Source organism: Coloeus monedula, assembly GCF_965178545.1.
Source record: "Coloeus monedula genome assembly, chromosome: 5".
Classification (NCBI taxonomy): Eukaryota; Metazoa; Chordata; class Aves; order Passeriformes; family Corvidae; genus Coloeus; species Coloeus monedula.
In genome coordinates, this window is record NC_138785.1 from 33,127,853 (window position 1) to 33,188,800 (window position 60,948).

The 60,948-nt window shown below is 37.9% G+C and overlaps 1 protein-coding gene across 1 annotated transcript; it reads left to right on the forward strand.

Moving 5' to 3' along the window:
- Positions 1-14,096: 14,096 nt before the first annotated feature.
- Positions 14,097-49,885, forward strand: TACR3 (tachykinin receptor 3; the record flags this gene model as incomplete). Its single annotated transcript, XM_082281521.1, has 5 exons — positions 14,097-14,572; positions 27,575-27,763; positions 29,510-29,660; positions 46,497-46,693; positions 49,570-49,885. 5 exons carry the CDS (start codon positions 14,097-14,099, stop codon positions 49,883-49,885), a joined length of 1,329 nt encoding a protein of 442 aa, XP_082137647.1.
- Between the last annotated feature and the right edge of the window lie 11,063 nt (positions 49,886-60,948).

Sequence of the window (60,948 nt, forward strand, 5' to 3'; positions counted from 1 at the left end):
CTTTCAGGCAGTTGTAGCATAATAAGGTTTCCTCTGCCTGAGCCTCTTTTTCTCCAGGCTAAATACCCCCAGCTCTCTCAGCCACTCCTCACAGGACTTGTGCTCCAGACCCTTCTGCAGCTCCATTGCCCTTCTCTGGACATGCTTCAGCACTGCAATGTACTTCTTGTAATGAGGGGCTCAGAACCAGACATAGAATTTGAAATGTGGCCTCCTGGTCCTTCTGGCCACAGACACAGGCCAGGAAGCCATTGGCCTTCTTGGCCACCTGGGCACACACTGGCTCATGTTCAGCCACTGCTGACCAGCACCTCAGGTCCTTTTCCACTGGGCAGCTTCCCAGCCACTCTGTCCCCAGCCTGTGGCACTGCCTGGGGTTGCTGTGACGCAAGGATACGACCTGGCCCTCAGCCTTGTTGAATCTCATACAACTGGTCTTGGCACATTGATCCAGCCTGTCCAGACTCCTCTGCAGACCCTTTCTACTTGCCAGCAGATCAACATTCCTACCCAACTTAGTGTTGTCTGCAAATTGCACTCAATCCCCTCATCCAGTTTGTCAATAAAGATATTAAACAAGACTGGCCCCAATACTGAGCCCTGGTGGGAAACACCACTTGTGACCTCAAAAGTAATAATCAATGAGGGACTAACTGTATATTTTGCCTCTTTTTTTTCTATGTTATTTTGCTAAATAAAGGGTATATTTATCCACTTCTAATCCACAGTCCTACCAGTTTGGAGACTTACTACTTAAAGCTGTTGCTTGCTTTTCATCTAACGCATATTCCTTATAGAGGAATTATGCATTTTACTCATGATGATCATTTTCCAGAAACTTTAAACTGCCAACAAAAGGCTGGGAGAGTTTGGGTTGTTCAGCCCAAAGAAGGCTCCAGGAGTACCTGACAGCAGCCATCAAGTACTTAAAAGGGACTTACAGGAAAGATCGAGAGAGACTTTTAACAAGAGCATGCAGTAATAGGTTAAGAGGGAATGGTTTCAAACTAAGAGGGAAGGTTTTGATTAGATATTAGGCAGAAACCTTCTAATATGAGGGTGATGAAGAACTGGAATAGGTTGCCCAGAAAAACTGCAGATACCCCATCCCTGGTAGTGTTCAAGGCTTGGCTGGATGGGGCTTTGAGCAACCTGGTCAAGCAGTAGGTGTCGCTGCCCATGATGGAAGGTTGAAACTAGATGACCTTTAAGTTCCCTTCCAACCCAAACCATTCTATGATTATTCAGTAGTTTCCTTCTACATTTTCTGCTTTCTATACTTCTGAAAGGCACTGCTAAAATCTCTAGCTAAAGCCTACTATGAATCTAATTTTAAAATTCATCCCAACTAGAAAAATCTTACAAGATTTAGAAGAAATCATGTTATTTTTATACATTGTAAAAAAACAGTAGCATGTAATAGGGAGTGATATTTTTATACAGGTTTTTGACAATCTATTGATGTTCCCTTTTTTTTAAGTCCTACAGGAATGCCTATATTTTCTCTTAATAATCCAAGAAAATACAAGAAGGTAAAATCATGTTACTGCCTCAGTTATAAATTATCAACTCATCATACAACAAAAACCTGCCCTTTCCTACCTCATTAGCTGATACATAGATAATTCTAAAAGAAATTAATTGACAGGTGCCCCAGCTTTCTTCTACCAGGGCAATTCTCATGTCTCACTTATCCTTATCTATGACTTCTCCTAAGGGATAGCTGCTTCAAAGATTTCTACAGCCAGACTCCTATCCTCTCTCTCTTTCTCTGGGCATGCATCCATTGCAATTCCCTAACACAAGGACAATCATATCAAGAATCCAGAAGTTAGGATTCTGATCTTGGAAGGCAAAAGCGGTCCAGTGAAAATCCTTCTCATTTGCCTTCTGGTTTCTCAGGGTATGTTTTCAGTTCTTCAAATTGCCTTCTGCAAGACTTTTTAAAATATTATTTTAATGAAAGAAATTTAAAATCCTTTAAATAACAACATGGCATGTATAGAAAGAGCCTTTACTACCAAGAGTCAGCAACAAATTTCACAGAATAAAGAGCTTTTCCCAGTGGCTATGGGCCCACCATGTTAGGCTTTAAATGGCTGCTTGACTCTTAGAAAGCATTGGCTTATAGCAACTAAAATTCACATATTAACTATTCATGCTAATTCACATATTAACTCTTCATATTAACTGCCAGAAAGGGTATAAAGAACAAAACACAATTACACTGCTCTATTAATATATAATGCAACTATAACCATTCAGGAAAAAAGATACAGGTAACTACAAGATTTGCAGAGGAAGGCAACAACATTTAACAGAAATGAGACATGATGTATTTTACACTTGGGAACATTTAAAAATACTATAAATCCTCTCCTTGCAAGAGAAAGACATCTAGTACATCTTAACAGATTTGGAGAAAATAGAGAATGGCTATTTTTTGAGTTTTATAAACCACAATATTAGGGAGAGTCCAAAGAAATTATCAGGCCACAAATTTAAGAGACAAGATGGAATACCTTTTTGGGGAAGGATATTATTTACTTTTGGATCTACCAAAAGTGTAAATAAAACCACTTTTTCTAGGTGTCATCATGACTATTAAGAATGGTACCCTAAATCTGATCTCCTCAGTAAGTTCACAGGACACCATAGAACAAAAAGTTGAATTGCACACTGGGGAAAAGACCGTAATACACTTCTTCATTTCTTTATATGTCTGACATAGAAAGTTACAGCTGATCATAGTCACGTAGAGGGTTCAGCTTTACCCATCTTTGTACTGGAAAAGACCTAGTGGCCAGCTCTTCACCCAGAAGCCCACCTTTCAAGAGCCATCCCGTACTTACCTGGAACTATTGAGGCATCTTTTATTGGATTAAAACAAACAGCGGCAGCATCACTTTATTCGAAACCCTCAGTGGCTGTTGAATAAAATTTTCATTGCAGCAGAAATTCAGGAGAGTAATTTACTTCACTTTATTTTAAAATAAAGCTTCCTTTACTTTAAAAATTGAAGGTTTTTATCTCTAAATCTAGCCTCATGCATTCTGTGCCAAACAGGAAATACTATATATAGATCTTAGAACTAGAACTTTTGGATACATGTGCTTTTCAAGACTTAACATCATAGGATTGAAGAAGAGATTTCCACTGAACCAACTGCTCAGTGAAATCAATGGTAAAGATAGAAAAGCTTATAAATACATACATACATACCTATATATATATATATATATATATATATATGCATACATATACAGTAGCCCCTTTGCATGGGATTCCCAGCTAGGGCTGGTAACAATTTACAATGATAAAATGCATCGTAGATGTATCCAAGAGTCTATGATTGCACCATGGACAAAAGATGCAGAGTATATACAGCAGAGAAGATGATGTCAGTTCTCTGTGCTGGGAGATGATTTCCTGGATTAGATGATTAATTGCATTAGCAAAGCATCTTGCAGAAGATAAAGCCTGTGGGACAAAGAGCCATTCTGACAGGAAAGAGCTTGGCACAAAGGTGACAACATACATTGATTAAAATATCAGTGTGAATTTGTCAGTCATATAAACCTGGAATGCCAGGTTGCACTTTGCTTTACAAAAAGAACAGTTTGCTCTTTTCAAACAAGAGGTGACAGCAGTGAAAAACACATTTGATTGCTGCAGACTGATGGCAGTTGTGGTGAGGAAGTTGCAACTGGGTAAAGAAAATCCTTAAGTGAAACATACCATTTTATGTCCATATTATCAAAATGCAATTTCTTGACATTATGACTTAGGGATGCCGGTAAGAGATGTCATAATCTGGATAGTATGCAAAAACTCAGCCTCCAGTGTATAGCCATGAGAAATTCCAATATGTACTTTGGTCCTGAATCAAGACAAAAATATCAACATAGAGCTGGAGATTTTTCTCCCAAGTGGAAATTCTCAAAAGTTTAGATTTAAAAAAAAATAAAACCCAAACATTAAAAATCCCACCCCCAAGCAAAATGCTTTGCTGTATTTCACAACAGAAACAATTTCCACAGTCTGCAAGTCAAATGCTTTCAATTGAAGTCTGGAGACATGAGAAGCATCTGGACTCTGTGGTAATGGAGGATGAATAAAATTCTGCTGCTGAAAGACGGGTCTAAAAAAGGCTGCTCTGTGATGACAGATAAAACTGCATCCATCACTATGGATGCCTGTCAAAATTCATCATTATACAAGCCTTAATACAGCCACAGACAAAAGCAGTGTTTCAGTCCTTCCTCCTCTCCCTCATCCCCCAAACAATTTGGTTCAGTTTCCAATTATCTTCAGTGCTTTCTTTCCAATCACCCATTTCTCTGCTATTCAGTGATTTTTCTTTTACCCTTTAGCTCTTTCTTTGGATTCCTTCTCTTCCGTTTTCTCTCTTTTTGTAGTGAATGTAAATTGGTTTTAGTAGCTGTCATTGTCTACTTCCACAGATTCAGACTCCAGTTGCCCCTTGCTTTTCCTTCTTGGGCATCCCCCACACTAACTCAGTAAGGAACAAGAACACGAAGGAAAAACACTGCTTTGCAGCAGGGAACATTAGTTCATCTTTCTAAGATAGCAGTGTTTCATTAGGGCAATGCTGGAATTTGTACGCCAACCCAAGACTTCCCTATCTTTATCATCCATAAAAGAAAATGTGTGTTCTACAGCAGGAGAGATGGAGGGCCCTTTCTCCACCAGATAAATCTGGAAATAAATACATTAGATAACACTCTGAATACATGAAGTCAGACACAAGAAATTCGTTTCTTCGGCCTACAAATGCTACCTCTACACATAATTCCTACCACTACAAATTCTACTTGATAAAATGAGATTATCTGAACAATTTAGAGAGACAACAAACATTTATCAACACCCACCATCTGGTTTTAAAAGAGCTAAAGATTTATAAAATAGCTTCAATACCCAGTGCTTGCTATATGAGAACAAATTATTTTCAGACAACAGCTTGAAGGGAATGTAAGAGATTTAATAGAAAGATTTTCTTTTTCCTGTTTGCCTCAGGAAGGGTAAGGAAGACTCACATTTTAATTTTTACAATTCTGGTTCCCTTACCTCCTTTGATAGACTGTTTATCAGCTACTCTCTTATAAGAACCATTGCATCAGGCAAGGGTAGTTGCATCTGTTTTTCTACAGCGAGGTTTAGTTTTTAAGTTCATAATTCCATAGAACTCATTTTCATTTGTCACTTGTTGGAGTCAAACATCTTATTCAACCATAAGGCAAAAAAATTATCTTCAAAACAACCTTGTCTGTATTTGTTTAAGTCTTTGAACAGGGGTGTGCACATGTGTGAAAAATTCAAGCTGTGAGCCTCTTCCTTTGCTGTTTACCTAGATATGATGAAAGGCTGTTCATCTTTATTTTAAAAGAAATCCAGCAAAGCTCGAAGGCATTTTTAGCAAGATATAGCTACCTGGTGCCAATCCTAAATAAATGGTACTCTTTAAAGAGAACAATGTCTTTGCCAGATTAATGTGGTTAGAGAAATCACCAGAGGATCAATTGCCATCACTGTTAACACAATGACACGTTACAGGTGTAGACACACTGTCAATCCACCTGCCTTGACTCTGGGATCAGGAAAGCCGTAGCAAGCCTATCTACTGATTTTTTTATCATTTCCACATGAAAGTTGCTTTCTTGTTCCAAAACCAGCAATGAGGATCAGAAGTGGCTTGTTACTTGAAAATTAATTAAAAAAATTGTAAAAGAACCTTATGATAAAAATCTAAGTACCTTCTACATTGTTCAAAAGTTATTAGTCACCAAATCTAAATGCTAATGCTTAGAGCCAAATTAATAAGATGCATTCTTTGCAAATTATATTTAGTTACTACGTTTTGCTTTCATGCCTCTCCCTCCCTCTTTGCTACTGCTTGTTCAAAACTCATCTAGTGATATATGTCATATCCACAAAAAATAAATTAGCCTAAGTCATTTCACCTCAGAAAATTAATTGCCTTCCTTGCTGTTGCCTTACAATACCTCCGGAACTTGCTGAATTATTGAGAAAGGTTAGGTCACGCGAACTCTTGTTCTCACTTAAATAATCTCTTTCAACATGAATATAGAAAATCAAATTAATAGGAACTCCTTTGTAAATATATGTCATAGCAGAAATAAGATAGTGCAATGGTTTGCAGAAAAGGTGCAAGAGATTGACTGACTTCTTGAAGCCACAAATTGAATTTCACTGATATGGCAGTAGGTTTTTTTCTTTTCATTCCAATTCCAAAGGCAGAAGAAAGATCACACAACAGAGAAACAGACCCTTAATATTAGGGAGAAGAAAAGAAATACATTTTGCAACAGATAAACTTTCAGTAAAAAATACTAGTTCTTAAGACATGATAATTTCAGTAATAGGCTCTATAAAAGTCTACAGAGGTGATTCATATGGGATTTTGGACAAATAAATGAATTATTTTGCTGAACACCAACTAACCAGCAGAAGTTTTGGCTTAAGAAACTCTATAGTTTAGAAATAGAAGGTGTGTGATAACATGTCATAAGAATACCATAATCTGTGTGCATCAGTTCTGACAGTAATTTTTTTTTGCACTGACAGTCACCCAGGCAAGCGCACAAGATATGACAAGACATTGTCACCGTTTAGCCCACAACAGTAGTTTAGGATGTGGAAAAGACAAGTTCAGATATCCTTTCCATTTGTATCTCAGATGGAAAAATTGGATTCTGAAAAAGGCAGGGCACAAATCAGATTAGAAAATGTAGACCAGGAAACACAAGTGTTGTTGCACATTTGAGAGAATAGCTGAGAATATTTTCATTTTATCCTTTACTTCCCATGCAAAATAGATATATTTCAAGACAAAAGTTTGCTGTGTTGCCAAAGGCTCCCTCCTATATTTATTACACATTGGCAGATACAACTTTTTTAAATTATCACATGCCTACCACACAAGCAATTACAAAATTCACTTACTCTGATCCTGCTCTAGCACTCAGAATGTAAAATAATTTTTGGTCAAAAGTCATATAGACATAGCAACATCGTATGTAAATTTATACCTTTTTTCCTTTTTTTTCCCTTGTATAACAAAGGGCAACCAACTATTTCTATGCTGACAGAATACAGTTTCATACAAATATTCCAATTAGTCTTCTAAAGTGGATGAGATTATATTCTTTTTTTTTTAAATACTCTCTAGACAGTATTTTAAATCTGTGAATTGTGTAGTGCTTTATATGAAGACCAAGCCATAAACATTTTATTTTAGTTAAGGGAAAAAAAAAATAGAATATTCTTTTGATACCACAATGATAAAATAATATCTCCTGTTATTAAAAAACCAAGTCAAAAAGCCTGTCTGTTTTACTTTTCTGGTAACAGTGAAACACAGACGTGTCACTAATGCTATATAAATAACATGGTAAAGCTATCGGAAAATCTTATTTTCTGATTTTACTCAGCACTGAACTCCTGTGACTCCATTCATGCCTTTTCAACTTGCTTGAGACCTTAAAATATGCATTTTATTATGTAAGAATATGGATGTAAATTTATTATATGCGATATATATAACTGAATAAGTAGCTTCAAGACTCAGAAAAGTGACCAATAAAATCCCCCTTAATTTGGATGTTTGCAAGGAAATACTGCTGGAAAGAGCCCCATAGGTGACAGAGGAAATGGCTTTGCCAGTAGGTGTATTTTCAATTGACATCAGTGGACTTGCAAACAGGCCCACAGGAATTTCAGGTGGCTACAGCAGCTACCCATTAATTTCAAGACTGTAGGTTCTGAACCTACAAGATCCAACTGAACACATTCTGACTTACGTATAATTCTGTTGTTAAATGTAACTTTTTAAAAAGTTATATAAGCAATTTAAAAGAAGATAAGAATATGGGGAAACACGTCTTCAGTGCACACATAGAAGTTAGTTGCTAATTCATCTCACCTATGCCATTAGATGGGCACTTAAGAAGTTGGAGAAAGATAAAAAGGAAAAGGTTCCTGGATTTACAATTGCAAACAAATTGTCTCCCACTAGACAAAATAAAACATGTACAGCAGTTAGGGGGAAAAAAAAGATCATGAAGGTTCCCCACTAATTTGTGTCAAGGACTGTCCCACAGAATGTAAAGAGGAAAACAATAATAGCAGGAAAGAACACTAATCACAATAACCCAAGAAAATGTTTATTTTATACCATGGTCCATTTCACTTTGCCTTTACCTCCTCTCCAGATATACTGCTGTCAGGTAGAAGAACCACTTGAATAAATCCACTTAATTTCTTCCAAAAAATTGGTAGTATCACACTTTGTATAATGTATTTTCCTCTCAAAGCCCTAGCTGACCAGGAAAGCAAATGAATAAGAATTACTTTTCACAGAATGACTGTGCCCTCCAAATTACATTTTGGCACGGGCACCTCACTGTACCAGCTATTTAGCACCTTCAGTCATGTCCTGTGTGTAGCAGCTAAAGAACAGAGAGTTAAGCTATGCTGATGAAAATGTAAAACGCATATATTTATCCTTTCAGGAGGATAAGAAGACTCTAAATGGCTGAAGAAATCTTTCATCAAAGAAGAAAAAAGTTTTCTCATAGAAAATAATTTGTGAATATTATCTGAAATTCAAAATAGTCTTCATTTCTATTTACTGTTTGTTTCTCATACCTGATCTCTAGACACATTGAGTTTTACTTTATTCTAAAAATAGTTCCAGCAAAGTTGAATCTCAGCATCATCTTCCAGAAGAAAACTTCTTTCTGATCAGTTCTTTGGCTCTGATTTTCCCCATCCTTTGGCCCACTCTAGCCATGATGAAGAGCCACATACCATATTTCTGGTTTTGGTCTACCTCTTTGCTGCAACATCTGAGACACTGGGGAAATGAGGAGATTTTCCCATGGAAAATGGCCACCGTTCACATCCAGGCGCATATGGCTGACACTGGGGTGCTGCCTCCTAAAATGGTGAATGGCGCAGGATTTCTCCCAGACCAAAGCTGCCCACAACTAGGACTCGTTATGCTTGGAGCCCCAGACACCACCTCTGACCTGACCCCAAGACACCTGGGGACTGAGGTTTTTGCTCCATTGAAAATGGCCATCTTTCTCCTCCAGTCACATGTGGCTGACAATGGGGCGGGGTCAGGTGAGAGGCGGCGTTTGGGGCTCCAAGGGTGGCCACCATCCTAGTTACTGGCAGCTTTAGTCTGGGAGAAATCCTGCAATGTTCACCATTTTAGGAGGCAGCACCCCACTGTCGGCCACATGCGCCTGGATGTGAACGGTGGCCATTTTCCATGGGAAAAAAAACCTCATTTCCCCAGTGTCTCAGGGTCAGGTCAGAGGTGTCGTTTGGGGCTAAATATCCTACTGAGTCATTTGCAGTTGGTGACAGGAATAAAGCTTTTGCATTCATAAACAATTATCAGAAACCAAGTTCAAACAGAGTTTTCCAACTGTGTTTTAAGCTACACAAATAAAAGCAACCCGTTCAAAATCTAGGTAGTTTGGCACTGTCATGACAGCAGCACAATGCAAACACGCAGGCATGATAAATAGGACAGTGCTGAACATCCTTAAATTGCATAAATTCTGCTGCCCTAGCTAAACCTTTTCATGACCGACTGATGAACGGGAGCTATCAAAGCTGAAGAATAAAAAAAGTTCCTGCTGAAGGATCATTTCTCGCAGCTGGGCACTGGAGAAAGTAGGCAGGGAATGAGGTTAATAGGCTAAGCCTAATCAAGCAAGCAAATCCAAAAGCAAACTTCACAATGCCCTCTGTTCTATGTACAGAAGAAACGACAGAGGACAGGCCTTGTAAAATATTTTAATGATGCAGTTATCACTTATGCTAATTAGATATACTATGCAGGCTGCTATTTTACCACAAATCCCTACTTGTGCAATAATGATGATATTCTCTATCATTCCCATAGCACACAGAAAAATTTACTGGAAGAACGATTTCCAACAAAAACTTCAAGTACACCAGAAGACCTGTAGAAAATTAAATCATAATCTCATTATGATTTAACTATTAAATCTGCCTTCTAGTCAAGATGCTAAGTCAAGAGCTTAGCTTCCACTCTGGCTATGTAGGAGCCAGCTAAGCTGGAACTGTGAAGAAATAGCTTCAAACTATGTAACACAAAGAAAGAAGTAGAGACAATCACAGCTACTTTTCTGTTCACACTTCAGATATTTCTTTTACATTTCCTAGTGTTTCTGTGAAGCTGGGAATGGGGAGCTGCTAATAGTGGCAAGCTTAACCACAGTTTAAAAATACAACATGCTTTTACACAAGCACAAAGTAGCAATCAGTGGAAAAGCAAAGGAGCAAATGACCATCAGCAAATAGCAGATAGCAGACGACCAGTACAAAGTCACTCTAAAATTGAGTAGTCTTACAGAGCGGAAAATCAAACATTCCCACTGCAAATATGCATAAGCTAGAATGGCCAAAAGTTAGCGTAAGAAATCACATACCTGTAAGAGTTGTGGAAGAAAATGCCAGCACAGTTACCCTCTATTGTCTAGGAGATACTGAGAAAAAACACAGATCCTTCTCTTTTGTACTACTCCTTTGCATAAAGTGCATCCCAGTCAGGCAGATTATGCTACTCAGAAGTTATTAATACAAACATTTTCACCAAAGTTGCTGTGGAACTTTTCTGAGAAACTCAATACAGTTAGCTTTCAGCTGACTAAACTCCAATCAGTACATGTGTAACCAATACAAATTTTGATGGAGAAGCACAGCTGACATCTCTCTATATATGTGAATTTCCCCTATAGATAAGATCTAATTAATGACTGGCTGCCTAGCATCTTTTCTTATTTAGTTAAGTAAAATTTTAGCAAGGCAGGTCACCCTATATTTTTGCTGTAGCTCTTTGGGTGTAGGACAATCTAGTTTTTCTCCAATTGATTGTACCAAACTGCTTCTCTATGGTTTCAGTAAGAATGAATGACAGAACACAGAGAATTTATTCTAACAAATTTTTACATCTCCAAAAGGAGCCATAAATATTCCCCACAGGAGAGTGATCTAGCTGCCCAACATTCGTCTTGTGCTGTTCAGTTTCTCACTTTTCAAAACAAAGCAACTCCGGGTATTAGCCACCTCTTCTGCCAGTTTCAGATGCATACTGCAGGCCAATAACATCCACCTTACTGAGCAAATGACTAATAAAAAAATCTAGGTTGTCCTTTTATGCTAATGGTACCCCACAGTTTGTCTTCTCATCTATGGGGGAGAGGGGATGGGGAACAGCATAGCATATAAAAATTTCCCTACAGGAAATTTCCTCAGGGTACCTCTGAAGAGGAAAACAGAATGAATGATACTTTGATTTCTACACTGCAAAGCTGACACTCCTGTGTTGGTGGCCTAGCTGACATTTCATAAACACAGACTATAAAGCGCTCCCTGATTTGTGTTTAAAGGAAGCCTCAAGGACTCAGTTTACCTATAGCTCTGCTAGAATAAGGAGACGTTACCTTGCACTGACTTCTCACGTTGTGACTAAGAATGGATTAAAAACAAATTCCTTTGGGGGCACTGTAGATGATTAGGAAAACACGCATGGGAATGGTCTCTCCTGAAACCCTGACATGCAATGGCAAGCAATTTTTCAAGACAAAGCTAGAATAAGCCTCATTCCAGAACAGGAAATTAGACTTCTGCTTTCAAACTCAAAATCCAGCCCGTAGTTTGCAGCACTACTGCTTATTGCACATTTTTCAGAAAAACATGAGACAAAATTTACACGTGTGACCAGAATGTGACTCCATGAACTATAGCAAGTAGTTCAAACAGATCCTTTATGTTCCTATACAGGGAAAGTTACCACAATGCTCTACAGGACTCTGCTCCTGTATGTTTGCACTCTGCTGCACACTTGTCAGTACAGCATGCACGAAATAAGGTACCTGTGTCTCTGGTGAAATCAAGGGAAAGGAATAATAGAGCTGAGGTTGGGAGAGCTGGATGGAAGCAACAGAAGCATGTGGGACACTTGTGCTGCTGGTGTGGGAATGTGAAAAACACATCAGCTTAGTAAAAGGATAAAGTCCTAGTCCTAGTTTGTTCCTAGTTTGGGCATAAAGGTAGAAAGGTATAGGCTACAGGGCTGGGTTTGTACTCTCTGGCTTATAGCCATATGAAAATCTTGAATGAAACTGCTGGAGTCAAGAGCTGAGTGTCCAAGTCTCTGCTATAACTAGTCAGTCCATTGTTCCTCACTCTTTGGAACCACCATTTGAATTTTTTCATCTCTCAAACTCAGAGATTTTCTACCATGCCTTTCTTCAGGCTCACCTCCAGGGAGAGGAAGAAAGAAGAGGTAGGTGGACGATTTAGAATTCAAAATGGAACTGTGGGATTAACTCCAGTGACTTTCCTGTTACAAGCATCTGCAGTGTATGGGTGGGTTCTAGACATGCTATAGCACCAGGTGATTTACAGCAGAGCCTCTGTGGTTTTCAGCAAAGCTTCTAAGCCTGATGTGGGCTGCTGCTTGGGCTGGGGTCAGCTGGTAAAAGCTCACATAGAAACAGCCACAATTACAGTCATTCAAATTAAAACTGCAGTGAAGACCTGACAATTAAAGTGCAGGCACTGCTTCCACTGGGTAAATACGTCAGGGAGGACATGGTACACGGGAGTATTTGATATTTGTTTGAAGCTTTTGTTTAAAAAGTACTGAATGTGTCATTGCTGATAGGGACATTGAATAGCTCCCACTGCTGTGATACAATTGAAATCTCTGCTAATGAAAGTAGTAGCTCTAAATTGTTGAAACATGAAAGATTGTCACCAAAACAGATTTTCTCCCTTAAGAGTGCAGCTTATTGAATAAAAAAGGTTTGTTTGTTGAAGTCCCTTGCAATCAATCCTTGTATAAAACATGCATTCTAATGCCGGCTGCTGTTAACATATTAAGAAGAAAACCGATTTGGGATGTGAAAACAACAGGTCTTAAATTTCCTCATTTACCCTCTCCTACCATTATAGAAATCATACAAAAAAGGCACATAAAAAGATTGTTTGCTCAAAATAATAATAGTACTAAAAGCAAAATAAATGCAAATCAGTAAAAAGAACTAAAATAATGTTTTTCAAAGACAAAGAAAACAATATTTTGCCCATAACTAGGGACACATATGTTAAGGGCTGCATACTGTTTCAGTAAAAATCAGTGTCTGCTGAATATGCAAATGGCTTTATAAACGTTTCTTGATATCAGTTACGTATTACAGAATGAAAAGTGAAATTAGAGAGCAGCAGGATGTATTTATTTGTCTGAAAGAGTCACTATTCTAAATCTGTAGGTAACAGAATGGTTTAAAGGAAAGTGTGTACTAAATTAAAACACAGCAGCAAAAAAGCAGATCTGAATTGATCTGGAATAAATTCATCTAGAAAGAGCTTTAATAAAAAAGGCAGCCTCAGTCCTGGGATTTTCAACTAAGCCAGCTGATTAGCCCTGCAAATACAAAGCAAAAAGACTATTTAAAAAAGGAACCACAATAATGAAACTTAAAGAAAGACAATATAAAACAAATCTCTCAACATAAATAAGATGAGAATTCATTTTCCCTGTGATAGTCTCCACAGCTTCTGAAAGTGCCTGCTGCTGGAAACGAATGAAATAAAAGGGGAGGGAGAGCAGAGGGAAAGAGGTGTTAGCTTACCAGCCGATGGAGTTTATCACTCCACTCCCTTCATGACGCTGGGAACTCACAAGCCTATAAAACGTGCCTTGGCTCCCAGTCCCCTTCTCCTTGAGCAAAATCAAAAGCACGAGGCTGTACAGAGGAGAAGTAGGATGCTGTTCTACTCTGAGGTAGCTCTCCTGACGTGTCTGTTACAGCATTTCTAACAGTTTGAGCAGCATAGCCGAAGATTTTTTCTGACAGAGCTCTCCTTCCCAGTACCTGCTCAGCTGCCTTACTTCCCCTTTTCTTCCTTCCCTCTTCTTACCTGGTGCTGGGGATTTTGGAGGGTTGGGAGAGGGAGGTGGGAGAGGTACATCATTTCTGGAAGAGAGGAGAGGAACACCCAAGATGACTTTGGTCCCCACAGCCAACTGGAACATGAGCATGAGCAGCAGGTGGAATGTGAGCCTTGCTGAAGCAGGCAATCCCTGGGGACAGGCACCAGAAGCACCAGCTGCAAATACTTCTGCCCCTGTAGCCTCCTCGGAGGGCAACTTCTCCAATCAGTTCGTACAACCTTCTTGGCGCATTGCCCTGTGGTCTCTGGCTTACGGTGGTGTGGTGGCAGTAGCTGTTTTTGGAAATCTTATTGTCATCTGGATTATCCTGGCTCACAAGCGCATGAGGACAGTGACAAATTACTTCCTGGTGAACCTGGCCTTCTCTGATGCCTCCATGGCTGCTTTCAATACTCTCATCAACTTCATCTATGCACTGCACAGTGAGTGGTACTTTGGAGAGGCTTACTGCCGCTTCCACAACTTTTTCCCAATCACAGCTGTCTTCGCCAGCATCTACTCCATGACAGCGATCGCTGTGGACAGGTGAGAAAAGTTTAGGGGTGAGAGATTGCGATCAGATTCTCTGCCAAAATAAAAATACAGAGATAACAATCATAGTGGTGAGAGGCAAAGACCTCAATAGTTCATTCCTTGTGCTCCTCTGCACTTCTTTAGGATCTCTCCCTAACACACTTATTCTCCTGGTCTCTGGTCATTCTCCTTCAGTCTTTCATTGTTTTTCATTGTCTTTCATTCTGCTTTCTTTTACAACAAACATTTCCTCTCTCTGTTTGACTTCAGCTGCTTTCTGTGCTCTGTCTTTTAATACTTTGTAACAGCAGCCATTGCTCAGGGTTTTGCTTCCCATTGTGAAAATAGTCTGTTTCTCAGCCAGTCATCTAATACATACTGACAAGGAGCTCTAGAGATTGTGTGTAAAGGGAGAGGATTTCAAATTTCCTTCTTCTCTGTATTTCTGCAGCTGGCAGAGACATTTGCCTCCTCTTCAGAAATCACTTCAGACCCTGTTTTTAACAGCTTTTCTCACAGACAGCTCTAAGATGCTTTGTTCCTCCTGATTTTAACTAATGAGACTATTTATGTTGCCATCTGTGCATATCTGGAGGTCTGGTAAGAACATAGTTTCAAAGTGCTCTCTTTTTTTCTGATTTCTTGAAACAAAATAAAGCTTTGTGACTGTCAAAGAAAAAAGGTCAGGGAAAAACTTTACGTTTGTACTCCTGACAATAATGGAATAGGAGAGCTGTAGTACCCATACAGCAAAGGGAAGATGTAGTTCCCAGGTTTCCTACACAGACGCATTGATGGACTGTTTCTCAGAGAGTGCTGCGAGTCTCCCCTGGAAAATGTTTCTTTCTTTATTATTGTTTACACATTTGCTGTGCTGGAGAGATAACTTACTGTATTTTCTTTTAGAAAAACACATCGATTTGTGTTTCAGATCTTTTATTCCTTTTAGCAATGCACTGAAATTACTCACTAAACTCCATTCTACATTTTCAAATCACATTATACATCTTTGCTGAATTGACTTGTCACAACTGCAGTATTTCCAAGTGCGGGTAGTTAAGATTTTATAAGGTTCAATCCACCTTCTGAAAAGTTATTTCTTATTTCCAGGTACAAAAATTGGGGTATGTTGTTGTGCCTTTTGTTTGTGCTTATGGACAAGTTCATAATAATGCTTTTCTGTTTACCCTACTAATTGCAAATTTTTGGTGGCATTCTCAGCTAGATGCATTTCTGTTCTGTAAAGCTAGAAATGAAAGAGCAAATGAGATTCTTGGCAACTCTTGTACTTCTCTGCTCTGGGAATGGGTGAAGACACAAGGAAATCAGTATGCTTTCCTCCTGCCAGTGATGTATCTTCTCAACTGTTAGTCCCCATTAAAAATTGAGAAGATAGTGTAACACCAATGATTGTACCTTTAACCAGGCAAAGATTTCTTTCATTGTCTTTTTGAGTTTAGCTTAAGAGCCTCATCTAGCTTGAGGTTTTCAGAACCATAAAAGAGCTTTAGTTGAAGTATTTAACAGTTAGAGCTGTGTATTTATTAGTTACTGCTGCAGCTCATCAAGGCATTAGTTGAGCAGTTACTTGGATGCTCTGAGTAAGGCTTTATTACATTTTTCCTGAAAAAATTATCCACAGACATGTAGTACTTACTACTTTGGCAGTTCCTGAATTTATGCTAGGAAACTGGGAACAAAAGTGAATACAGTTCCTTAGGAATCCAAACTGCATTTCCAGAGTGAGAGAAAATAGCTCTGCTCCACACTGACTAAAGTGCAATGGACAAATATATTGGAAATGTTTTCCTTGGTTTACCAATGAAATGCTGGTGCTCAGAAGTGAGTAAATAACTACTGTTATTCACTCTGATCTACTTCTTGTCTGAAAATCCCCTGAAGAAATCACAATTTGCACCCCATCACATCCTCCAAGTTCACCTGCCTCCAAAGGCAAATCGAAATCTTCCCAGTGAACAATGCCATAGCTGTGTTTAGGTGATCTCTCTGTAGTACCATGCAGCATCACATAAAACAAACAGAAGAGCAGTCTATGCCTCCTTCCCTATTGTCACTGCTATTCCTTTTCCTTTTATACCAAATCACACCTGATGCATTCAGTGCCTTTAAACATTCCCTGGCTACCTCTGAAAAACAATTCTGCCGAGTTGAGGAAACCCAAGGGTCAAAATAGATCCCAAGGAATGTCCTTGGATGTACAGACTGCCCTATTCAAGGCAAAGATCTGCTGGGTGGATGGTTTTTAGAAGCTGGGTTCCCATTTGCCTTTCGTAAAAGTTCAGCCAATACTTTAGACAGAACACTCTGCTTTAGTCTTAACCCAGTAAACTCATCTTTAAACATTCTTTTAATTTAAAAATTTAAAACAAAACTGCAAATTAGGATAAAGCTGCTGAGGAAACTGAAATGATGGGATCAGATGACTTTCCATTAGAAATTGTTACCATCCCAAAATACTGAAAGGTCATGGGCTGTAACTCACTAAAAAGTATGTTGTGATATTCTCCACTGGTTGCTTTAGAGCATCCAGATGTTCATAGAGTATAAATGTGTCACTGTAAACCTGGACGTCACTGAACACAGGTCATGGGTAGTACACGTTTCCTTTCACATCTGATTCTGTAGGGCATTCTAAACTGTGTGACATGTGAGATTACTGAACTGACACAGAATTTGTGCACTAGGCAGTTCCTGCAGTGGGGTGAGCTGCATCTGGAAGCTGAGGATGAAAGTATCCAAGACTGGTGTAAGAGTACCTGATCATTGAACACAGACTCAAATTTATGTGGGTTTATTCACACTTCTGACCACCCCTTCCTGGTGGTTTTTTTCCCCCCTGCTTTCTCCTTTTCCAACAGGCTATCTGCAGTCTACTGTAGAGATGCCAGAGGTAGCTTTAACCGAGTTGTCTCAGGTGCCAGAAGCAGCACAGATTTTACACTGTGCTCCTTCATGGGCATTCATTCCTGCATTCTTCTGTAGCTTGTGCTGCACAGTTCCACAGTTACATTGCTTCCAATGCAACAGTTCCTTTAGCTACCTTATGGGGATAAACTGGTAAATAGTCCAAGACAGACAGAATAGGAGATAATTCTGGAGCCAATATGCCCTTGGCACTGACCAGTGCATGATCCTAAAGGGCCCATCCATGATCCTAAACTCTGTGATCATTGCAATACAGTGTGTGACTGCAGTACTATTCTTGGACATACTAATGACAGTAAATTAGGCAGAATTTAAGCCACCTGGTCATTGAAGACCCACTGTCCTTTCCTGTGAGATCTTTGCATGCAAAGAAAGTGGCTCAGGTATGCCAGCAATCGATTTTGAGTCCCAAGACTGCCTCATCATACAACCAGTTCTGTGTGTAGGCCTAAAAATTCTCTGCAGATACCTGATGGTTACAGTGCAAGTTTGGGGGTGTAGCAATATAGCATAAAATAACATGCCTTCAGTAGGGCACTTAATATTATGCATTTTTTCCTGGGTTTAGCACATGTACAGTATTACTTCCTCAGTTACTTTTCTCTCTGCAATTCCATAATGATTTTCTCATGTCAATGAATTTAACTCTTTTTAAAAGCAGCTCGTCTGGACTTAAAGTATTTTAATAGCGATGGTGAGCAGTTGCTAATCCTATTCATATCTTAGCATCTCTTTTTTTTCTAGTATGCAAGCAAGTTTTTGGTCTTTGAAGCAAAAAACATTTATGTGACTTTAAAATATATTTAATATACAGTTTTATTTCTCCTCTTGTACAGTCTTTTCTCATTTTTATGAACCTTAGTATTACCTAGTTTTTAGCATACATATATATGTCCTTATTCAATACTTGTCATTCTAGTTTCCCACCTTATTTTCTCACTTTCAATATATCTACAGAAGCACACATATACTGGGTCAGTTTTCTTTTTTTCTGTGACATTTTTCAGTTACTGATGGCTGTTAATAATCTCTCTATACACTCATTAGACTCCAGCATAAGTAATATGATACAAGCTTGTAACAGAAGACAGATATGAGGCATAAACACATGATTCACCTAATAAAATAAAACCCAAACTCATCATATATACACACTCACATCCTCAAAATATCACTTAGGCTCTTCAATCTCTCCAGGTGTATTCCGTAAGAGCAGTTATTATTGTCACAAAATAGTAGCACAAGCCCTATAAATTAATGTTACTGAAATTCTGAAGTAGGCAGTTGGCACACTGAAAAATGTCTAATCTTTCCAGTAGAATATATTTTGGTATCAGTCTCTGCATGATTTCCTATTCCTGGGACAAATTACTCACGGCCTTCATGCACCATAAACATTTTAAACTGATATTCCTTCCAAACTATCTATTATCTGACTGTTATTAAGTATCTGTTACCCACCTTGTGTGCCCAGAAATACTGAAGTACAGGGAAAATGTATGTATAAAAATGATCTCAAACATTTCTAGCAGGTTAAGATATGGAGTGCACAGGGCATGACCCTGTTTTGTGGTCACATGGTAGCAGCATGAGCAGAAGATGCACACCGAGAAGGTCTATTGGTACTTGCATCCTTGAACAAGAGCTTGGCACCAAGTGTTTTGTTCTTGGCTCACTGGTCAATGGAGGAGGCTGAAGCAGTCTCTGACAGGAAAGCTGCACTGCCCAGCCAGTTGCCAGCCCTGGCAGAGCTTAGCTCAAACAGAACTGCAGCCTTTGGCCTCTCTCTCATTCCCTTTCCCTCAAATTTAGATGTCTCAAAATAAATTATTTTCATGTAAAAGAAGAGGGAATTTGCACTGAAGACTTGTGAGAGGAACATCAGAACAAGAAAAACAAAAAAGCAGATGGAGTTTTTTCGGGTTTCTTGTGCTTCACAGGCTAGAGATCTCCCCCTCATACCTGAGAATATTTTCACCAGAAGAAATGGATAGCATTTCTGTCTTTTTTTCCATAAGATGCCACTATACTGTTACCTAGCTTTTCCTAAAGCCTCTGGTGCCGCATAACTACAGAAAACACTACCTACCATACCCCCTACTGCCACACTGAAGTGCAATACTACGTTTTTTTCAAACTAATGGATGAGTTCATAATCATGACTTCAGGAATCAGCCTTGGTCACTGCATATCATGAAGGGAAAAAATGCAAGATATGCTTTAGAAATTATCACTATTATTTCTATTCTTACTTTGTCCATCAAACTATAGAATTCAAAGAGGAAATCTCTTCCTGATTTCTCTGTCTTCCTTAGAGAGTGTTTGAAGATGAAGCACATGTTATTTGTGCATTCCAGTACCTGGGCTGCCCTCTGAAAAATACTAGTCCTCAGAACTGGAGGGAAAAAGTTGAATAGGAGGGCATTAAGGGTTCAAATATCAAGAGCTGAAACATGAAGGACTCTCTATCACCTGGGGGCCTAAAAATATTTTCTTGGATTTGACAATTCTCTTTCTTTCTCTCCTAGAAAAGAGAAATCGTTTCTGCAAAACATTTTGATGCAATGGCTGCAGGATTCAGCATGCAGAACCCTTGGAAAAATAATCCTTTTCTTGCAATGGGACAATTTCATAGTGATCAGGCAAAAAGACAGGGGGTTTTTTGGGGGGTTTTTTTGTTGGTTGTTGTTGTTGTTTTTTTCAGTTTTGGTCAAAATTCATGTCAGAGTTACATTATTAATAACATACTGGGGCAGTCTGGGAAGAAATACAGGCATAACAGCTATATTTTCCTTTTTGTTTTGTACTGAGTAAATATTTTAAAAGCTGCTTTCAATAGGCACTGTAAAAAATGGAGGTTGATACACCAATATCTTTAGAAATATAAGCCACATTTACAACAGCAACAGCAACTAGCCCCCAGACTCCTTTGTCCAGACAGGAAATATCTGATAAGTTTCAACCTTATGTTCAAACAAGAGGTTCCTTTAAGACAGTCTTAGCCTTAAATACATCCTCTTATTTATAATTTAATGAAAACTATCAAAATATGTATCTGTGGTTTACTATGCAATGTAGCCTGTGGTACTTTTAAAAGTTAGTCAAGGGTTGAGGTGTGGAGTGTTTTGGGGAGAGAGGTTTGTTTGATTGTTTATTTTCTTATATAGTATTGCCTAAATGCATGCTTTTCTGACTGATTTACCAACCAGGAGAGAAAGTTGTATCATTCACATATTTGTGTTTACCTAAAATAAATGCAAAAAGAAGAAGTAAGCCATCTAGATGACAGTGGCAGAAACACAGACACTAAAAGTGGGTTTATGCAGATGGAGCTGTTTCTACAGACTTTGCACTGATACTGGTCCTTGATAGCCCAGGTAGATCATATTAAAAGAAAAGGAGAAACAGAAACCGTTTTGTCAGGGGAAGTCAGTTAGTCTATCATTTTATGAGACAGACCAAAGAAAAGTCTTCTCCCTTTTCTATCAATATTCATAGGTATGGAATATATTGTGTAACATCAATTACATACTCATAAAAATCTAGCCCATTGTCAGTTACCAGATGCTCCTCAAGTAGAAAGCACTGTTTATGAGAGCTCAGCCTTCCTGAAGACTTTCAGTATTCCTGGTTTTCATTAAGAGGTACTTGTAAACAAGGCATTGGAAGCCAGTCCTGATTTCAGAAAAACTTCAGTGTTTCTCCCTTCTCAAAGCACAAAGAGCCATTCATCCAGTGTAACACACATTCCTCTGGGTAAATCAAGGCCAGGTTACACCCCTGGGATATTGCCCACTGATCTCTCAAATGTACCATGTGTTTATCTGACACTTTGTCACACACTCTTTCTTTTTGGCGTTAGCTTTAAGGTGATCACTGCACAACAGACCCTTCCGGCCACCAAAACCAGTCCTTCTCAACAGCCAGTTACAGCCCTACAGAAAAGCCCACAGCCACTCTTCCTGCAGAGAAAGTGAGTCTAAATAAATGAATACAAACCAGTCCTGCAAGAAAAGAAGAAGCCTTGCTCTAGTAGGAGGCAGATAGAGATTAAAGGATACAAAAGTTAAAGACTTGGTTTCCAACATACAAAAAATGCCTTTAAAAGCTCAGTTCATTCCATTACCTTTAGTCTACTCTATATAGCTTACCTTTTGTAGGATTTTCCACAGCAATGTTTTAAACAAGGGCAGGGAATCACAGCAATTTCCCTACCTACGTTTCTTAAATACCAGTTGATTCTAAACACAAAGGCTCAAAATCAGCTTCTGTCTTGAGGGAATAACAGCTTCTGTGTATTCAAGAAGGAAGCATGCTCTCCTGTCTCCTGTTGACAAGCCACTTACATGCAAGCATTATGATTTTTCTCTCAGTCTCTTCCTCTGTCAAGTTCCAATTTCCTGCTGCAATCTGGGACGATTACATTTTGCCCCATGTGAGTTTATAAACACATTGTAAACAGGTGAAACAAATCAGTTAGGATGATTAAAGGCTTCCAACTGTGTCTCCAGGTGGGCATTTGTAGGATCCAATTCTGAACATCATTTTGTTTTAATAACATCTTGTGTATTTTTGCCACAATTTTCTAAATGATGTATTAAAGATGAAAGGTTTTCCTGGCTGTATTAGCCAGTGTATGCTATTTTACAAAAAACCAAATTAGGTTTATTTTTTTGTCTTTTCTACTGTTGGGACCATAATACACAATCTTCTTAAGCTTTTATAGTATGTACCAGCTATTTGTCTCATGTTCATTGCAAACTGTAAGAGATACATGATTATGCTGCCAGTAGAACTACCGACTTAAAGAGTGTATAAGTATTAATCAAAAGACGACTGTTTCTACTATTGTTTCAGAGAAAACAGATTTTCTTGATTTGGTGAACCCAAGAAACAAGAACAGAACACTAAATTGTAGATTCTAGACAAACAGAGCAGTTCAGAAGGGAACTAGATCTATTCTGACCCCAGCAGCTAAGAAAAGAGTGCAGCAGCAAGTACACCATGATGCACCAGCCATTATATCATGCAGCCTGAATGATTTCTCATTAAGCTCAGTGGAAAGACTCTTGTTGACTTCAGAAGTAATCAGTTAGGGACAAAGATTAACACAAGATAAAACTGTAAGAGAAGTGATGACAGTGAGATATCACATAGTCACAACAAACAAAATCACATGCTAATCATGTGCATATGAAACTGGAATGCTACCTAAAAATGCTTTAGAGTCATATGTAGAAGAAGATGGTGCAGTTGTTGAGCAATCCACATTCTTAGAAGTGCTGGCTTGAGTCTACCTGCACATATTTCCATCCCTGCATTTCTAAATGAGCATATTCAATCTTATAATTATTTTCCAAGTATAAATGTTTATGTTGGGTGGGGTAATAATGATTTCTGCTTGTTGCAATAAATGAATATAATGAGTTCATTCCTTTCAGCAATGTATATTTTACATTCTTCACCCCTGCTTTGATGTGTGGAATAAGCTATCTGTGGCATTATCAGCAGCTCCCACTGGAGTGAGAAAGCATTAGAAGTCCAATCTTTAAATCAAACCACCTCAGTGGAAGTTCAGAGCCCTTATTTCAGCAAGGAGTCCCACTGCTCAAGGCTGGTGACAGACTGAACAGTAAATGTCCAAAGACTGCAAAGCAAATTGGCACAGCACCCCACTGAAAAAATGTCTGTGTGGCTACAGAATGCTTTTCAGTGGTATAACAAGCCTTCCGTTGCTTGTAGCCATTAGAAATCCTTCTTCAGCTCAAATGACTACCACCTTTTACTGTTCTTGGAGATGAGGTGTAGAGAGGTACGAGGTCTGTGTATAAATATCACAGAACATGGTGAACCTATGAGGGCTTCTGTACTTGTCACTGGCTTCAGAACAACTAAATTTTAGGCACTGCAACATAAAAAAGGCATTAATCTGTCAGAGAGCACCCAGAGGAGGGCCACAAGGCTGGTGAAGGGTCTGGAGGGGAAGTCTTATGAGGAGTGACTGAGATCACTTGAGTTTTTTCAGCCTGGAGAGGAGGAAACTGAGGGAAGACCTCATTGCAGTCTTTAACATCCTCACAACGGAAAGCAGAAGGACAGGCACTGATTTCTCCACTCTTGCGACCAGTGACAGGACCTGGGAGAACAGCATGAAGCTGTGTCAGGGGAAGTCTAGGTCAGGTATCAGGAAAAGACGTTTCACCCAGAGGGTGGTGGGGCACTGGAACAGGCTCCCCAGGGAAGTGGTCACAGCACCAGCCTGTCTGAGTTCATGAAGTGTTTGGACAATGCTCACAGGCACACGGTGTGATTCTTGGAGATGGTTCTGTGCAGGGCCAGGAGTTGGACTCAATGATCCTCGTGGGTTGCTTCCAACTCAGCATATTCTATGATTCTGTGTTGAAGTTCAGACCATTTGAAAAAACAGTGGAGTAGCAGAACAGTCTGTAATACAGACAGATGACACCAGAGCATCCAGGAAGTCCTGCTGTTGCCCTTGCATACAGTTTATGGTTGACCGATTACAGAGAGAATAACTCTTTGGGAGTTCTCTCCCATACACCTGCAGAGACAGAAGGGCTTGCCACCACACAGCCCCGCTGCCAAAATGCTCTGGTTTTATACCAGTTCTACTTACCTTGGAATCTCTGGTACGCTAGGGCTGATTTTTGTCATGTCTTTTGCTCTTACATGACCCCAGTTTCCTTTCTTATTCTCTCCTCTCTCAACACAATTTCTATATGCTGTTATTCTACAATTCTCCTTTCTTTGCTTCTATTGGTTTCTCATTTTCCTCTTTTCACTTCTATTTTTTCATTCAGCAAACTGTTCCCCAGTCTCAGTTCTTTTGATAGATCCTCTATCTCATCATTCTCCCTTTCACTCTTGGCCTACTCAAACATTCCTATTTTTTCTACACCATGTTCAGCACCATTCAGTGCACAATTCAGACGGCATGTCTACTCTTCCTCCTTGTAACTGGCATTTTGCCATCCTTAATATATGTAAGGATATCACACAGAGTAAAAAAACGAGCCGTAATGACACAGCTACACCATGAGACACAACACACAGTTGTCAGCCATGAGTAACTGTAATATATAGGGGCAATATGGTCATCATACATACACATTATCCCATCCTTACCCTCCTTTCTTCATTGATTTTCTGAGCAACACGGAAGCATGGAACCTCTAGCCTGCGCTAGCAGGAACTTTCATTCCTGCTGGAAAGACCCTTGCTAAATGGACAGAGATCAAAGACAAGAGCCAACTGAAAAATTCGCTACTGCTACTTCAGATTGAGCCTAAAGAGATAAACTACCCTTAGATACCTGTAATGGCAAGATAACATTTACAGCAAACAAAATTATTGGCAGAAGTGTGTGTGTCTCCTTTGCAAATGACAGCTAACAGTGCAGGAAGAACTCAGTTCTTTTCAAGGTTTCTTTTAGCTACAGAGATTAACATCCAGATTCTGTTCAAAGGTGGAGGTAGTTTTTGACCTGCAACTGAGAGTCATTCCATGTTTTCTACTATACTTGTGGCAATGATAGCTTCTCTAAGAAAATGGTACCAAACTTGTTATGACAAATCTGAGTGAATGTAACAATTGCAGTTATAAAGTAATATCTCACTATGCTAATTAGGCAATTTTTTTTCGAAGAAAACCCACTTAGAGAACAAGTTAGATACCTCACTGTAATTGTCAGTGTACTGGCAAAGTAGAATAAATTAGATTTGTTATCCATGGCTCTGTAACAAAGAGCTGTCAATACTCTCCTCAGCTAAATCTATCCTGCACAAAGGTATTATTGAGGGAATAGTCAAGGTTCCTCCACTTCCTTCCCATCTTGTTTGTTAGAATGGTCGCCTCCTACATTTTTGTAATTGATCTTGTGCAATATCTAGGCTGTTGCCTTATCACTCAAATTTGAACTCAAAAGATAAATAGCCTGCTTTTCATCTAATCCTTGTCCTTTGACTTGCTTTACTCAGACACCCAATTGTTAAAATTTCCATCAGTACAGCTGTATGAGTCATTTCACCCAAACAATCTGTGTCTTTAAAGGGCAGACAGGGAGATAAAACAACCGAATTTTATCTTAGGCACCAAGAACTTCTGTTGGTATCTACTGGGAGTAAGAATAATATAACTGGGAATAAGAATAATATGAATGTAATGGAAATCTGACAATAGCAGACAAAATAATAGCAACGTGCAATCTGAAGAAAAGTAACAATTTGAAGGAATAATTCCAGGCTAGAAGGAGATGCCTTAAGAGTCTCACAAGCATGTGAAAATGATTGTTTATGGCTTATCACTTACTACAAATAAAGATCATCAAGCTTTTGGACAATACTTGGCAGTCCACACAACAGCCAGCTCAAATTTGAAAGACGGGGCTCATGACTGACTGGCAAACCTGACTGCTTTACCAAGTTGTACTTAGTCTTTGGAGGAAAAAGCACCTAGATGGTAGAGGGCAACAATCCAACTGATGTGTATTTTCTTGAGAACTGCTATTCTCAAGAAACAAGAAACACCCAGCACTCAAAACTATTTCACAGTATGTAATACCAAAAGTACCAGTTTAGCTGAAATAAAAAACTAAAAGGCATGTGAAAGAGAGGGGAACTAATTGTTACCCTGTGGAGAAAAATGTTGAAGTGCAGTAAAAACACTAAATAAATGAACAAGCTTAAAATTCTATGGAAATTGACGATTCAGAACTGAAGCTGGTTTAGATCACTCCCTGTTTCTGACAGCATTTAGAGGTTTTAAGACATTAGGGCAGTTATCATGTCTACTAGAGGATGCATAGCACTTTTTGTTGGATTATCACATATTTTATCATTAACTACAAACAGAGTTACCTTTGCTGAAACAAACATCTGTTCTGTAATTACTCATCTGTCAAGTATAAAATTTTCAAAAAAATAAGACTATCTTGAGTGAAATTTATGTACCATAGCAGGTAAATACAGATGCAGAAGATTCTTGCACAAACTCTTATCAGGAACATTATCCTGCAACTATTATTGTTATTGTCTCGTGGCTAATGCCTGTACCTAAAAATCTTGGGAAAGTCTACCAAGAACCTAGGTGTGTACTGTAACAATTAAGATATATCACACCTTCCTTCATTTGAGATGAGCACTTGTTTTTTAATTGCAGCAAACACAATATATTCATAAAAATATGATTGATAAAAATTTTCTTTCTCCCTTGCTCCTTGTATCTCTAACAGAGATCAAGAGGCAGAAAACAAGACTTGTTTTTGTATTAGTCTGTCTCGATGCTTTCTCTCTTTTGCTTTTTTTTCCCCTAAGCTTTTGCATTGTAATTGCTTAGAGTAAACTTTTTGATGATTTTTTGCATGTTCTTCTTAGGTTACCAGCATACATTAATTGCCAATACAATTATGGGGCAGCAAGAAGAACACTATCCTACCCGGATATAATGCTATCCTACGGGAACTGAGAAGGCAAATGAGGTGTTTTCTTGCTTCATGCATCTATTTCCCTTGGTGCTCTTACCAGTTCTAAACTGGCTCTTTTCTCAGCCTCTGTATGAACCACTTGCTCTGGGGTTCTTTGGCAAACATTCTAAAATCAAGTCTATCTCTACTGAAATAAATGCATGTGGACTTATCAGGTTCCTGTAGCTTTGGGACAGATGACTAACAATCCTGACAGCTTGGCTGTTAATTTTCTTATTAGAAATAAATGCTGTATGACCTAGCAGAGAAACAGAGGATCCAGATGCATTGTTGATTTTCAATCAGGCTGTACAGTAACAGAATGGTCTAGGTCTTAGCAAAATCGTTGCCCTACTGATATACATATGATTAACTGGGTGTCCCATGCCTGCAAAACAATATCCAATGAACCTTCTTGTCCTTTCAGCACTGCCTTCATTGGAGCTGAACCACACAATGAGCACAATGACATCAAAACTCCAGGAACAAGAATATCTCTGCATTTGTCCTTCTCTTTCATTCTAAGCTTTGGCTGATTCTAGATATATATGAATCTCTGACACAAAGGTCTTTGCTTTCTTTTACAGATACATGGCCATTATTGATCCCTTGAAACCTAGGCTCTCTGCAACTGCTACGAAGGTGGTCATTGGGAGCATATGGATTTTGGCTTTCCTGTTGGCCTTTCCCCAGTGCCTATACTCCATAACCAAGGTGATGCCTGGAAGAACTCTTTGCTATGTAGCATGGCCAGGTGGTCCAAAACAGCATTTTACGTAAGCTTTTGTTCTTTTAAACTTGTGTATGGTGGTGTCTAGACTTGCAATGGGCTTGGCAAAATCTCTAGAGTGTCATGAAGATACTCTACATGCAGAATAACTAGCAGCTTTGATCACTGAGAAATGTAGAGCCAATTTTCCAAGGATGATACAGCATTATACGTGATAAATGGAACGAATTTATTCTCTTCCACGTCTCTGAGTGTGCTCCCTCCCATGCTGCACGTTTACCATCATTGCTCCATCTAAGATGGCTACTTCTATATGGACAGAGACAGTCAGAATCAGGAACATAACATGCATTTCAAAGCAAGCATCCTTTTTATCCTAACCAGGAAAACAAGGATTTCTAGTCTCTCCTTAAAATAATTTAGGCTGGAAAAGACCTCCAGGGTCATGAAGTCACACTACCAAGTCCACCACTAGTCCATGCCCCTAAGTGCCACATCTACACATCTTTTAAATACATCCAGGGATGGTGAGTCAATTGCTCCTCTGGGCAGCCTGTTCCAATGTTTGACAACCCTTCTCATGAAAAAAATTTTCCTAATATCCAGTTTAAACCTCTCCTGGCACAACTTGAGGCTATTTCTTCTCTTGTAACTAGGGAGAAGAAAGAAACACCCCCACCTCTCTACCATCTCCTTTCAGGTACCATTACCTTTCAGGCAATTGTAGAGAATGAGATGGCTCTAACCAGATCTTTTTCTCTAGATCTCTTCATGAGAGGGCTGGATGGATTTCGGCAATTCATTCTGTTACACTGTCACAATTACTTATGTCAGCTATTAGTCCAAAAGAGAAAACTGGATAAACCTATAACTGGTTCCACTTTCTAAAAGTGAGAATACCAGTCATTAAATATATCCTGTTTGTCCTCTGGTAGAATTAGGAATAAGTGGCTGCTTAGGCATCTGTCCTTTCAAGTCTTCACTGGCATTTAAGAAAAACACTGTGTTCAAGGCTGAAAGCCTGTGTAACCATCTAGAATCAAATTTGACCTTTTGCTCTTTTTGAGGCAGGTGAAAGAAGTCCTGGTCATATGTAATTTTTATCACTTTAAGAGCCATACACAGACATTTCTCTTTAGGGCAGGAAGGTCACACTCACTGACAGCTGAGGATTCTTCACTGATCATTCACGGGGATTTTATCTGAAGTTGGCATTTAACCAGGAACTAACAGGGGGCAAAAGAAATGATCTTTGTTTTCCCAGTGCTTACATCAGCAGTAGTGACTATATTGCACATAGGCTACGGATCTGCGCTGTCTGTGTGCAGCAGATCTGCTATATGAAGAACACTGAGTGACAGGACTCTTATCAGGGTCTTTGCATCAATATATCACTAAAACACTTATTTTCCTCTTTCATTTATGGTCCAGACTAGAGCTCCAAATGCCTAGCTTGCCCTCATGATACTTGGCTGTGCAATTAAATGAACTCAGCTAGTTATGGACAAACATACCTTATTCTGCAGTCACTAATCATGATAACTATAAAGTAATCCATAATATATGCTAGTGCAGGCTCAGCATTAGACACCCCACAAAGCACATGCACTAAAACACATGTAAATTTGCAGCACAATTCAAGACTTTCAAAAAGACAGTGAAAACACCAAGGACTAGCCAGTTAATATAAAACATGCCTTGTGCTAAAGTAGCAGTCTTGACTTCTAGTAGTTCATTCCATTGGTATAGCTCCTCTGAAAGCACTTATCACCTTAATACCTTTTCATTGCAGGTATCATGTTATTGTGATTGTGCTGGTCTACTGCTTTCCACTGCTTGTCATGGGCATCACTTATTCCATGGTGGGAATTACTCTCTGGGGAGGAGAAATACCAGGCGACACATCCAACAAATATCACGAGCAGCTCAAAGCTAAAAGAAAGGTACTGTTCCATTAAATCCCACTAAGTGAATACTTACAAAATCATCTGCAATTGTGTCTCAATGTATCACAGTAGATTCTTTCAGAAACACCAAATCACTAGAAATAGCAGGAATGAGAGATCATCTTCAATACAAAATTTGATTAAGTTGGACAAGTTGTCTTCTATGTTCATTAGCTGTTCTTCTTGTAACTTTAATGTTTGTCATTAAATAAAAGAAGCATTTGGGTTTTAACTTCTTACTCCACATGTAGCAGCACATACTGTATCTGATATATGGAAACTAAGACAAAAAGTTTAGCCTTCACAGAGTTAAAATACTGGGTTTTGGACAATGGGCTAGCAAACCATTAGCACTTGTTAGATAAGATTCTCATCCTACTGAAACAAAAGTGAATCTTGCTGTAATTCTCAGATGGTTAAGGTCCATGTATATTTCAGAGAAGCACTGATCAGCCTATTTGTAATGAATAATTTAGATTTTTAAACAATAATCTTTTTGTGAGAAATGCAAATAAATTTTCCCAGATATTTTCTTTCAATCTTTTTCACTGTAGTTATTGCTTAAACTAGATTTGGGACTTCTTATGAACTGAGTATTTGGCTATCTCCAGTTTAGTTTTCATAATGTTTCAGTGCCATGAAGGTTTCTTTCCTATAACATTCTTTTTCTTAACCTAACTTTTCTTATTTAATAAGGCAGCCTTCTCCTTTTTATTTCTGACAAAATTTTTTTCATACTAAAATGTATTTAACTTTTCAGATTTGAAAAAAGGGTACCCTAATACAAACTTCTCATTCACAATGATGAGAACATTTTCAGTTGCTCAGTTTGCTTCTTACCACTGTGAGTATGTTTGAACAGCGGAATATGCTCCTCTGCTGCAGCAATAGCAGAGTGGGACATATTGAGTCCTGAGACAGCACGAGATCTCCTGCAAATTCTGGAGAGCACTAACATTTTCATTTCTCTCAGGACACTGCAAGGAATATGAAAGTGGGTTTTTTTTCCCCCACCATACTACACAGAAAAAGTTGTTATGGCCGAGGATATATGAAAAGAAATATTAGGATCATTTTCTCCTTCACGCATCTTCAGACTCATAAGAGAAAAGTGCCAAGTTGTCAGAAGTTTCAGTTGTCAGAATAGTAGAGATGCCTAGACAGCTTTATGGCATGACATGCAATGTCTACCACGAAACCAAAAGTGTCATTTATTTTTGTTTTAACATAGCTTTTTTAAGAGGGAAAAATGTTAGCCTCTCTTAAGGAACCAGAATGCGGCTTGACCAGTATTGTCACTACTATTGCTTTGTAACTGTTCAAAGATTATTTGGAATGAAAACAGAGAAAATTACCAAAAAAAAAAAAAAAAAAAAAAAAAAATCATAGAAAGCTATGCAGTATGCTCAGTATGCTTTGCGTATTTGCCCCAAAGCAATATTATTGGACTAATTTCCAGAAATACTGAAATCATTTCAAAAGATCAGATTTCACGCTCTGACATTACCCAAAAAGTTCAACATTACCATTACAGTCTTCACCATGCATGTTGTCACTTACCCAAAAGTGTATTTTCAAAGTTATGAGATTACCCTTCCTACAGAACATAAGCAGAAAAAGATTTCACTGGTCAACTAGCTGTGCTATCACCAACGCTCCCCTTTAACCCAGCCATCAGAAAAAAATAAAGCAAATACTCTGCTGGTGGTGATGGGGTTCTGATTGTAAAGACAACCTGAGAAATCACTTTCTGTAACAGATACAAGTTGCAAAAGCAAATGTGGAAAGAAAATTATTAAATTATTGGAGATCCAGGACATACCAGAACTTCAGGACCTGTTATCGTAATGACTAAGTAAAATAATCATCTTGTGACATGAAGAGAAAATCTGACTTTTATCATATGAAATAGAGGGCCCAATTAAATCCCTTGAATGCTTTAAAAACAGCACCTGTTTAGAATTCTAAATATATATAAGAGGCAAGGAATAGCATCCTTAATTAAAGGATTTTAAATGTGAGAGTACAGGAATGCACACTTTCAAGACATGCAACAAGGGAATTAAATTATGTGCAGATATATTATAACTGCATCAGTGACTTTTTGGGTAGAGCTCCATGACAGCACTTTAGCTACACTGCTGTGCTCTCCAGCAGGATTTATGAAATAACTGGTATTTGGAAAGATGAATCGTAATTGGTTATTCATGGAGAGGAACTAACAGACTGGAATCCAAATAAAGCTATAACTCAGCCTGTCTCTGATAACAGAGCTAGTGCTTTGCCCTTTTCAGGCAAAGAAATCATCTGTTTTTCTTGATATTTAGTATATAGGCATCTAGACATATGGAAAATCTGTGCACTTTTAATGAAGGAGAAATATACAATAGTTGACTATGTTTCATATCAGGCAATGATACAGTGCAAAGGTGTTGGATTAGGGTTGTTTGAAATGGTATTTAATATTAAGAAGGTAGTTCATGTAAACAGTTCATGTAAAACCTTTAAAGGAAACAATGTTTGCCAACAAAAGATTTGAAGCTCAAGAAAGCTGTTAGTAGTTCAACAGACAGTCTCATCATTTCATACATATGATTGTGCAACACAGTCCTGAATCCTCCTGAAAGTGAAATTAAGGAACAAAGGATTCAAAGAATTTCACAGTGCGTACTGTAGGTTGGACAACACAAAGTCATGCTTAGTATCTTTAAGGTCAAAGACAAAATGTTTAGAAGTTCAGGACTGGATGCAACTACATCATCACTTTTTCTTTTTTTTCTTTTTTTTTCTTTTTTTTTTTTTTTTTTTGACAGCTCAAATATCTCAGGGACTGACTCATTTAAATCTGCCTGACGTCAGTCTTTTGAACTTCTGAATATTTGCTTCACACACAGACTTTGCAGCCATTATCCTTTCTTCTTAAAGCTCCTGGCATGAGACTGACTGATGTTCAGCTGAACATCATTTATTCTCCTGCAATTCCCATTTTCATAATATGGAATTACAGTCTCAATGCTGTCATACATAAGTTTATACAGGTGTCTCATAATATTACTGTAAGATTACTAGGTCAAAATGTTCTTTATATTCACTGCAAATACTTGCTCTCAGATGTTGTCTCTACACCCTGTTTTTGCTATCTAACAAGTTTCAATCACTCTTTCAGCTTTAATTAACCCATAAGAGGGAATAACCATGTACTGCATATAAAATCAGTTACTATTGTTTTTATCAAGAGATACAGTTCTGATACAACTGTTTTCTGAAAAAAGAACATTCATCTCAACAGAAGATGCCATTGCCTGGCCACAATGGGAAGAATATAGAGGAATGGGAAATGTGCTTAACTTTTATATTTTCTTTACTGTTCCTTTTACTTACGACTGTTAACTTTGTGATAATAAGTCATCAGGCATCTTTTTCAGTAATTTTCATTCCTCCACACTTATGCTTCTGCCTGTAATTTTTGCTTCTCCTAACACAGTTTGAGGTATCATCTCAACTTCTTTTAGCAATGAAGATTGATTAAAAGCTGAAAGCTGCATTGTTTCAATATAAAAATTGTTCCTCAAATTTGAGTCTAAAACAAGAAAAAAAACCCCATATGTTTGCTGGCGAGTCACAGTCTTTGTGAGAACTCCTGTATGAACATTTCATACATATTTCTCAGGTTTGTTCTCATTTTCTTCCCCCTCCATTTCATCGATTTAGAATAAGTCCAAGGAATGGCAGCTAAAAATCATCAATGGACTTATGAAGAGATGAAAATGGCCTGAACTTTTCAGTTTGGAGACAAGGAGGCCAAGGGACAAGATGTCAGGTTTTAGAGAAACACAAAGGTGGTGGGTAAAGTGGCTGAAGAACTGTTGGTCACCAAATCCTGAAACACCAGGACTGATATGAGAGCAGCTTAAGGCAGGTAGAAGAGAGGGTATTTTAAGAATGGGTCATTTAAAAGTTGGTAAAGAGCATCTGAGGTGCTCTCCTGCCAGATGCTTATGATTTCAGAAGATTCAGAAAGGTTTTAGGCAAATTAACAAGCAATAAATTCATAACTCATAGAGTTCTTAAGGTTGGAAAAGACCTCCAAGATCAACAAGTCCAACCTCTGACCAGTCTCCACTTTGTCAAGTAGACCACAGCACTAAATGCCATGTCCATTCATTTCTTGAACACTTTCAGGTACTCCACCACTTCTCTGGGCAGCCTTTTCCAATGGCTGACAAACATTTAACCATTCAACTTCATTTCAGTGAAGAAATGCTTCCTGATGTCCAAAAAATCTCCCTAATGTTCAAGGAGATACTGAGAGGATGAATCAGGGATGCACTCCAGAATGGTACAAACATACACAAAGTGCCACAGGCACCTTCCCCTGGGAAGGCACCTCTTCCCTTTAGCTAATCTCACATTTCTGGGAGCGATATGTGGAACAACCTACCCATTCTGTTGTGGGGTAATGAGGTTCAGAAACTCAATTTCTGTCTCAATTTCAAACTCTCCTGTCGAAAATAGGTGTCTGCATAGGTTTTTTTGTCCATCCGTATTCACCTTCTGTAAATAGGTCTACTCTTTGACTTTTCAGAGATTGACAATGAAAATAAAATGCAAAACAGAATAAATAAATACTAGAAGAGAACTAACAGCAAAGATTAAGCTGGAGAAATAAATTTTTACATTTTAAATAAACCTGTTTTAATAACAGGTGGTCTTACTGATCTAACAGTCATAGCCCTATAACTTATATGATAACATGTCGGTGGCTGTATTGCTTGACTAGCTGAAATTTCCTACAGCTACAGTTAAATTATCATTTATCCAAAATGCTGATGCACTGTGAGCACCTTTTGTAGGCCAAAGCTCTATTGTGATTGAAAACCACAGGTGTACTTCACTGCAGCCATATTCACAAATTTAGCAATCATTGTTCAGCACATTCAAATAAGCAAAAAGACTAAATAATATGAGGTTGAAGGACAACCCAGCTAGCACCACTCCTGTACACTCCACTGCTTTGTTATCAGCTAACAATCAAGAGAAACAGAGATGCTTTTTAAAGATTCCGGTCCTTACATGGAAATGTCTGCTGATTAATTCCTCAGGCAACTGAAGGTGTGACAAAAATACCACACAAAGTGTCAGCTTGTTATGCTCATACACTGTGTTTCCTCTGTGTGAAATACAAAAAATTGAATGAGAAATTTCTGAAGCAATTAGTCTGACTTTATGACTTCATACTTTTAAATCAGTCTCCTCCAAGGTTATAATCACAGTCACGTACCTCAGACTTTGTGAAACTACTCTAGAAACTAAATCTTTTTGAAGATCTTCACATCAATGAGTCATGGCAAGTTTTAATCTATGGTTGTGTTTGACAATGTCACATTTCTTACTTAATGTAAAGAAAAAGCAAAAAAAAAAAAAAAACCAGCAAGAAGGAATTCTCAGATCCTTTTAAAGGCTCTCCTGAAAACAAGCTCGTCCTTTGTTTGCCAGACACTGGAAGATGTTGAACTATGTCCAGTAATTTCTCCACTTACTCATTGAGTGTCATTTTGTCTCTTTCAATATTTAAATGTTAAATGAAAACAGAATAGAAACCAGCCTTCAGACCTGTCACCACAGGCAACTCTAACAGAATTCCTCTGGTATCATCTTAAACCTCCATCTTCTAAAAAATCTCACCAATCCTAGAGTTCACTTTTCCAGGCTAAATTTCTTTATAAACAGCTCTATTTATGTCACTATTTTCAGATATCTTAATTAATTACTTAATATCCCTCAGTGGTGTCCCCTCTACAGATGTTTTTATATCCATTTTCTCTCTGGTTTCGTTTACATTTGTTATATAAATGAAAAAAGTGCTTCTGATCTTTTCTATAGCATCTTTACATAACATCTTTATGCAACAAGTGACCAAAACCAGACAAGGAATTCCAGCAATGTAGTGTCACCATGGTCCTGCACAGGGGTAATTCTCTGTTCTCCACTGAGAATGCCTCATCTGGAAGATCCTAATATCTCATTTTTTCCTTTCATTAAACGCATGACCTGGTCATCCTATAATCAGTCAATAACATCTGTCTCCTCTTCATCTGTTCACAACGGGCAAACAAATTCACAGCAGATAATTTTATTAGCCCTTAATTGAGCAAATGCCAGAATTTTCCTGAGTATGATCCTACCCATGGAATTACAGTGTAAAATGACCCCCAAAACTAGCACAGTACCAGTCCAGCAGTGTCGATCTGCTCTGTGATATCTGTCGCTGCCACCACCCCACCTAGGGACACAATCACTACTGGTACCATACAAAGTATATGACCAGCACTGCAAAGCTGGATTTCTGCTCCTGCAGTTCTCCCACATCCACATTCTTTCTCTGTCTTGCTTCTGTAGCCGCAAAGTTGCTTAAAAGTGTCTCATCATCAAAATTATTTGGCATGCCTTTATTTTGCTGTACAAAACTCCTCAGTAAATACACTGAATGAGGCAGATATCAAGACTGGTATATAGAGATTATATCCCAGATTGGAGGGAAATTAGTATTACATACTTTCTAACAAAAATATTTTTCTCTCAACTACCTTTCCAGTGCAAAGTGTTTCCCAAACCATGCTCAGTAGTGAAATGTAACAGGTAAAATTACTTACAAAAATTAATACTAAAGGTATGTTTCCTCTCATTCTGCTTCAGGGCACCTCTTACTATGATATCCTTAACTCTGACCATTTATGGGAAGCGTGAAATAACCCTTGTTAATATGGTAGATGTAAAACAATCCTAATAAAGCTACAGCCTGACTTCACGCACTTACATGTGCCTAAAACTTGGTTTGTAACCCTGCAGATGGAATTAGTTACACTAGGAGATATGACACACTTCTTAGTATGCTTCTTACAAAGCACAGATGCTGATCCTGTCTGCTGCTCTTCTCCATGGTTCTGCATGTGTGAGTCATGATTGCTCATTAAGAAGGTTATTGGACCAGACTGCAAATGTTAGTGTTCCACTAAGATTTTGAGCAGTTGTTCCATTACCATAAACACAAATACCCTGCCAGACTCACCAGATTGGTATTAACACAATAGTCAAAGTCTCTACTTGCAAGTAATTGCTATTACACCTAAAAGGATTTTTTTTAAGCTTATTTTCTCTTAAGAAAAACTTCAAAAGGGTAATGAGGCTCAGAATATCATATGAATATCTTTGTGGTGAAAATACTAGCAGAATAAGATATCTTTTCCTATTTTGATCTGTAATACATTCCCATAGTTATCAAAAATCTCAGCAAGAATATAGAGTATTGACAGGAAGGCCTGATTTGGGCATTTTCATTTGCCATTAATTAAATTATTGCAAAATCATCACATTGATTACAATGTACAACCCCCTCCCTAAACACATGCACACAAAGAAGCACTTTTTTCCAGTAGCATGAGGCAGAATAACCAATAATCTTTGGGTTTAAGTTTTAAAAAGTTCTGTTAAACTCTTTCTATTACCGAGTATATGGACTGAAAACCTATTAAACATGTAGGGAATGAGCGAAGTAATTATTAATGTTGTGAATCATAATTTTTGTTTCACAGTCTCACTCTTCACATGCTTAGAAGTTGCCTAGGGAAAGATTGGGACATGAGGTACAGGGGAATTATTTTCATTGCATGTTAAACTCAAAATATTTTTTACAGAGCTATTTTATGGTCTTAGAACTTGAAAGAAAAAAGGGTTCACCTGTTCTCCTTTGCAGGATTTTTTTTTTTTAGCAATTTGTTCTCTTTTTAATGATTTGCCCACAATTTTGAAAAAGATTTCCTACTGAGGTAAAAATAAAGTCAGACCTCTTGATCATTTTCTGAACACGACTGACACAGTGAAATGTAACAAAATTACTGGAAGCTGCTTTCTCTGCTCTCTATATCTGAATAGCTACAGAACACTCCACAGCAGTGCCAGCTTCCATTCATTGTCTCAAGTTCCTAAAACTCAGCTATGAACTGTGAACAAACACATCTTTCCACAGGCATCATCCATGCTTCAAGCAGCAACCACAGGGAAGTAAAAGCAGAGTAAATACTAAAAGTGGCTTTATACTGTGCATAAACCTTGCCAGTTTAAGTATTTACTGACAAACTGATGGAAGTTTTCTGGTTATAACTTTTCCATAGAACAGCCGGCAACATCTCCACGTCAGGGGCAGATTTAAGAGACTGGTTCTGCATGGTCAGTGATTAGGCTCAGAATTGTGCACTCACAGTTGCTGTGATGTTTCTCCTCGTTATTTTTCTATTTCTGATAACTGGTGGCAGAAAACTTATGTGAAATATTAAGTCTACGGACAGTCCTAGGGCAAAAATTTCTGCTTAGTAATGTCTCATATTTATTAAGAGGGGAAGTAACACTAGGTTAACAGACCAAAAACTTCAACAATGCTTCACTCCAATGTTAGTGAGTTCAGTGTGTTTTCAAATGCATTGCTGAATTCAACTATAAATGTTCTTTAACAATAAAACCAAGATACCTACAAGAAAGGCAAATGAAAGTCAAATGTCTCCTTTTCAACATTCAGATTTTCAGCATGGAGATTATGACCGCCATGTTTCAAACTATAGAGTTGGGTTTTTTAAGACAGACTTCATTTCCTCTGTGCAGTTCTCCCCAAGTTCAAGTCTGGGACCTGATCCTCCCAACAGATAACCTTAAAATCCCACATTCAGGAAGGACAAAGTGTGTTCTTTAAGTTGTATGCAAATTTTTTCACCAGCATATAAACAAACCTTGGAAACTTCAAAAGGTCTTTTGTTGTCTTACATAATCTGCAGTCAAAGTTATCCCATTATATATCCTAAATTATGACCACATGGATAGTCCTGTGTGTGCATGGGTGTGTAAATATATATACACACACATATATATACACAGAGATAAGAGAAAGTGCATAAGAAATCTCTTCCTCATCGAGTCCTTGGAGGGAAGTCATGAACTAATTAGTTTTAGCATGAGTTTTCAGTCTGTTGATCTTTCTGGAAAACTGCCAAGCATCTGTGTGGTGAAAAACCCAGGAAATCCGATCAGTCATTTTGGAGGACTGCAGAACCAAGATCTGTATATTCAGCAGAACAGAACTGCAGTTCCAGTATTGCACTTACACACTTTTGCATTCATTCCAGGCTGCTCTTCATATGAAACACTTCAGCACAGTTTTTTTTCTGAGTTAAAGCAGAAATCTGCACACCTACACACAGAGGGGTGCCTATGTTATGTCTATTAATGCCTTCACCTAACAAATTTAATCCTTTAACTCAAATACTTCATTGTTTAGAAGTTTCTGTGCTGCAACATTGTAAATAACCTATTCAAAGCAGCTTTATTTCATTATTCATTTGCTGGGGTGGATAGTAGTTTTTTGATTTCTCCCGGTTTTAGAGCAGGTTTCCTAGGAAACACTTTCAGCCACCCTGGCATGGGTCAGCTTATACCTTATTCCACAGAATTGGGATATCACAGGAGTATCAAACCAGTGCAATAATGACCAAAGTGTTGACCATTATGGCCAAGTCATGTGATTACCTTAATGCTTGAAGCAATGCTTGTCTGTACAAAAGTAGATGCTGTCAGGAGAATAACACTCCTGATACTTTTCATCAATAACTGACCAGAGCATATATCACTTTTTATTGACCAAGTATTTCCAAAATGTTCTGTGTGTGAGTCACAAGTCTACTTCTCCTAATAAATTCACAACATTGTACAGCCATTTGCAGAATGACGAAAATAAACTAGGTGCATCAAATGCAAAATATAAACCTCAACATCACTGACATTAACAGTTTTCTTTGAAGTCAACTTAAAAGAAAATAGACTGGGGGACAATATTATTTTTTTTTGCCTTTTTTTTTTTTTTCCTTAGGTGGTAATAAACATTTTTTTTCAACCTTTGTAAGGGAAGATGCTACTACCACGGCAAATGCATAATTATGATGGCAATAAGAAAATAGCTTTAACTGTGCTTTTTTTCCTAACAGAATTTTGCCTACCAATTTACACAAGTACAGCCCAGGAATAATTCATAGGTTTTTCTTATCAACAGAAAAGAGAAGGAAGAGGTTTTTCAAACTATGTAGTAAATAATCTGCATTCCTTCCCATGATATTCTGGTGCCAAAATTATAGAGAAATATGGTAAACATTCAAATGGCTTCTAATTATATAAATCACTTCTTTAATTGCCCTAGGTGAATAAACTGGAAATAAAACAATTCAAAAAGTAGTCTTTCCATATGAAATAAGAGCCTGTACTCCTCTATTGAAGATAACCAAAGGTACCATCTCATTTTAGTTTCAGGAGGACAGTTTCCATTATTAGGAGTCCAGATAAAGTAAACCACAGGTAGGATGGTATGCAACTTTTGCATAATTCATTGGCATAATTCATCATAGCATTAGTTGTTTATTGCAGTGTCCAATATATAAGACCTAGTTTCCAAAAGAGAACATTCACTAGTACCATTCCTTCAGAAGTTTTATATGGAAAATTCATTTAAACATTGGCAAGGTTCTGGGAGAGCCTTCAATGAGGATTAAAGACTCCAGAACACTTTCAGAATTGTGTCAGAAAGTGGACTTCAGAATTAACTACCCCTATTGGGAAGACAAAAGAAGATAGTATTATTTTGTTTCCCCCACACTGAATCTCATATTTAGTTAGAGGCATGGAAGTGAATTATGTCCCATCATTCCTTCCTTACCTGGAATGAAAGTATTGTAAAATAAGTGGTGGTATGAACCTTAAGTACAAAAGCACTAGATCAGCTTTTTCACTTTTTTCCCAGAACTAGGTCTCAGGTAGATAACCATGCCCAATAACGTCAATCCCACAATAGCCACACAGAGTCATTTTCTAAAGAACATAAACTTCTTATGCTACTCAATGCTTAAGACCAAGACAATGATACAAAGCCACTTACCTTTACTTGTCATCCAGCTTACAGAAAAAAACTCTCAGTCTCAGCAGCAGACATTATCATATTGCCTAATATCCAACAATCTTTCTTGTGAGAAATTTAGACATCTCTCTTAGATAAAGTAACATAGAACTTGTGGAAACTTTTCCTCCTTGTCCCCAATCAGATGCTTGTAAAATCATGCATTCTCAAGCAAAATAAAACTCTGAGCAAAATATTTACCCCTTTTTGCAGTGGAACAGATATTTCTTGACACGTTGAGAGAAACTCAAAGGCACTGTCAAACCTGTGGTCTATGCAACTTTAGGGAAACATCATTTTAAAATAGCAGTAGCTAAGGCCACTCATAAAAAATGTCAGAATTGTTTTGGTTTGAGGGGAGCCCCACATTTTAGCATTTGGAAGAATGCAAACTAATTAAAAACTATTCACACTAGAAGAGAATACATTTTTGAACTTCAGAGCTTAAATAACAAAGTAAATGATTATGAATTCTGTTTGCGACAAGGGATTATGCAAACTGAAATGAATAACAGTTTCTTTATTTCAAGCAATTGAGAAAAACAGATGGAAAGCATAAGTCAGAAGACTAAAATTATCTGGAGCATTGGAATTGCCAAGTACCTTACCTAGCTGAAAGACTTCCAAGCTCTCGCATACTTTCTCCTCCTAAACGTGCATCTCCTTCAGCTATTAAGAATCTGTCCTTTCCTATGAGCTGAGAGAACACAGAAAATCCCTGAGCTTGTCAAAGCACTTGGTATCTTAGCAGTCAGTCCTATTTCTGTACTACTGCCATTAGAGTTACCCTTTGAATCCTACTTTTCTTGCACAAAAAACAGTTCACTTCAAATAAGCATTGTGGAGAAGCAAAGGCATATCTGTGTTCCTTTCTCTCTGGTGCTTCATGCGTAAGTGCCACGTATGTCCCCAGGACTGGGAAGTGGATTTACTGGCTGCATGCTAACATGTTGAAAGAAGCACTTTGTGAAATGTTAGTGCAGCATTTTACTTCTCCCAAAAGAGCACAGGGCAAAAGTTATGATCCTCAGGGATTATCTGTGGACTGTGTTTAAGTTGTTTTCATGAATAAATAACATCCAGGAGAGGGTAAACAAAGACATTCTTACACTCCATGGGCTCTTAAATTGGTTGCTTCTCATTTCTATCTGCATAACACCCAGGAGTAAAAATTCTGCAAGTAATTAAGTTGTTCTGTGTGATAAAAGGGCAAATAAAATCAAAAGCCAAGTTCCTATACTTGTAGAAGCAGCAGTATCAAAGATGACTTAGAAAGACAATAAGGAGCTGCAGAGAAGATTGAAAAGGAAATGATTGCATGGTTCAAGTCTTAGGTACTGCTGGCAAATCAATGCCTTGCAATGTGAATTGCTATATTCCTCCAGCAGCAACTGAGTCTCTCAGAAAAGTATATTTTATTCCTAATCTTTCAAGAGTTGTTCTCAATGCTACATCTAAATTAGACTGTTTTTCTAGCTATTCTTCATGCAAAATAAAAACAGTATGGGGGGGGGGGGGGGAAGTACTTACTGGTTTTTCTGAGTGCAGCTGAATCTGCTAGCTCCTTTTCACTTTTACTGTTTCAAATGTTTCACAGCAAAGGCAAACCTGCAAACTCCAATTCCAATGAACTTATATACTTAAAAGAGCAAAAAAGGTATTTTTTCTCATTACATTCATTTAATGAAAGAATGCTTCTTACTCAGACAGAAAGGATTTAAAGGAATGAACAAGACCACAAAGCACATAAATTAACTTTTTTACTAGACACAGGCAGCAGTGCATCAATATCAGCAGAACAGGTTGATGAAAATCAGTGCAGAAAACAAATACTTTGGTTTTCCATTTACCAATCTAGGCTCTAGATTTGCATGAAGGTTGCACAACTGAGAGACTCAGTATGACTCATTTTAACAAAACTATTGCCTAGAACAGAAAAAACACTCTTTCCTCCAGTCATGCTTGGTGCCCACAATACACAAAGGGAGATTGAACAGAACACCAGGGAAAATGGTGCCACTGGGATAAAGGTTAGCGATTTTCACTGCAATTCACACTTTGGAAAGCTCCATGGTGAAATGGTGGCAGGAACAGAGCTAGACTTTAAGCCAAGCAACTGAATTCAGTAATTTTCTTGCTTTAGAAATGTTTCCTAATGCACAAGAGCAAACCCTTATTAATGAATTCTATGCAACTCGGAACAGAAGGAAAAGCAACTGAAAAATGGTAATATCTCAAAAAAGTGAGACAGAACAGGCTTATTAAAAATAACCTTTTTTTTTATCCAGTCACAGGTTTAAATAGTCAAAAACAACCCCAACACTGAAGCTGTCTTTTATACTCTGCAGCTGGACCTGTGAAGTGTCACTGGAGGTTCTTTAGTGAATTGGGAAAAGACAATCAGGTTTATGTGGTAAATTCATAGTGGGTCTGTTTAATTTATTTGCCCTATTGGTTTGTGGGCACTTGTTCATCAGAACTTATTCCAAGTAAACTCAAGGTGCCCTGGACTTTTAGACCTTGAAGTCACGTTCTGTTCATAGTTATTGATATAATCAATAAATGAAACTTTATACTGGGAAGACCAACATTATGGACAAGAACCGCAGCTATAAACTGCAAGTTATGGCCTTGCACAGCATGTGTGCCTCTCTCTGAAAGAGAAGAGGAAATTGGCAATAATGTCCCTCGTTTTCCTCTGATTCTCTTTTTTTCCTCTGTTTCTGCCAACACACAGTCATTCTTAGATGACAAAATGAGAACAGACTAGGGCTTTTTGATTCCTCTCACGACTTCTGCGGTTGACTTCAAATTTAACCCTAATTGCCTTGTGTTTCCAACAACTTTACACCACACAGACTTGCAATATCTCACTTATCTTCTAGGAAGTATGTCAGTAAGTGCACAAATACTCAAAATGACAGCTTAACGTTGACTTTTCTTAAATGTCCCTTTCTCCAGGAAAAATTTGTACTTTTTTGATCCAGGGAAAAAACATTTTATACGTGAATAAGGAAACACCATCTTATGTCTGCCCCTAGACATACATTTATCAGTATATCACCATTCACGTCAGTGGAACACAGACTGATACAGCCTTACTTGAGAGAAAAATGATTCTGTACATTTTAGATTATTTTTTACATTTATGAAAAACAGCTGCAAACCTGAATGATTAAAAATGTAGTATGTTTCACTGTGTGTCATTCGACTTGTTATTTCACAAATTAAATCAAATGCTAATGCCCATCTAAAATCATCTTTAGCTTTTTATCTAGTTCCACTATTTGCTTCAGAAGTTTCTGCTTTCAGAATGATGATGACTTAATATTTAATCATAGATTTCCAGACAGAAACAGCAACAAAAAATCTTATACTACTCTCACCGTTTTAAAAATTACTATTTTGTTTTAAATGGAACAGTAAATTTGCAGGAAAAGATGCAATTCTCTGGGGGTGATTTGGCATTTTTCACTTCATAACTTTAAAAAGTTAAAACATTCAAAATTAGGATTTTATTGCCTGAAATTTTGACAATAAAAATTGTTGATTTTCTTTGCAGGGTAAAAGTTATTTGGGGATTTCTGTTCCCTTGAAGAAAATCTGAAATACTATATTTAACAGCAATATAAACCAAAACTTCATTCCTTCAGGGTTAATTTTTGCAGCAGCTGAAATCTAAAAGCTATTTTTTGTACAGATTGTGGAGGTTTATTAGCTTTTAGGAGACTTTTAAGTAGACTCTTGAAGCACTGCTTGCCTTGCCCTTCAATATAACACAGAAAACTAGACAGTAAGCATTTGGATGTTAGAAAAAAGACTAACAACTTTCTTTTGGAAAATATTAACACAATTGAATATGCCAAATGAGCAACCTGGACTCTTTCTGTGATTTCTAGCAACCTGGACTCTTTCTGTGATTTCTAGCAACTCTAGGGCATGAGTGACACAGTGTTCAATCACATTAAGCTACATTAGTTGCTGGGAAGCTCTACTGTTTTGGTTCTCAAGCACTGCACAGATGAAATGTAAACTGTAAATAGAGATTTGTCTGTTTACATTTTGAAAATCTGGACACACAAATCCTTTCATTTAGGACCTATGATAGTCCAATGATTAATAACTCTAGGAACAATTTCACATGCACAGATGGTACTGCAAGAATTGCTAATTAAATCAAGGTAAGTAATTAGACTCTCAAATGTTCTGAAATTACAGAAGTCCTGAAAGTCGCTGAGGTAACATTTACCATTCCTGACAGATCTATAAGAACACAGTAACAAGCAAAGTGCACCTGTAAATCAGCAGACAGAGAGCTTAAGTATTGTGGTAAAACTACAGAGTTAAGTCTTCTATCTATACAATGTGTGCAAGGCAGAGCTGGAGTGCCCAGTCCCCAGCAGAAGAAAGTGGAAGTCCACATAATATCATAACCTCTTCCCTCCCACCCAAAAAAATTGCATATATAGTCCCATAAACTTCTATATCTGCTTAGATATAGACACACAGATGTACATGTGAAATGTGAAAGTGATACAATGTTTTGCTGTGTTGCCTTCCTTTATAATAATACTGATCTTCCTGATCACAGGATGATTTATAGTTAACTGATGAAAAGTGCTTTAGAAGAACCAACTATTATTAATGTTGTATATGTGGTCAGATGCCTCTTTTTTACCCTTAAGTGATGATCAGTGTATAAATATCAGCAATAATAAATATTCTTGTAAGTAAAATCTTGCACGCTACAGTCCCACCCAGCAGGAAAGATTGTAAACTGGTGCCAGCTATTAAATGAAAAATTGCTTTATGTTTCCCATAGGAAGATGTAATATGGGATAGGACACCATAACATTTATAGGGAAAATAATTTAATTATGTTAGTTGGAATTTTATAAAAGTATTAACCAAAGGCACATAAGTATGGCAAATTTCAGCTTTTTGGTTTTTCCCTCAGGTAAAACTAGAAACAGTATGAAATGCCACCTTGTACAGAGAAAATAAAGGGATTGTTAATAGCAATTCCTGTTATTCCTCAGTATTCACAAGTACAAAGGAGCAAGAGACTTCCCAGCATAGATCTATCATGTCTAGTTTCATTTTAGCTACAAAAAGAAAACCTGTGGTGTAAACATGTGACATACTGCGCTGAAAATGGTAGCTGGATTAGTGTTTCACATAGCTGAAAAGAGAAAGATTGGAGTGAAAATTTTACATGACTTGCAAGATTTCTTCATGTGTTTGGAGCACAAAGCAGAGCTCCTCTTCATTTGTGCTTACTGGAAACTATAGTAGCTAACAGATGTTGTGATGCCTGCAGAAAACAACAAATAAGGATCACCAGCCAAGCGAATTGTTAGGCTCTGAAATTATACAGGATGCTGCAGTTGCTCATTTCCTACGACCTAGTGTTATTCAAATCACATCTGAAAACTGGGGACAAGAAATAGACTCTCAGACCACAAAAAAAGAGGCACCAAGGTAAGTAAAGATCAAAATGAGGTGTCCTAATAAAACACCCTGTAACCTTATGCCATGATTACACATACAGAAAAAAAGTGCTATTTTAGATAGCCAAATACAAGTAAGCAAACACACTACTTGGAAAAATAAATACAAATAAAGTTAGGGAAGATTTCCATGTTATTTTTCTTAGGTAAAAGAGTATCTCCATTCAAGAAAAAAAATAATTAAGAGAGTCAGATTAAAACGAAAAACTATATAAAAACATATTCATCTTTCCTTTGACTAACTTTAAAAATTAATTACAAGAAAATTATTAATGGATGTTGAAATGCTAGTCCAAATAAAAAAGGCAAAATATCATTATTATTTCTTTCTTTCAGGTGGTAAAAATGATGATTGTGGTTGTGCTGACATTTGCCGTCTGCTGGCTGCCCTACCACATTTACTTCATAGTTACTGGGATCTATCAACAATTAAATCGGTGGAAATACATTCAGCAAATCTATTTAGCCAGCTTTTGGCTTGCCATGAGCTCTACAATGTACAATCCCATTATCTACTGCTGCCTTAATAAGAGGTAAGAGCTGGTCATGAAACGAGATGCATAATGTCAACAAGATTATAAATTGTTTCAATCAAATAAAAGACAAACTTTTCACTTAAATAGTTTTCAGTGAGTGGGAAAGAAAAAAAAATGAAAAAAACCAAAAACAAACCAACCTTTCTTTAGGTTTGTACTTGAAAAGAATCCCAAAAAAACCAAAGGTGTACTTCTAGTAAATATTTTGGTGTACTTAAAATTTCAGAGCAAAATTCAGTTTTCAGAAACCAGTCCTTCCTATGTCCACTTGCAAAATTTAAAAATCTATGGCAGTTTAATGTTTTTTGGTTTGCAAAAGATTAAAATAAAGAAGATGGCCATTAGCAATATAAAGTGCAAGCCATATGTTCACTAACTGCAGCCCCAATTTTGTTTTGCTGGAAGGACGTAACATAAAACGTGATTTACTGTGTTTTGTATACCTCACCATTAGATTTCTGCTGTGCACCGAGAACTGCAACAGGCTCATAAATATTATACAAAGACTTATATTCTCATTACTCAATACTAAATTAGAGTATTGTTTGATAGCAACACATTATGGTTAGAATTTCAAAGGCACTGCACCTGTTGAGTTTGGTGACATTTTACAGATACTTGATAGTCTGAGACTACTGCATTACAGAAGGGACTCAAGTTTTTCATTTCAACTTGTAGGACCAGGATCTACACAAACATCTTCCTGGCAATCCTATTCTCCAGTATTTCTTCTAGCATTATTAAATAAAGATCACCAAGAACAATTAATTACTTCACAAACTCAGTCAGTATGAATCAGTAATCCTAAATATTATTTCAAATCTCTTTTGACTTAGCAGCCAATGCCAAGTTTAATTACTGTCAAACTTTATACCAATTTTGCAAGATAATTCTAAACCCCCGCTAAAGATCATGCAGTACCTGACAAAAGAAGTCTAATCAAAAATGAAGTTAACAAATCCTAATGAGTTTTTATTGGTGTAAAAACACTGGAGTCTTCCTCCTTGATGAGGATAACTTGTGACAATTAATATTCATGATCTTTTAAACAGACAAGGTAATGACTAAATTCATACAGCCTTCTCTGCCTCTTTTCATCATTTACACCTGCTAAAAGATGAGGTAAAATTTTAGCATGCCAGAACAGAACCGTAACTCAAATGGCAAATTTTCCATTAATTTCAACAGAAACCAGATTTCAGTAAGTGTCTGCAAAAATCAAAGGCAAGGAAGAATGAGGCCTCGTATTTTTCAATTACTACCCTAAAACTTCTAAACTAACCCCATTTTCTTGAAAAACTTTTAATGGCACAGTTACAAAAGCATTCTTAAAAAAAATTATTTCTGATGTGGCTTATGTTGACACTTGCACATTGCAAAATTAAACGTCTGGATTAAAAAATACAGCCAAAGAAAAATTAATAATTTTGAGACACACTAAAGGTCACCTTGTTCAGAATTTGATGCAAGAATGAAATACTGGTGACAATTTTCTTATAATTAAGGTCCATATTGAAATGAAGATGCCAGAATGTCTGCTTCCTTTTCATTAAGTAGGAAAATAGAGCTTGTTGCTGGGAGTCAGATAAATTCATGTCTCTGCTGGATCTAGTATCAGACAGAGTTAGAACATCCATTCCCAGCTTCATCTTCCAGGCTAATTAGGATATTACATATCTAGATAAAGAGAGCATTATTTCAAGATGAAAAAAACCCATGCCCTGAATTAGAAAGAAGATGGAAAGTGCCAAGAAAAGTAATACAGTTTAAAGATGTTTTGGTTTTACAGTTCCCATCACTAAATCCATTTCCATCAGAGGTTCCTTCAGTATTTTTCCAAAATATGGACTGCATGTAAACAGAGAATGCTGCATAGCAACCTACCTGCTCCATTGTCATCATGTGAGAACTCCATGGCTAACTTAAAAGTTTGAGGAAGGAAAAGTCACTTCTGTGAGATCAGTTAACTTTAACTGAACACTTCATCTGAATTCTTAACTGCAGACATCACTGTGGTAGTTGAACCATTTTGTAAAAAAACTTACAGACAGGATAAACAACAGAGCTGACAAGTGAGAAAGTCAGGTAAGCTTTAGGTCTAGGTGAAAAGGTGTTATTTTTCCAGTTATACATAGATATATAGGGAATTGCTCCTCTAATATATTAAACTTCTATTCTGGAAATGGATACACACAAAACGTAATGGTCTTTATGGTAAATCCCTGCCTCTGAATTAAAATAATTCTGTATGAATATTGCAAACTCTAACAATCTAAAGCCTCAAAACACCTGTTTCTATATTGCTCACATTCAGATTTCAACTTTCTAGGATCCTCTTTAATTATTAAAAATTATTTTCCAAATATTTTACACAAACAATTATTAGTCATTACACCATTCCTGTAAAAGCATCTCTTAAGAGAGAAACACAGAAGAGATATTGAAATTTGGAAACTGGGATAGTATTTTAGAGAAAAGAATGTTACAAAGTTTCTTGCTGAAAGAAGACGAAAATGCAGATTTCATTAGAGGTCAAATCAAAAATAGTTTCTGTGAAGACAGTTCTATGAAAATTAGTGTTTGTTTACTTAAGCACGGGCAAAGGACAGGAAATTTATTATGAGGAAAATACCACTGTTAAAATGCAGGGAAAGCATATAGAAAATCAGAAACCAACATTAGTTGTTACTACCATCTTTTTTACCCTATTCAGACTTCAGTCAAGGAAACGCCAACTGACTTCACCACACCCAGGTGTAGGGGCAGGATAATTGCCAAGTCAGTGCCCTGCCAGCACCATGCATGTTTTCAGATGAAGGCCTGAGGCTGGCTCTTGCCAAGCACAGGCTTTCACCAGGCTTCTTCCCTCCTAGGTTCCGAGCTGGCTTCAAGCGAGCTTTCCACTGGTGCCCCTTCATTGAGGTGTCCAGCTATGATGAGCTGGAGCTAAAGGCAGCCAGGTTTCACCCCACACGGCAAAGCAGCCTCTACGCTGTGTCCAGGATGGACTCCAGCATGACAGTGGTGTTCGACACTAATGATGGAGACAGCATGCACACCAGCCATAAGAAAAGAGCAGCTCCAAGGGACCTGAATTTCAATGGTTGTTCACAGAGGAATTCCAAGACCGCCTCCATGGCCTCAAGCCTCATCAGTTCACTGCACACATCAGCAGATGTTTATTCCTAAACATTTCGCATTGCTAGAAGGGCAACCCTGGTCAACGTTCTCCTACTTTGGGACTTGATATTCATACCACAGGAAAGCAAACCAGATTCCACTAACAAACCCTAGCTATAAATATTGTGAGACTTTCAGCAATCTCTTACTTTTTTTGCTTGGGAGAGAAAGAGGAATTTGAAGACACACATATGCCTCAGTCCAAAAGCACAGTTGCACCTTACACACAACAGTGTTTGTAGGGATTATCCAAAATAAATCAATGGCATAAAAAACTTTGTTTGAGTTGTCTCTGACCTCTGGTATTTATGTTTGACTTCCTGAAATGTTACAGGCTCCTTTACTTATTGTAGCAGAAATGTACAATGTTTTCCATTACGAGTGTATTAATTCTACAGTAACAAAATTACATAAGATTTGATTATAAAAATGTACTTATAATGAACACCTAATGAGCCCCATGTCTATTAAGCTGTTTTACAATTTAGTCCCATTCCCAGACAAATAGGTAAAATTAAGTTCACATGAATGCAGTTCAGCTCTGTCTGCAACAGTACAATTTTGCAAATATATATAAGAACAGGAGAACATGACTAAGAGACTAAGTTAAATTCTACCAAAGTTTGCACACTAGTAAACATTAGATTCTAATGGGATCTGTACTTCCAGGGGAATATATTGCTTTGATGAATGTCTAACAGCTTTGTACCTTAGTACTAAGTCTGTCTTCAGTGACCTTAACAGCACCTTTCTCATTGACTTTAGAAAGGTCAAAAGATTTTAAACTGGAGATTCACATATGAAAAAAATACCACTGTGGCAATGAACTCTTCTCTGCAAAAGATAAAGTAACAAGATTCACGATTAAAAACTTCCACAAGGGAAAAAAAAAAAATTTGGGCTCTTTTCACAAATTTTTCATAGCTTGATGCATGTAAAAATACTCCTGTGCCTGCATCTGAAAATATGCTAGGCATTCTTACACAGCCATGTTCCCACCAAAATCAGACAAAATCCACTGTTGCAGAGAAAGCTGAACGGGAGCAGCCTTTGTTTTCGTTAAATGACTACTTTATTTTTAGTTAAATGATTACTAAATAGCTACTTTAGTTAAATGACATGTCAGTTGCATGGATAGACTGGTTACATAAATGTTTGTTATCAAACAGTTAAAACATTAGCAAAAGAGTGTGAATGTCTTCCTGAGTTAGCTAAACCAGCACAGGGCAGTGTTTATCTGGCTGAACCCAACACGGGACCAAAGCTGAGCAATTGATAAAGAGAAGTTTGAAGAAAGGCTTGAGCTGGCTTTAGTCCACATTCCTTCCCAGCAACTGGGGATAATGAGCATTGTAACAGTGTGCATATCATACAAGAACAGTAAAATAAGAATCATGTTTGTATTGTGATTCAAGTATATAGTCAATTGTTATGTTCTGCTAAGTGTAATTTGTATAGTGATTTCAGTGCACTGTGGTATCACTTACTAAATCAAAACCCTGCATCAGGTAAAATATCCTCAAATACATAAACCTAGTACATTAAACTCTCTATGCATGGAATAATTAAAGAACCTGGTCATAGAGTATTGTACTCTTATAAAAATGTATCACAATTCCAGACTTACACTTTTCCCATCTATGGCCTGATCTTAAATCCACTGAAGCAAAGAGCTCCGTTCATTAATGACTTTCCTTCTAAATGTCAGTCCATGCTTTTCAACAGTCTGTTGCTCTAAAAAAACCCAGCTATTTTCCATCATGTCATTGTAGTACTCTCACTTGTCCTTGTTTGGGTTTTGGTTTTTTTTTTGACAGGTGTAGTAATCCAGCAAATGTCATGCAATGCCTATAAAATACTTTTACATTTTTTCCCCTGAAATACTGTTTTAAGAACTTAAAAATCTTCACAGGTTTTTAACAACTCTGTTGAGAAGATCCAGGACAGCCATCCACACACAAATGAAAAAATGACCCTAAGTATATTAACCTGATGGTGATGTATTACAAACATATGCTGTGAAGTCCTCTGTCTGCTCATGTACAACTTCTGAGAAGCATACATAGAGAAAATGTATACTTGTTAAATAAACTGTCTTTTCTAACTATGGCTATCACAAAATCAGTGTTGATAAATTTATTGTTTTTAAATGTAGAGGATAAATTTGAAAAAGCTGTATATAAAAATACAGCATCATGAATGTATAAAACATCATCTTCGTGTAACTTTTATGATTCTTCATTGACAAGTATCAAGAAAGCAATGGTGGCTTCCTCAAACTTGTACCTCTAGTGAAACAATTTCACTTTGTTTTATGATGCAACCTCCTGGACAACTAGCCCGTTGATAATCTCGCTGTATTTTGGTAGGCTAGAGGTATAAAAAACACCATCACGATTCCTGTAGTTCGCCTCTGAAGTTACAGGATATTCCTGTATAACAAATGAAGAAACCTGTGCTTGTAATCACAGCATTGCTTTAACAAAACATTACAGTGATACATAGTGCAAATAAATCTCTGTGTCTCAGCCCCCAACAATATGCAGGCTTACACAGTTAAACAAGCAGCACAGCAAAAGCTGTGACTGACAGCAGTTTCCATATGAATTACTATTTCTGAACAAACATTTTCAGCAAGTGGCCTGGTCACTATAAAATTCCTTGTAGGCCTCCTGACACTCCTTACTGAGTGCACAGGAAATCAGGTCACCCCCAGTTCGTGTCAATAAGACTGCTCAAAGTAGTAGCCTGCATACAGAGTACACGCTCCTGTGTGATTGCTGGTGCAGCACTGTGGCTGTCTCCTGTCTGCAACCTTCAATCCACATTCTTCATTTTGCTAGGAGTTAAGGAAAACAGACTGAGCTAGCTTCTTACTGAGAAGGGCACAATAATACTCCAAAACAGCTACAATAAACGGCATCCGGAAAGGTCTTCTGATCTTGAAAATCTTCTGAAACATATTAGTCCTTCTCAGTATAAGAGTTTATAGTACTTCAGCCCAAACTCCTACCGGACTCTGCCTCTAAAACATGTATGTCACGAAGAGATTTCATTGCTCCCTGAACAGCCATTTTGCAGGGAGACTCCCTTGGTAGAGGAGAGGTTTACCTTTCACAGAATGTTCAGCATCAGTTTATCCTGTCATTCCCTTGACATTGGCTAAACTTGCAAAAAGAAGGGAAAAAAAAAAAACAACCAAACCAACCAACCAACAAAAGCTAAACATAACTATTTAAACAATAACCCCCCTCCACTCATTTCTTGTCTCAAGTCTCAATGGTGGCGCATTCTCCTCCCCACACTCTTCCTTGGAACCACTCAATGACCTCAGGAAGCCCCACTGGGCCTCAGCCTTTGTGTGATGAGTTGGGTTGTCAAGCTTCCCTGGACCATATAGGAACTCTTGCATGGTTAAGCTGGGAACATCCCTTAGATGAAGGGCAAGAGCACAATCAGTCCCCCACTTACAGCCTTGCAATTGTCCCTATCTGAACCACAGCCCATGGGGAATGATACCATTGTGGCTGGAGTTTTGAAAACAATCTGAAATTGTATTGGAAACAATTTATAATTGTTTTGGAAACTCCAGTGATTACTGGTCTGAGGATGGAAATTTTACAGATTACATCTTGCTACCCTATAAATAGGGGTCCTAAGTGTGGCCCTTTGAGCTTTCCTGGACATCAGTGGGATGTGCAAGAATATCCCTTTGAGTGAGATGGCTCTTGGAGCTTGCAAACTCTCATGTTTGTGAGGGCACTGGCTGATAAAGTCTCACTCTTTGAGCATCAACCCACCTCAGCTGAGAAAAGCCAAGGCACTCAACACAGGTATTTGACTGAAATCACAGGGAATTTTTCACAGTACCTTCATACACACTTGTTTGTATCTGTGTGCATGCATATGTGTGAACGGATTCAAATAACCTATAGCAAGTATAGCATAAATATTGATACCTCAGAACTATAATTAAGTAACTGTTCCAATTGTAGTCAATTTTATTGAATTACTTTGTAAATGCTGGTTTACTTAATTGAGTAAGTGCTACTTAAAACCTTTAAACATAAAACAATCACATCTAAGGTGAAGTTTGGCGATGGGGTCCACTCCGAACCTTGTGACTCATTGGGAGGGTCTTCCTTACCCTTTACACCCTTATCACTTGCATCCCTGTTCTCCATGCAAATCATTCTAAAGTGATTTTAAGCCAATTTTCCTTTGCATGTTTCATTTACATAGTAAATAATAGAGCGAATGTTGCCATTGAACTTTGTTGCCCTTCCAGAAATTTATATTAAAACTTACTTTCATCAATACCTTTGAGAGTGATTTTTAAGCTGCCTAAACCACTCAATTGTGACAAATTGGCATAGTCAGCAGAAGAGTAAATCAGGATTCACAACAGTCTTCCACATAAAAGCATGATTTTGAGAGGAAAAATGGACTCAAGCAAGCTCACAGTACTCAGACAAGATGCATTCAGTAGATTACAGCCTGTATCTCTTTGACAGGAATCCCTTGACAGCCTTCCTTCCAGTTCACTTATGGCACATTGCCAAGGTTGGGAGGCACTGGCAGACCTGCACAGCATGAGCTATTTGCAGCATCTTTACATTTGGTAACTAAATGCATCACTGAGGAAGGTCACTGACCAATACCAATACATATTTTCAAAAATAACATACAAAAGGAACAAATATAAAAAAAGAGAGCAAAACAGGTTTTAGAAGTTGGTGCTTTTTTATATAAATAAAAACATTCAGGTATTTTGGATGTGGATGTTTCTACTTTAGTACTGGGGAACATTTTTCACACCAATGAAGAACCACCTATTTCACTGATAGAAATTTCAAAACCTCTCAGGCTGTGCCCACCAGGAATTTAGAGAAACTCTTGCTCCTGTTGCATTTATTTCAAGGCTTTTGAAGTGCCTATTTCAAGTAGAAATTTACGTGTGCCAAACTTCTTCCTCTTATTTAAGATGAGTGTAAATTTATAGTGCCAAATACTATGGGCTGTTTGTTAAGAAATACCTCCACAGATTACTACAAAAAATGCAGGAGATGCTGCTAAGGATACACCAATGTTTACAAATGTCTTGTGAGTTTCCTGTATTAAATATTGCATTCCATTCAATCTGTCTTCCTGCTCATGAGCAGATTCAAGTGGTTCTATGTTCATAATTCAAAATGATCTGTCAAAACCAGTCAAAGATAAAGAATTATCAGCCCATGAGCAGTTGCTGTGGGTATTTAAGTAAAAATTGTATTTAGATGGGTTCATATATCACATGGGATATAGTTACTAATTGAATTGCCTCTCTCTCATGTATAAAACTGGAACATGCATATTGTATTACAACTGGAATCAAGTTTCCCAAAGCAAAGGTTAAACTTACAAATACCAAACTTGCCTGTTACGAGTACTCTGTAACATAGCCTCTGGAATCACCATTCCTAAGTTTCAAAACAATGAGTTTTTCACTGCAATATTTGTGATGCAGAAAGAAAAAGGGACACCAGGACCAGTCACATGAATAGTGTTTCCCAAGTACATTTACTATGGAAATTCATGCTGCCCAGCTTGCTTGGATTTACATGCTTTAGATTAAAAAAAAAAAAAAAAAACAACAAACCAACCAACTAATAATTTAATCAGTAGATATTCACCAATTAAAACCCTACAAACCTGTCAACACTTGAAATGTTCAGCAGCACTTCAAAATTGCCCACAAATTCATATGCAAATGAGAATAACAATAAATCAAGTCTGTAGATACTATACACACCTAGACTTCAGGCAAGCTCCTTCTTGAATGCAAGGGAAAACTTCCCGGACAGCATCTCCAAATTTGCAGAGATTCCGCCACGTGAGGTCTGACCAAGGACAGGGAAACGTTCCAGCATTAAAGGACTTCACAGAGCAGTCCAGCCAGCAGCTCTTTCCTGTTTGCAATACTGAAATCTACATCTTGTATGAGAACTGAAAAATTTAAGGCAGCCAGCAACACCTCCATGATCAAAGGTACAGCTTTGCCTTGACCTGAAGCTCTATTCAGCAGGGCCTTACACTAGACAAAGTAGGCTTTTATTCAGAAGTGTGTTCTAATACATTCACTGACTTTTTTTGTTTAGTTGAGTTTGGAATCTTAAAAACACATAGACAAACATATCACCAGGAAGGCATGGGCCAGGTGAGGTGGCCCACCTGAAACAGTTCTCCTGAGGACTGGCAACTTCAACAAGGCAGAAAGGAAGTAATAATAGAAGCATTATGATCTTCACTTCTCATCCTGTGTATGCCCTGCACTGCAGCACCCTCATGGCTACTAAGTCATGCCACTGCTGTCACCTAGCCAGGCTAATGTGTATGGGGTAGCAGGACCAGTACTAACAGAGGAGGGAGAAAGCAGCCAAACAAATTTTCTCTGGGCCCAAAACTACTTTTCATAGCTTGTTAGACATGTAACCATCATAAAACTAATAGGATGTAGAGACACTTCAGAGCTAGCAGCAGATAAGCTTAGGTACAAAAAATAGCACAAGACTTACTGACATAGAGCTCTGTGAGGGTTAAAATTTACCTTGAAGTTACCAAACTACCACAGGTAAACTTGCCCATGCTGGCATTTGGCTGGACCATTTCTATTATCCCTAATCACATACATCCCACTCACAATACATGTAGCTACCTCCACATTCTAAAGCAATTATTATCCTAATGTATACCAAGGGTGGGGGTGAAATTCAGTCTAACCATCTGCCAAGCTCTCAAAAAAGGAAAGTGTAGAACTCTTTACACACCCTACACACCTCCCACTTTACTGCCATAACAAGACCTTTGGCAAGCCCTCCTTGTTTCAACCCAAGAGGGGCCTGACCCTAAGGGCATGAGGGAGCTGTGGTACAGCCTGACAGACTTCCCAGCGTGGCTGCACTGCTGCAAGCTCTGACACAGAGTTCCACACCTTGTCTCAACATAGACCTAAATACCGGAAAGAGCCAGGAGTGATAATATTAACCATTTTCTACCAAACAATTCCATTTGCCTTGCCTGCCACCATGAAATACCAGTGTGGGTGTTCCACAGAAATTCTTTGAAATAGAACAAATAATACACACATACACAAGTTCCAGGGAAGGAAAAAGACCCTGAATGAAATCCACAAGTTTCATCCACAGAAAAGAACTATGCAACTTCCCAGTGTACCTTAGTGGTACACTTAGCAGTGGTTCTGAGGCCCATTCACAGAGCTCAGATCCTTGCAAGAATTTTTAAGTAATATAATAAACACCCAACAGGAATTCAGAAATGAGACACTGGGACAACCCAATAGTTGAAGGCTAATAATCTCCCTATCTTCTTCCACTGGCAGGTGAGTATTTCAATAGAAACCCACATGGATGTGTCAGAGGTTGATATAATTTTGATATACAGCTATGAGGGGATCTGGGTCACCATTTGCCTAATCAATGTAATGTGATCTTCAGCCCAAAATGCATATTACTGTCTTACTGAAAAAATTTTGCCTGGGAGCTAATAATTGCATTAAGGGTCTGAATTCTTTTGAGGCCTCTGTGGAAGTGATAAAGGAACTTTGAGTTTGGGTACCAAAATACAAGCCTTTGGCTTTAGGGGTAATTGAAAACAGAAAAAAAATTAAATTCCTCTTACACAAGGCACCATATGTTTCTGAATATATTACAACAGGTCTTCATGTTTTAATTGACAAAGCCCTGCTAATATTATTCTGTCTTTCCAATCACTGAGAAAACTCTTAAAAATTAAGGTCAAATACTAAATTAATTTTGCTAAGGAGGTAGAGTACATATCAGAGCTGTTAACTCTGCAAGGCCCTCAGTTCCTGACTAAACCCTAAGGGTAGAGAAAAATTGAACAGAATACACTAGAATAAGAAGTTACCTTTTGCCTGACAGACGTGAATTTGAAATTCATAAAAGTATTGTCTCTGGAGAGATGTTCACTGGTGTTGGGGAACACCAGAGGCAGCAATTCTAACACATAACTCAGGCCACAGAAGAAGAAGCCTGCACACTGATGTTCAGCAGAGCACTAAATCATGAGGAAAAGAGCCATAAACCTCACCTGGAGCTACTTGTGCCTACCGTGGCACAGACTCAGCAAGCACACTACTCTAGATGTACTAGTCCTGCTGATTCTCAAACCCTTCTCCTGGTTTGTACAGTGCCTTTCCTCTTTTTTTTTTTTTTTTTTTTTTTTTTTTTTTTTAACGTGATAAAGTTTTTCCTCAAACTCAGAAGTAACTTCATCTGCTCTCTTTTCATGGGGCATATTTAATCAGACTGAAGAGGAAGGCAGAGAATTCGGTTGTCTATGCTGGGATTATACATCAGCCAACCTCCAAAGAAGCAGCATAACTATCCTGAGAGCAGCTGACACTTGTAACAACTGAGCATCAACTGGATGCTTTTAGAAACCCAGGACTGTGAACACAAATTAAATTAGCATATGTAAGTAACTTGTTATCACAAGTTATTGATGCACAGGGTCAGACTTTACTATGATATTATTAATCAAAAGCAGATTTTGCTCTCTTCTTCCACAGCTTGGATGAATGCTGTACAAAATCACACTACTGCAGCGTAAGACACTGATGAAATTCAATCCATTGAAAATATTTGGAGTTTCTGTCTTTCTCCAGTAGATTAAGTAGAGTTATCCGTTTCATCATCAGCTTCTGCCCATATTCATAAATTCCACTTCTTTTCTCTTGCTCCTCTAGCTAACTATTATGCATTGCCTGTACTTGTAAGGCAGCCTCGAAATAGTCCTATCAAATTATTGCCACCTCCACAAGAAAAGTGTGTTAGAGTTAGGCCACTAAAGCTGAGAAACATTAGTCTCCAGATCTTCCTCCTCTTTTAGACGGCTTGTCCCAAATTCTGTAAATGGAAAGGAGATAACTCAGGTTTGTTCACAATCTTAAAGATGAGAATTGCAGAAAATGATTTAGTACTCAACAAGAAAAAAATTACTGTTTAACACAGATTCAAAGCAGCAAATGTCAGATCATGATTATAGTTATGTACTGTCCCCTTAAATAATCAATAGAAATGCTTTTAAATAACACTCTTAGAAATAGCTGATTATTCTTTTTTTTTCAAAGAATTTCAGAGGGGAAAAAAGAGTAAGAGATAAAGCGAAAAGAGAAAAGAATAGGAAAAAAAAGTATATTAATCTTGTCTACTCTGAGGGAAAGCAGTCAGTCTCTAAGCTATAGAAATCATTAAATGTGTATTTTTAAAGCTCAGCACTTTCCTCAATGAGCACACCAGAAAAGATTTTACTGGAAATAGAGGGGGAGGTGGCAGGAAGGCAAAGGTAATTCCTTTCAACTCATTTTCCCACAAATGTTAAGAGAGCTTTTTAAAAACTTTTTTATTTCCCACCACCAGATAATCTATGGCTTTTTACTATCAAAGTACAAACATGTCTGTACCATTCTAATATGAAAAAGCAATAGGTCTTTTTACATATCAAACTGTGTACCTGAGGAAGGTACTGGGTAAGCATGGCACTGAAAACTGTGACAGGGCATGGATATGTCTCGTCTTATAGATATTAGTATGATAAAATAAATTATTATCATTTCATAATCCTAACATATAAGCACTGTACTTATTTCTCTCACATTAGTAATATAATACTGACAAAGTTCTTGCCAAGGAGTAAGCCACACTGTGTTGTGTATCTCATGCAACAGAAAACAAAACTGCTGCTTCCATGTGCTTCAAATTAATATGTAACACAAAGAACTAGCAGATGAAAATAGGTTTGCTAATAATATTAGTCAACTTAATTAATTAGTCAACAGAAAAGGCTCTCAAAACATCTCCCAGTTCTCCCAACAGAAAAGTACAGTGCCTCTCTTTCCTGGCAAGGTTAACACTGAATTCAACAGATGTCTGAGAGAGAATATTTGGGACCAAATACTATATTCTTTTCAACTGTATGCAACAAAGTTAATTAAATCACACAGTGTTCACTCTGATACGACTGAGAAAAACTGACCCAGCTATTTTCATTGTAATGTTTTGTTTGTATTCATTCCGATAGAAAGAAGAAAACATACCATTATTTTTCTTAGCTTTGCACCTCACACATCCATTTACACACGAATTGAGAACTTGTTAAAATTATAGAGCTATAAATGACAAGTTTTGTTGAAATCATAGAATATGCTGAGTTGCAAGAGACCCACTGGGTTCATCAAAGTCCAGCTCTTGGTCATGCACAGGACAGCCCCAAGAATCACGCCACGTGCCCAAAAGCATTATCCAAACACTTCTTGAACTCTGTCAGGCTTGGTGCTGTGACCAGTTCCCTGGAGAACCCAGTGCTCAGCCACTATCTGGTGAAAAACCTTTTACTAATATCTTATCTTTTGGCTTTCAGAGCTGGATGTGCACACTGCTGGGTCACGTCCAGCCTCTCATCCACCAGCACCCCCAAGTCCTTCTCGGCAGGGCTGCTCTTGATCTGTCCATTCCCCAGCCTGCGTTGGTACCGGAGTTTTCTGCACACGCACACAGCACCTCACACTGGGTCTTGCTAAATCACATGAGATTCCCATTGACCCACTTCTTAAGCTTGTCCAGGTCCCTTTGGATGGCATCCGATCCTTCAGGTGTGGCAACAGCACCACTCAGCTTGGTGTCATCTGCAAACTTGCTAAAGCTGCACTCAATCCCTTCATCTATTTCATTAATGAAGATATTTAAATAACACTGGTCCCAATACAGACCTCTGAGGGACACCACTTGTCACTGATGTCCATTGGAACTCTGAGCCGTTGGCCACTATCCTCTGGACATGACCACCCAACCACTTTTGGATCCACCTAAAAGTCCACTCATAAAATCCACCTCTCTCCAATTTTGAGAGAAGGATGTTGTGGTGAACCATGTCACGTTTATGGAAGTCCAGATAAATGAAATCTGTAGCCTCCCTGTGTCCACTGACATAGACACTCCACCACAGGGGGCCACTGGGTTGGTCAGGCAGGACTTATCCTCAGGGAAGTGAAC